The following is a 72,089-nucleotide window of genomic DNA, read 5'->3' as shown; positions in this document are numbered from 1 at the left end:
ATTTTATTTTTTGTGAGAATTTCCCCGCGTGCTGCGTCTGGTTGGCTAGTCACCGGACAGACAAACAGGGCTATTATATATAGTATTCATTTTTTTGGTATTGGGCTGCAAAATGGTGGGTTGACATCAAGGAAGGAGCGCCCAACAGAGCTCTGATCCCCACAAGTTCCCATCTCACGCTTCCAAGGGTCGTCCGATGACAAAAGACCGCCAGCTAAGGGTTGTGTACTTAGCTGGGCACGGTTGTCCTTCTGACATCAGCTAGAGTGAGAAGGTACGCCTCGAGCGTCTGTTCATCAGAAGGTGCGGCTGAAACAGCGTCTGCCTGGTACCTAGCGGCTGATCAACGAAATGCTGTATCGCGTCAGCTATACCTATGGTAGCAGCCCCACCAGCGCGATGTAGGTAACGCGACCCCGGTAAGGTAGCTTACTGAAGCTTCTCAAATACCACGTAAAATGGAAATAGAAGAAAAAGAGAACGTTATTTTTGGCAACCGACCCGCCAGCGAAATAAGGACTATGATTGGAAACTCGGTACCTGGACGTGTGAGGCTTCTGGCTCGTGAACTGCAGAAGGTTGGAGTGAACGTGGCCGCTATTCAAGAAGTCCGGTGGGCTAGATCCAGAGAACGTGAATTCCGAGCCGTAGACCCCACGACCAACACTACATTCAAGTTTAACATCTATCACAGCGGCGGCGGAAAAGCAGAGCATGGAGTTGGTTTCGTAGTGATGGGCAAGCAGATGAAGCGAGTGATGCGGTGGAAACCCATTAGCAAACGAATCTGTGTGTTGAGGATACGGGGCAAATTCTTCAATTACAGCCTAATCAACGTTTACGCACCGACAAACGATAAATCCGACGACGTGAAGGACACGTTTTATGAATGTCTTGATAAAGCCTATGGAGAGTGCCCAAAGCATGACGTGAAAATTGTTATCGGAGACGCTAACGCTCAGGTCGTTAGAGAGGACTTTTTCCGTCCCATAATTGGTAGAGAGAGCCTTCACTCCGCTACCAATGACAACGGCCTAAGGCTAGTAAATTTTGCTGCTGCCAGAGGGATGGCCATCAGTGGCACCTACTTTGCACGAAAAAACATCCGAAAGCACACCTGGAGACACCCAAATGGTGAAAGTTGCAACCAGATAGACCATGTTCTGGTGGATGGGCGTCATTTCTCGGATGTTATCGATGTGCGGACATTCAGAGGTCCGAACATTGACTCTGATCACTACCTCGTTGTCAGTAAAATTCGATCACGGTCGTCAACTGTATCGAACGAAAGATCACAGCGAACGATGCGTTACAATATCCAGCGATTGTCAGCGGAAGGAGTATCGGCTGAGTATCGCCAGAAGCTCGACGAACGGATAAGTGCAATCAACGTTAGCGACAACATCAACAATCTATGGGAGTCGAACAAGGAGCGGTGAGCACAACAGCACGAGCAGTGGTAGGCACTGCACAGAGGCGACCCAGGACGGGTTGGTTCGATGTGGAGTGTCAGAGAGTGACAGACGAGAAAAACGTTGCCAGCAGCCTGATGTTGGTGTTGGGTACCCGATCGAAAAGAGATCGGTACAAGGAAGCAAGAGCAGCCGAAAAACGAACCCACCGCAGGAAGAAGAAAGAATATGAAGAACAAGTAATTAGCGAGGCGCAGGAAAAAATGGAGCAGAACGATATGCGGAGGTTCTATGAGTCTGTCAATGGCGTGCGGAGAAGGACAGTGCCATCTCCCGTCATGTGCAACGACCAACAAGGGAATTTACTGACAGATAAAACCGATGTCGCTGCCAGGTGGAAGCAACACTTCGACACTTTATTGAATAGAGGAAGTGACGGTGCATCGGTGAGCAGAATAAATATTAGCGACGATGGACAAGCTCTGGAGTCACCTACACTAGATGAGGTTAAAAAAGATGTGAAAGAGCTGGAAAACAATAAGGCTGCGGGGAAGGACCAGCTCCCGGCTGAACTTCTCAAACATGGCAGTGAGCAGCTTTATGAAGTTCTGCACCATATTATGTCGAAATACGGGAAGACGAGGAAATGCGTGCTAGCTGGTTGGACGGCCTCATTTGCTCTCTTTAATAAAGGGCACAGACTGGAGTGCGCCAATCACCGAGGAATAACCCTCCTTAATTCGGCGTACAAAATTATGTCCCGCATTCTGTTCAACAGATTGAGACCGCTTAAAGAGTCCTTCGTCGGCGAATACCAAGCAGGTTTTCGTGAGGGCCGATCAACGACGGATCAAATGTTTACCCTGAGACAAATCCTTGATAAATTCCGGGAGTACAACTTGCAGACACATCATCTGTTTATTGATTTCAAGGCGGCGTACGATTCAGTGAAACGGAATGAATTATGGCAAATTATGCTTGAACATGTTTTTCCGGCGAAATTGATACTGCTAATTCGTATAACGTTGGAAGGATGGAAATCATGTGTAAGGCAGGGTGACCACTCTAGTCGGCAAAATAAATTCCCGGGTTTTTTTTCCGGTTTTCCCGGTAGGCTTTTCAAAATTTTCCCGGAAATTTTTAAAAGTTCCTGAGAGGGTTTTGATTATGTGAAACAATGTATAAAATGTACGACATTATGTTTAAGTATCAATTCAGTTATTTAATAATAAGCATTGAATTCTAACATTCTAACAGGCTCTTGACTTGCTGTAAAAGACATCAAGTTCCAACTGCTGTTTTGTCCGAAAAACTTTTGAGATATTGATTGCACTCTAGAAACTATGTGGCAAGAAAATAATGAAAAGGGCACACAACGGTTTCGTGCAATACTGCCACAACTCAAAATTCTTATTTTTTGACATTTTGATTGCAAAGCACAGAAAACAGTATAAAGTTTCACCTGTCAAAGACCCAGGTCGCAATTCACAATTCATCAAAAGTTGCTTATTTTGAAATTTGACGATTTTTCAAAAAAATGTGTACCTCAAATTGATTGCCTTTTTCAAGTTTTTCTTATTGGAACACATAAAAGTAATCCTAATTACACATGCAAAAATATTCATGGATTTCGAAATATTCACAAAAACATTAAAGTTTTTTTATTGAAAATTGTTAACGTTGTTTCTGAACATTCTCAGATTTCGAGTTGTGCCTGTATTGCACGAAAACGTTGACATCTGGAAAATATATTTAAACAATTACAAAATGGTTCATTGATGACCCATTGAAAAAATACCTGAAGAATGTTCATATGTTTAATGTTGTCTCTACTTCCTCGCATTGAAAGTCTAACCACGTCTAACAGCACCAACAGCCCGTTCGATCTAACAGTCTTTTGCTGTAAAAGGCAAGCTAAGACTTTATTGGTACATGGTACCTGGAAATCTGCGTAAATGCAGGAGGCTCCCAAGGAATTCCAAAAATTCGAATAGACTTCATAAAAGTTCCTAAAAATATGGAAGCAGAATATTTATTGTAAAAGCAGTAAGGTTTGCTGATAAAATTGAAAAAAAAATATTTAAAGCTCGTAAGACTTTTTTGAACAAACACTTTAAAATAAGCAGGAATTTGAAAAAAAAGTAATAAAACTTTTAATAGCGATTGAAGACCTAGTATTACCGTAAATCATTACCAAATTCCAAAGAAGATAAATGTTGGTGAAAACTTATAAGAAAGTACATAATTAATGAAATTATACTACTAATTAATTTAATCAAATCAATATTTACTTAATCAAAGCATTTTTCGGGACTGATTTGCGATTCGATTCTATAGAATGCAAACGTTTCCACTGAAACTAATTCCCATTTCTGATAGAGAAAAGCTTATTCTGTCGGATACATATCGTTAATTTCTCAGAAAATGCTCACTTTAGAGTGAAAAAACTCCAGCACTCCTGCGGCTCTGGCGTGCTTCTATTTGACAGATTGGTATGACCTTTTTAATATTCAAATATCTCTCTATTAGTTGCACTGAATGAATTAAGAATATATAATCGTTTAGATGGTGCAAAAACAAAGAGAAGAACTTTTTGCACGAAATGTAGGACAACATTCTTTGTTTTCCAAGGATTATTTACAAAATAAATTACGCCCCAATCGCAAATCTGTCCTGGTTTGTAGATGCTTCTTCGAGTAATTCTCGTAATTCATTTCAAATATACAGCAAGCGGCACGGCAAATGCTGGGTAAAGCGTACCATTGGTACTTCGCGTACCTGAAGGAATAAAATAGACCCCATCTCGCGGTCCTTAGCCTCTTACCCAGCAACTCCTATCCCTACCTCCCCGCGGTGCTGGCCGGGATACGAGCAACCTTAGGGAAGATCGGGTAACCAACCCCGGTGGGAACTATGGTCGTATGCTGACAGGGAAGGGGGGGGTTTGCTCCTCCGGAGGTGCAAATCTTATTGAGCGTCTGTTCTCCATGTTAGGAGCGGCTAATAACAGCGTCTGGGGCGGCTGATCATCGTCCGAGTGCCAGCGAGGGACTCTAAGTGAAACTGTGCACCATGGTCCACCGGAAATAAGGAGGAATGGTCCTCCGGAAATTTAGGGGGTTTGGTGTCAGGCCCTGCAAGCCAGCCTTTAAAAAATCTTAAGCAACGAACAATCAACAAGAGAGTACGGACCGGAACCATCGGCGAAGACCACTGCGACGAAAAAGGACTAGCGATTGGAAACTCGGTTCGTGGAACTGCAAATCTCTCAACTTCATCGGGAGCACACGCATACTCGCCGATGTGCTCAAGGACCGTGGATTCGGCATCGTAGCGCTGCAGGAAGTTTGTTGGAAGGGATCAATGGTGCGAACGTTTAGAGGTAATCATACCATCTACCAGAGCTGCGGCAACACACACGAGCTGGGAACAGCTTTCATAGTGATGGGCGATATGCAAAGGCGCGTGATCGGGTGGTGGCCGATCAATGAAAGAATGTGCAGGTTGAGGATCAAAGGTCGGTTCTTCAACTTCAGCATAATCAACGTCCATAACCCACACTCCGGAAGCACTGATGATGATAAGGACGCATTCTACGCGCAGCTGGAACGTGAGTACGACAGCTGCCCAAGCCATGACGTCAAAATCATCATAGGAGATTTGAACGCTCAGGTTGGCCAAGAGGAGGAGTTTAGACCGACTATTGGAAAGTTCAGCGCTCACCGGCTGACGAACGAAAACGGCCTACGACTAATTGATTTCGCCGCCTCCAAGAATATGGCCATTCGCAGCACCTACTTCCAACACAGCCTCCCGTATCGGTACACCTGGAGATCACCACTGCAGACTGAATCACAAATCGACCACGTTCTGATTGATGGACGGCACTTCTCCGACATTATCGACGTCAGGACATATCGTGGCACTAACATCGACTCTGACCACTATCTGGTGATGGTTAAACTGCGCCCAAAACTATCCGTCATCAACAATGTTCGGTACCGACGACCGCCGCGGTACGACCTAGAGCGACTGAAGCAACCTGATGTCGCCACTGCATACGCGCAGCATCTCGAGGCAGCGTTGCCGGAAGAGGGTGAGCTCGATGGGGCCCCTCTTGAGGACTGCTGGAATACAGTCAAAGCAGCCATTAACGACGCAACGGAGAACAACGTCGGGTATGTGGGACGAAGTCGACGGAACGATTGGTTCGACGAAGAGTGCAGACAGATTCTGGAGGAGAAGGACGCAGCGCGGGCGGTCGCGCTGCAGCAAGGTACCCGGCAGAACGTGGAACGTTATAGACGGAAGCGGAGACAGCAGACCCGCCTTTTTCAGGAGAAGAAACGTCGCCTGGAAGAAGCGGAGTGCGAGAAGATGGAACTGCTGTGCCGTTCTCAAGATACACGCAAGTTCTATCAGAAGCTCAACGCATCCCGCAAAGGCTTCGTGCCGCGAGCCGAAATGTGCCGGGATAAGGATGGGAGCATCTTGACGGACGAACGTGTGGTGATCGAAAGGTGGAAGCAGCACTACGAGGAACATCTGAATGGCGCTGAGAGTACAGGCAGTGAAAGTCAAGGCAGCGGAGGAGATGACTACGTCAGTTCAGCGGACGATGGAAGCCAACCAGCCCCCACCTTGAGGGAAGTTAAGGATGCCATTCAACAGCTAAAGACCAACAAAGCCGCTGGTAAGGATGGTATCGGAGCTGAGCTCATCAAGATGAGAAAAGCTGGCCACTTGCCTGCACAAACTGATAGTCAGAATCTGGGAAACCGAACAGCTACCGGAGGAGTGGAAGGAAGGGGTTATATGCCCCATCTACAAGAAAGGCGACAAACTGGAGTGTGAGAACTTTCGAGCGATCACCATCCTTAATGCCGCCTACAAAGTGATATCCCAGATCATCTTCCGTCGTCTGTCACCATTAGTGAACGAGTTTGTGGGAAGTTATCAAGCCGGCTTCGTTGACGGCCGCTCGACAACGGACCAGATCTTTACTATACGGCAATTCCTTCAAAAATGCCGTGAATACCAGGTCCCAACGCACCATCTGTTCGTTGATTTCAAGGCGGCATACGACAGTATAGACCGCGTAGAGCTATGGAAAATTATGGACGAGAACAGCTTCCCTGGGAAGCTTACCAGACTGATCAAAGCAACGGTGGATGGTGTGCAAAACTGTGTGAAGATTTCGGGCGAACACTCCAGTTCGTTCGAATCGCGCCGGGGACTAAGACAAGGTGATGGACTTTCGTGCCTGTTGTTCAACATTGCGCTAGAAGGTGTCATGCGGAGAGCCGGGTGTAACAGCCGGGGTACGATTTTCAACAGATCCAGTCAATTTATTTGCTTCGCGGATGACATGGACATTGTCGGCCGAACATTTGCAAAGGTGGCAGAACTGTACACCCGCCTGAAACGTGAAGCAACAAAAGTTGGACTGGTGGTGAATGCGTCAAAGACAAAGAACATGCTTGTGGGCGGAACCGAGCGCGACAGGGCCCGCCTGGGAAGCAGTGTTACGATAGACGGGGATACCTTCGAGGTGGTCGAGGAATTCGTCTACCTCGGATCCTTGTTAACGGCTGACAACAACGTTAGTCGTGAAATACGAAGGCGCATCATCTGTGGAAGTCGGGCCTACTACGGGCTCCAGAAGAAACTGCGGTCGAAAAAGATTCGCCACCGCACCAAATGTGTCATGTACAAGACGTTAATAAGACCGGTTGTCCTCTACGGACATGAAACATGGACAATGCTCGAGGAGGACTTGCAAGCACTCGGAGTATTCGAGAGACGGGTGCTTAGGACCATCTTTGGCGGTGTGCAAGAAGACGGTGTGTGGCGGCGAAGAATGAACCATGAGCTCGCCCAACTCTACGGCGAACCCAGTATCCAGAAGGTAGCTAAAGCCGGAAGGGTACGATGGGCAGGACATGTTGCAAGAATGCCGGACAGCAACCCTGCAAAGATGGTGTTCGCTTCCAATCCGGCAGGTACAAGACGGCGTGGAGCGCAGCGAGCGAGATGGGCAGACCAGGTGCAGAACGACTTGGCGAGCGTGGGGCGTATCCGAGGATGGAGAGATGCGGCCTCGAACCGTGCATTGTGGCGTCAAATTGTTGATTCAGTGTTATCTGTTTAGATGTTAACTAAATAAATGAAATGAAATACAGCAAGCGGGCTTGGTAGTCATATGGCTACTGCTTCTGCCTCATACGCAGGAGGTCGTGGGTTCAATCCCAGATCCGTTCCATTCTCCTACTTTGTATCTTTCTCTTTATTTCTCATGTTCTAGCAATCGCTAGAACTGGAAATGGACTTCCATACCGTTTCCATTACTATTCCTATACCTTCAACTTGAGTATTCTAACAGTAATCTACTAGAATTGGGAATGAACTATAGAGCTCGTTTCCTACACCCAATTAGAAATTCCATCAGTTACCTTCTCCTATCTATCACATTGGCAGCTCGTTAACCAAGACGGACCTCTGCCTCTCCAACCTAACCCAGAAATTCCAACAAATTCCGCATGAACTCGTGGCAAGTGCAGAGGTATATTCGGCTTGCAGTGGGCGAGTGATTGCATCATCATTTCCTCCCCCTTCCCTACATTGACTTGCATTCTGACGTGGCAGGCGCCAGTATGACCTAACAAATGAGATCACCAGTACTTGTACATTGAAGATGTATGCTAGTCCCAAGCAAACATCTGTTGATTTCCTGTGCAAGAACAGCTGATCTGGTCATAATGGAGTAGCAACTACGAGCAGTCAATCAAGCTCAAGCAAGCTCAAGCTAATTCATTTCAAATAAACAGCCTCTAAATCAAGAATTCAAGTGTTTTAAAGTTATAATCAGATCAGCTATATCATAAAATTAACATATAGGTACTTTTGGATTATAAATTTTAAAAATTTAAAAAAAATGCCTGCGACTTCAACAAATTCCCGGATTTTTCCCGGTTTTCCCGGATTCCCGGGTGAGTGGCCACCATGGTAAGGGTTGCGGATGAAATATCGACGGCATTTGTTATCTTAGATGGATTAAAGCAGGGTGATAAACTCTAAAATCTACTGTTCAATATAGCGCTCGAAGGAGCGATTAGGAGAGCTGGTGTAGAAAGAAGCGGTACCATTATCACAAAATCCCATATGCTCCTGGGATTTGCGGAGACGTCGATATTATCGGGATTGATCGCCCTGCCGTGGAAGAGGCTTTTGTGCCTTTAAGAGGGAGACAGCGAGGATTGGACTCACGATCAATACCAGCAAAACGAAGTATATGGTCGCTGGCAATCAACGTGGGTTCATTAGTGGTGGTGGTAGTGGTAGAAGAATTTGTGTATCTTGGAACATTAGTGACGTGCGATAATGATGTTACCCGCGAGGTGAAAAGGCGTATTGCAGCTGCAAATAGGGCTTATTACGGACTTCGTAACCACCTTAAGGCCCGTAGTCTGCAAACGAAGAATAAATTCGCGCTGTATACTACTCTGATTCTTCCGGTGGCTTTATACGGCCATGAAACATGGACGTTACAAAAGGCTGATCGGAGAGCTTTCGGAGTGTTTGAGCGTAAAAGTGCTGCGGACAATACTCGGCGGTAAACAGGAGAACGGTATCTGGCGGCGTCACATGAATCACGAGTTGTTCCAGGTGTATAAAAGGATGGATATTGTTAAGCTTATACAACACGGCAGACTACGGTGGGCTGGACACGTTGATCGTATGCCGGAAGAATGTCAAGCGAAGATAATATTTAGTAGTAGCTTTTTGCAGTTGAAGAGGACCTGAGGGCGCTCAATGTTCAGGACGACTGGAAGCTATTAGCCCAGGATCGAGTTCTGTGGAGAAGGATATTCCATTCGGTGTAGGTTCGTCGAAGAGCTGTAGCCCATCAAGTATCAAGTAAGTAGTATGAGGAGGAGTGAAACTGGTTGAATGATTTTTAGGTCACACGGGAGTTCGGTAGTTTGTTTTAGTATTTTTTTTATGTATAGGGGAAGTTGGCTCCGAAACCAACTGGAGAACTGCCGAATCGAATACAGGTCAGTATAAAGGGTGAATGGAGAGTAGGGTGTCCCAAAATTGGACCAAGTCTGGGATTTTGGGGGCTCAACCTTCAAATGAAAGCTTAAGGTATAACAAAAGAAAAATTGTTCTACGACAACTCTGGGAAATGACGTTTAGGGGTGGCCTCGACGCGTTTTATGAAAAAAGGGCATTTTTTATAGGTAACATCGAAAATACCGGTATATCGGAAAGAAATTCGATGAAACCCATCCATTTTATATTTTTTACATTTAACTTAGGGTCTATACTTTATGGTAAAACTTTGATACCGCATATTTTAGGTCTATATATTTTTCACTGATGCTTTAAATGCCCAAAAATGATGAATTTTTCCTAATATTTTTTTATTAATGCATCCAAAACGGGTATCTGAAAATTACCTAGACCGGCACCGGGAATCGAACCCAGCCACCCTCAGCATGGTCTTGCTTTGTAGCCGCGCGTCTTACCGCACGGCTAAGGAGGGCCCCTGCCAAGAGCTAATAAATCCTTAAAAGTTAGACAGTAATTGTAAAGCATCCCACCCGTTATATTTGCAGCTGTAGGAATGGTATTCACCTGCTACGGTGAATAAAGTCCTTGCTCATGCTGGGGATTCATTTCACCAGCATCACTTGGAATGTTGGCTGAAGAAGCAGCTGAGTGCCAACACAAGCACCTAAATAAAAATTCGGAGTCATCGTGCCAGGATAGTACCATGGAAGGAAAAATTTACATGTCGTATTCAGCAGTGCTATACACTCTTCGGATCCTTTGATAAGCTCACTCAACTTAGGTAACCGACTTCAAAATTAATCTAACCTGGAATATCCGGAAGATTCGAAAGTTTCTGCAGTATAACAGATTCGAGTAGAGAAAAAATTGCTCTAGCAGATATTTTAATAGCTCTTGATAATGATGCATTTGTTAAAGATGTTCATGAACATAATAAATAAATAAATGTTGATGCAGGATCAGGGATTGAATTAAAAAAAGAGAATGAGAAAGTCTCTCACCTTTCATTTCTGTATACATATACGATATGTAGCATACCGTGAGAGACTTTTTTCGCAAGCTGTTACTGATTCGGAGGTCTATACTCCATGATAAATTTCTTTAAAAAAGCTCCAAACACGGGGAACACTGGTTCTGATGATGCATTTAAACTTGTTCTACACAGCTGTGCGGTTTCCAACCCAAAATGAGCGAAAACAAAGCGAAAGTCATCATTTTTCTGTGGGGGCTGCCTATCCGATTCTGTTTTTTCGTACTTGTATACAAATTTGATAAATTGTTATGATTCGGAACAGTTTTTGCCTTTCTTTTATCGTTGTTCGTTCTTTTATCTCGATTTTGCAATCCCTGTGCAGGATACTTGTAAACCTTGCCGCCTTTATAGCATTAAGTTCATGTAGTTTCCTTGGAGCATTATATTATATTCACTTTACATGTTTTAACTAACTAAATCAAATGAAATGGAAGTGCCTTACATCTTTATTTTGTTGTTCGTTTAATTGTCTTTAATTTGCTCGACCCTCACAGTATTATGACAAAAGTTTCGCCAGGTGAAAATAAGCGGAAACTTTTATTCTCTCTTTAAATTTCTTCAATGACTTCATTTATCCCTGCACCTTGGTGGCAATTTGATCCTTGGAGAAAAAGTCAGCTTTCGGTTTGAAAGTCACTCCAGTCACTTTAGCCATCGTCGTCAGCTCCGGATGAAACTGTGGCATTATAGCTGTGTCTATGCTGCATATAGCAGCCCTGGAGTCAAGCGAAGAAAAGTCGGTTCGCTTCAGCTTCGGCACACAGGTGATGAGACGTGAAAGCATAACGAGAAGAAAATAAAAGTCTGTTATAGCTTGCCGTAGATAGATAGAGAGATAGACATATAGGAGGGACCACAGTACGGAAGTAGGTGACATGAACGATGAATTTTCATGAGCTCAACTCCTTCCCAACCAACTTCGAAGAAATCTGCAGCAGCATCAACGTAGAAAAAAACATTTTTATTTACGACGCTTCCGGAAACCACTAACCGACAGAAGGCACATAAATAAGCCCTATCATTGAAAAGTCTTTAATTCGGTGAAGGTGGATGTCTTCTTGTGCGATTGGAAGCTGAGGTTTATGAGAATCTCAATATCAAAACCAGAGATGTGATTTCTACCCCTAGCACACGCAAATGCTCAAAATTTCCAAAAATAATAACGCATTAGCAGTACAAAAGTTTAACGTTAGCGACGCACATATGTTTAGCTTGAAGCTAATTCACCAGCCTAATTAGTACTTCAAATAATAATCTTTTCAGCCAGCACTTGCAACAGTCGATGTCATCAATCATAATCAAATGTACCATTGGCGCTATCGTTGGACGATATGAGTACTCCACTCCATCCCGCTGACGACGGCACGTGCTAAAAAGGACACATAACTGCTTAATGCTTATGTAACACATCCGCCGCCGATTTGCTCCAACAGAGCCGGTCGTCATCGTCGGTCCGCCCGTTCGGGTCGAGATTGCGGAAGATGATGAATACCGGGCTGGCGATGATCGATCGCAGCGGGAAATGTTTATGTCCGTTGGATGACGGTGGATTCCTTCCGGGTCGGTAACACGATAGAATTGGGGATCCGTTTGGGGGAAGTTATGTAAATTTATGCCGCGATGATTGAATTATTCGCCAAGGGAAGTCATGCTACCTTGTCGACAGAATCGTTCACCTGAACCGCGAACGCCCGCACCGGTAGCAAATTGTTCGGATGATTTATCGGAGAATTCGGTTCGGCGAAGTCATTCATGCCACACACCGGTCGACACGCTGGACGATTATTGCGATAGATGATGGATTATACCAGCAAGAATGGCAGAATTGCTGTGAACTGTTAAAACTTAAAACTAAAATGGTTGAATTTATAATTAAGCTTAGTGTTGCAAATTCTCACTGTACATGCTTTGGAGTTTTAATAATTCCAGCTGATTTAAACTGAATAAGCTAGTTTTTCAGCTGAAGAAGAGCGTTTCACCCACCTTCAATGTTTGTTGAGAATAACGATGCCGACCACGTCCTCACAGTCAATTTAGGATTAGAAGATCAGGATTAATTCGACACTGATTGCTGCAAGAGACCGAGGAATCCTCTGCACCTCCGTGAGCGCCACGGAAAAGAGATAGTTGGTTAGATGAGAAGACATGCTATAGGAAGTCCCCTTGGAAAGCAGCTATATAATTATTTTGTCCGATATTATGTCAAAATAATTTACTTACCCGCACAAAGCATAGCTGTAGCATGCGTATCACGTATGTCACCGACCCTAGTTCAATTCCATAAAATCGCATTCCTTGCGGCATGCCGTATATAATTCTAGACTCCATAATCCAGCGACTCATCAAGTCGATGCCTTTTGCAATGCTTATGCATTTCGTTTTGGAAGTGTCGTTTTACAGAGTCATCGCTTTATGGTTGTTCCCAGGGCAAGCTGTTCCCATGCTACCCGTCGCACGCTAGTGCCGACGGTGTGATTTATATAATGACTTCAGGTACCTCCAAATGGGAGCTCAAGTTAAGTTAAGAATTTGAATTAATAAACAGTTTTAGTTTGAACGTTCGACGAGTGTGTAACGTTTTAAAAGATATCACCCGCCGAACAGTTAACCTGTTACATGGCGACCAGTGAACAAGTGGCCGAATCCGGCAATTAATAAAGTGATAAAGACTGGTGAGCCGGCAGGAACCGTCACCCTGCCGACTGAAGAAAATGTACATAGTTGAGTGGCTAAAATGGATTTAAATGATGCCCAGTATGTCTCCAATTGCGGATATCACACCATGTGTGTAATTTAGTTCTCGGGTCGAGATTTGCTGACGCAGGACACACAGAATACACAAGTGCATTCGCTACATAATATGTTGGAAAAATGACGTTATATGTTGGACAAAACTTATTTTCAAAGCTAATGGAAATTTGAACGTGAGTGAACAGAGCAATTGAACCAAAGTTTGTGTACAAGTCGATACGTTTGATCTATAAGATTGAATCAGAAGCAACAATAACAAAAACCTACGATCATCGCCTCAGTAGGAGATCGGGATTCATCAATCAAAATGCCTCGTGAGTCAACGCTTGGAAACACGAGACCAAAAGTGGAGCTGCAGGTGGATCTAATTATCGAGTACAGCACAAATCGCACAACATAATACATGCAGTTGGCGTAGGTGAAGCGAAAAGTACATACGTGTTCACGAAGGCACGGTTGATGTGGTGTCCGTCCGGTCGAGCTACGCTGATTTTAGAATAAAGTGCCAATATCGAGGAAGAAAGACATCGACATTAGCTCCGGATGCCGCCGTCGCTGTGCTGTCACACAGCAAAATCATCTAACACCATAACCTGGATAAGGCATGTAACCCAATGTCTTTTGAACCGCCGAAAGACTCGACACGGATGGATTCGCTGAAAACATTTAGCAAGTATGCAGCAGTAACCAGGTAATAGCGGAATTTATCTAATTTTAGAAGAAAGTGAGTAAAATGAACAACATGTTGTTTGTATGTACGCATAAAATTATAATATGTTGAATAGTGCTATCTTCTAACTGTCGTGCGACATTTTTCTCTAGATGAGCTCTAGTTTAGTTTCTCCCTTTTCTTGTAAGTCTCGGAGTAAATGTAGATTTTTATTGATGATTCAAAATTACAACTTTACGTCTTATATTAGGTTTTCGTACTAATTGTTTAACTGCGGTATTGTTTTGTTCGCGCGTATATTTGTTCGTTTAAAACCCAAAAAAAGCACACAATGAGAAAGTAATTAATAATAATACTAAAAACCACTTATAAACTTCAACGAAAAACGAATTTGAATTTTTTTACATTTTACGAAGAAGTGAATCTTTTTATGCGTTTTAATGAAATTACAAAGGCATAGAAACACGGTGAATCCAATATTTAGCATATAAAAATAAGTGTTTTTAATCGAAGAAATCGAAGAAAATCGTTAAATACATGTTTACGATAAAGAAAATTCATGTTGCAACTGAATTGCGCAATACAAAAGTACAGTAGAATCACTCGAGTATGGGTGACGTTTGGCAGTTTAGTTTAGAGTTTTACTATTTATTTATTTAAATTAATATGATCATTGCCACAAATACACATAATAATTAAATCAAACAGTAAAAGACTAATAATTTTGAAGAACTCAGCGAAAAATTTATATAAAAAAAAATCATTATTATTATTATATATTGCTATTTATAATATTATTGCTGAACACATTATTGAAGAATTGAAATTACAAAATTATTCAAATTAACAAAAAAAAGAATAGATTTTATTTAGAAAAAAAAAGCTATCAAACTTGTTAGAAAAGAATCCCAGTGTAACTAAAAACTTACTTACAATTCTAAACAAACATCTTTTTTTTGTACGAAGTTGTCATAAATTTATCTACTTTGTTGCAATTAAGCGTACTAATCCTAAACTACACTTTTGAGTTCAAGACTCCGTTGTGCATTTACTCCTTTCTGCTGTCAGAAATTTGACAATTGCAAAAATACAATTTAATTTTATTCTTTTTAATTTTAATTCATATATTTTGTTAATAATTCAGTTGTATCTTTTTTATTTGTGTCTAGATTATTTATAAATAATGTCATGGCAAACTCTATTACCAAAATTTCGAATAATATCAAACATACAACGTGTATCATACGACGGAAATTTGTCCTTGAAAGGAAATTTAAATTATTTGCAAACAAACTCAAGCTGTTTCTAATGCATACTTAAAACTAATGTCCAAAACTGACCTATAAAAAAAACATTTTTTTCTCATCCTATATATATGTTTTTCCAAAATAAGGTAACTCATCAAACTGATAATTTTATTTTTGCCTTTCTCGTATACTAAGTATACGGTAAAGGCTATATGATCGCTCCAAAAACAAACTTTTTATAGAAGGCCCGGAGACCCATAGTGTTATATACCAATCGACTCAGTTCGACGAATTGAGGTGATGTCTGTGTGTGTGTGTGTGTGTGTGTGTGTGTGTGTGTGTGTGTGTGTGTGTGTGTGTGTGTGTGTGTTTTTTTTTTTTTTTTTTTTTTCTTCCTAAACAATGGAGGGGGAATCTGCTCAACAGACATCCTGGGTTGACCAGGAAGTGCTGGGTTAGGGGCCACCTCCAATGAGGGAGGCAGGACTGCATCCCCGACCAGCTAAACCGTTTCCATTGCCGCCAAGCCCATCGTCCCTTCGGTACAACCAGAAAGTAATGCTTCAAAGGGGGGCCAGTGCATAACGCACCCTCGAGGTTAGCTGCGTGTCCTTGCAGCATCGAACATCGTGACTCGCTTTTTAGAAGAACACCATGGTATCGTGCCAGCGCATTGCCGGCTTTCCAGGTGGCCTTACCACGCCCTATGTCCTCGGAAGGTGGGCAGGGTCGACTTCGCGCCTGCTTCCCTCTGCACGACTGGTATCAAGAATGATGATGCCGCGTGCACCCCAAATTGACCTTTCTGCGATAGGGCCTATTCGCCAGCACACAGAGGGACTTGCCGACGCGGTGCCTACGGCTGCCCCAGCCTTGACGAGGACCCCTTTCCGTCCTCGGGCTCGGAACCCGCCCGGTTGACCGACGCCGCGAAAGCGACGATACCATGTTGTTTTTCACGCGGCCACTTGTTCGATAAAAGGATCGAGTTCGACCACAGGGCATCGGTATGACCCATGAAGCCGACTCCGAACCCTTGGACCACCTCTTATTTGCGCCTGAACTAGCCATCCCTCGAGTCCACGCGCCACCTTCTGTGTAGCTCCGAGACGATTTGGACGATAGCCGATAAAACGGCGTTCCAGCCAACTTCATCTTTACACATCCTCCGAACTAGGTTGTCCAGGGTAGTGTCCAGACCACATGTGGCAAGCATGTGGTCACGCATTGTGCGAAAACGCGGGCACACGAACAACACGTGTTCCGCCGTTTCCTCTAAACCAACGCACACCGGACACTCGGGCGAGGCCGAGTGTCCGAACCGGTGTAGGTACTGTCTGAAGCAACCATGGCCTGTAAGGACCTGGGTCAGGTGGAAAGTGATTTCCCCATGGCGCCTCTTGACCCACGTACCTATCTCCGGTATCAACCTATGTGTCCATCTACCCTTAGTGGAACTGTCCCACGCACGCTGCCATTTGACCATTGAGGCCAACCTGACAGTCCTGCGGATGCCTCTCGTGCCGCGCATTTCAAAGCACTCTATGTCTTCACCGATAACGATGTCAATAGGCATCATACCGGTGATGACGCAGAGTGCATCGTGCGACACGGTACGGTACGCGCTCGCAACTCTTAGGCACATGAGCCTATACGTACTTTCTAACTTCGTTCTGTAGCAGTTAATACGCAGGGCCGTGCCCCAAGCTGGCCCCCATACCTCAGTATGGACAGAGCAACGCTAGCCAGAAGCTTGCGCTTGCTGGCATAAACCGCAGAGCTATTGGACATCATCCGGGACAATGCCACTATAGCTGTGGAGGCACGCTTGCAGGCGTAATTGACGTGGCTACCAAAGGTGAGCTTATCGTCGATTATTACCCCCAAGAGTTTGATTGAGCGTTCAGAGGTGATCGTGCAGTTGCCTGCCCTTATCACCGCTTGCTGCTCCGACTTTCGGTTGTTAACAACAACCACCTCAGTCTTGTGGTGAGCCAGTTCTAACTTCCTGGAACTCATTCACTCCTCCACAATTGCGATCGAGTGGGCTGCAGTCAACTCCACCTCTTCGATCGATTCGCCGTAGACCTCCAGCGTAATATCGTCAGCGAAGCCAACGATTACCACGCCCACCGGGAACTTCAACCTCAAGACACCGTCATACATGACGTTCCATAACACCGGACCCAGTATGGAACCTTGCGGAACCCCTGAGGTTATGTCAACACACTTCCGACCCGCCTCCGTGTCGTATACCAGTACTCGATTCTGGAAGTAGCTTCCGAGAATCTTGTACAAGTACTCGGGAATTCCAAGACGCAGGAGCGCATCTGCAATAGCTGCCCAACTGGCACTATTGAAAGCATTCCTCACGTCGAGAGTCATTACTGCACAATAGCGAATTCCGCTCCTCTTACGCTGGATAGCTATCTCCGCGGATTTGGTAACCGACAAGATAGCGTCTACGGTCGACTTACCCTTTCGGAAGCCAAACTGGTTACTCGATAGACCATCCGCACCCTCCGTGCGTATCAACAACCTGTTGAGGATGATCTTCTCGAGCACCTTCCCCGCCGTATCAAGCAGGCATATTGGTCTATATGCCGACGGATCCCCCGGTGGTTTTCCGCCTTTGGCAATAGGACCAAGCTCTGCCTTTTCCATGCTTCAGGGAAGACTCCCTCGTCCAGGCATCTCTGCATGACAGATCTGAACATCTCGGGAGCCTCGGCAATGGCCGCTTTAATGGCCAGGTTCGGAATACCATCCGGTCCTGGCGCCTTACCTACACTAAGGGACTGTGCAATCCCCGCAAGTTCCGCCACAGTTACTCTTCCCTCGTCGGCCACCCTGGCTCCTGGCAGCTCCACGAAGGGAGGCCAGGTGCTTGGGTCGTGACGTGGGAAGAGCCCCGCGATGATCCTCTCCAGCATCTCTGGAGACCGCTCTGTAGGGGCCATCGCCCCACGTGTCTTGGCCATTACGACCCTATAGGCGTCACCCCATGGATTCGCGTTGGCACTTTGACACAGGCCCTCGAAGCAGGCTTTTTTGCTTGATCTAATCTCAGTCTTCAGAGCGGCTCTAGCAGCCACGAACGCCACCCGTCGTTCAACACGCTCCTCTTCTGTGCGTGCTCGCTGCATCCGCCTTCTTGCCCGTAGGCAGTCGCGGCGCAGGTTCGCAATTGCTTGAGTCCACCAGTAAGCCGGTGGTCTCCCATTCCTAGGGTGGACTTTCCTAGGCATGGTGGCATCGCATGCACGCGGTGTGTGTGTGTGTGTGTGTGTGTGTGTGTGTGTGTGTGTGTGTGTGTGTGTGTTTTTTTTTTTTTTTTTTTATAGAGGGATGAAGGCAAATCTGCTTACAGACACCTGAAATTATCACTCAGGGAGTGGGGTTTGCGCGGTCGGCAGAAGGCCGGCCCGCCGGGCCCACTAAACCCACCCAAGTAACAGAAGGTTACTTGAGTTACCCTCTCTTCACATGCCCTGTTCCCCCCGGGACTTACTGGATGTCAATACTTCGGAGGGGGGCTGTGCTCATGCACTTCACGTGTTCAGCCTCTAGCTAGCACAGCTAGTTCGCTACATTTTCTCATCGAAGCATTTTTTTATTCGGTTTGCGCGTCTCTTAATCTTTGACGCTCACTGTTTCTCTTCCTCATGCCATTCAGCACCACTGTATCTTTGAGCCATTTAGCTCTCGACGTGTTCGCAGTCTACTCAGATAGTCCCCGGCGGCGAATCTATCCTACTCCGACGGGAAGTCCCCGGCGGCGAGAGCTTCCCGAAAACCGACGACCCGTGGAAGTTTATTGCGTGTCCAACACTAATGTCTCACCTAGATAGTCCGAGGCACTTTCTCACTTCAACGGGAAACCGGTTGGGTGCCAAAGTCGGTCCAGAGATTCCGGGTGGAGCATAACGTCCGGTTCACTGGCGCTTCGACTACCCAAAACCGATTATTCGACGCGTCGCGAACTACTCAGCATAGTCCCCGGCGGTGGATCTAGCCTACTCCGACTAGAAGCTTCCCGGTAGCGGAAACTCTCCCGAACGGAACTTTTGTTAACATTGAGCCGTTCGGCTCCCAGCATAGTTTCCTTGACTTTTTGCTGCACTTTTTCGTTGAGCCATTTAGCTCCCAGCTAAATCGCGGGCTACTCGGATGATCCCCGGCGGCAGATCTATCCTACTCCGACAGGGAGTTCCCCGACGTTGGAATTTCCCTCGGAACCGACGACTCGCTTCTGTGTAAGACTTGTTTTTACCACTTTTAACATTTCTGGTGTTTTCCAGATCAGCGCAGGACGGGAGGCCTTTCTTACTTCAGCGAGTGACCGGTCCGAGTGCCGAAGTCGATCCAGAGATTCCGGGTGGAGCATAGCGTCCGGTTCAATGGTGCTCCGACGACCCGAAAACCAGTTCTACCAACGCGTCACGTTCTACTCGGCCTAGTCCCCGACGATGGATCTAGCCTACTCCGACTAGAGGCTCCCCGGCGGCGGAAACTCTTTGATATTAATCTTCTGTATTCTTGAGCCATTGAGCTCCCAACTGGATCGCGATTTACTCAGATAGTCCCCGGCGGCGGATCTATCCTACACCGACAGGAAGTTCCCCGACGACGGAAGCTTCCCCGTGACCGACCGACCGATTATGATCGCTTCCAGACACCCTCTGGTCTTCACGCCATTTTCGTTGCAGCGATTTCATGATCTGCGTTACCACTCTTCCTATTTCGTTCCACGTATTCTCATTCTTGCACATTTCTTGCACGATGTTCTCGGGGTTTATATTACTAGCGCTGCCTACTGAGAGCACACTTCGCTCTGTCCTGAATCGAGGACAGTCGAAGAACACGTGCTCCGGTGTCTCCTCGCAGTTCGGGCAGGCCGGGCAAAGGGGGGACTCTGCGTGTCCGAATCTGTGCAGATACTTCCGAAAACATCCATGGCCCGACAAGAATTGTGTCAGGAAGAAGTTCACTTCCCCGTGTTTTCTGTCCACCCACAGCGACAGGTTCGGAATGAGCCGATATGTCCACCTTCCTTTCGAACTACTGTCCCAAGCCAGCTGCCACTTCCTCATCGAATCGGCTCTCGCAATCATGCGAGCACCAACCGTTCCTCGCAGTCTGTAGCACTCACAGTCCTCCTCCAATAAGATGTTTATGGCGGTCATTCCTACTATGGCACAGACCGCATCCATCGATATGGTACGGTATGCACTTGCCACTCTCATGGCCATCAGCCTATAGGTGCTATTGAGCCGAGTAAGGTTCCTCCTCGTGATTTCACCAGCCGCCCAGACAGGAGCTCCGTATCTGAGAATTGACGTAGATACGCTGGCCAGGAGTCTTCTCTTACTGCTACTAATCGCGGAACTGTTTGACATGATTCTGGTCAAAGCTGTGATCGCTTTAGTTGCCTTCTCGCAAGCATAATCAACGTGGCTATTGAAATTGAGCCGGTCGTCGATCATTACCCTGAGGTGCTTTACCTCTCGTTTTGAGGCGATGGTGGCTTCTCCGGCCGTAATCGTACTATGCTGTACTGCTTTTCGGTTGCTGATCATCATCACTTCGGTTTTGTGATGGGCCAATGCCAGCTTTTTCCCGCACATCCAGTTTTCGATTATTTCTATCGCCTGCCCTGCTCGTACTTCTACCTCTTCTATTGTTTCACCTAATACCATGAGAGCCACGTCGTCCGCAAACCCAACGATCTTCACACCTCTTGGTAGTGTTAGCTGCAACAGCCCATCGTACATCGCGTTCCACAACGTCGGCCCCAGAATGGAGCCTTGGGGAACACCCGCTGTTATGCCTATTCTCTTCAGGCCTTCGTGTGTTTCGTAGACCAACGTCCTATTCTCGAAGTAACTCTTCAGAATTCTGCACAGGTACCCTGGAACCCCTGTGTAGGGAGCTGGCTATTGCTTCCCAGCTGGCACTGTTGAACGCATTTTTCACGTCTAAGGTTACCACAGCGCAGTAACGGTTTCCTCTCCTCTTTTGCTTCTTGGCTGCTTCAGCTGCTTCGACGACTATCCGGATGGCGTCAACTGTGGACCTGCTCTTCCGAAACCCGAACTGCATGCTTGATAATCCGTTTGCACCTTCTGTGTGGATCGCCAGTCTGTTAAGGATGACTCTCTCAAGGAGTTTTCCGACCGTGTCTAGCAGGCAAATAGGCCTGTAGGCCGATGGATCTCCGGGTGGCTTACCCGGCTTCGGCAACAGTACTAACTTTTGCCGCTTCCAGCACTCGGGAAAGTTTCCTTCGTCTATGCAATTCTGCAATGTGGTACGAAACATGTCCGGGTTGACCTGGATCGCCGTTTTCAAGACCAGATTGGGGATGCCATCTAGTCCCGGAGCCTTATTAGTTTTTAGGCTTTTTGCTGCCGTAACTAGTTCGAGGTTAGTGACACGGGCTTCATCTCTGCTGGTGTTGGCCTCACCATAAGGTGTGGGAGGCCAGACTGGTGCTTCGTGATACGGAAACAGTCCCTCAATAATTGCTTTGAGTTTTTCTGGGCTCCTCTCTAGCGGTATCGCTGGGCCTTTAATCTTAGCCATAGCGACCCTGTATGCATCCCCCCATGGGTTTGCATTCGCGTTGTGGCAGAGCTCTTTCATGCAAGCTGCCTTACTGAGCCTAATTTCCTTTTTGAGAGCGGCTTTAGCCGCCCTAAACACTGGTCTGCGGTCTTCTCTTTCTACATCGCTGCGGGCTCTCTGCATCCTCCTCCTTGCTCGAAAACAGCTACGACGGAGTTCTGCGATCGTTTCATTCCACCAATAGATTTGCCTACGTGCATACCGTGGCTGTACCTTTCTCGGCATGGTTGCATCGCAGGCTCAGGTCAATGCTGCAACCAGCTCGTCTGGACTCAGATTTTGAAGATTGCGCTCGAATCGCATTGCTTCCGCAAACACATCCTTGTCAAAGGATTCTGTCTTCCACTTTCGCTCCTTGATACTGCTCTCGCGTGGTTCCGAGTGTACCCTCCCTCCGACACAATACAGGACCGCTTGATGGTCGCTATGCGTATAGTCCTCGCAGACTCTCCAGTTCGTGTTCCTTGCTAAGGCAGGACTGCAGAAGGTAACATCAATGATGGACTCTCTGCCATCCCTTCGATATGTGCTCGTCGAACCTTCATTAATCAAGTCTACATTGAGCCTGGCAAATGCTTCTAGTAGACTCCAACCTCTAGGGTTAGTGCAACGACTGCCCCACTCTACTGCCCAGGCGTTGAAGTCCCCAGCAATGACGACTGGCCTCCTGTCGATAAGTTCCTCTGCTACCTTATCCAGCATCCGGTTGAACTGATCAATCGTCCAACGTGGCGGTGCGTAGCAGCTACATATATAGATTCCGTTAACTTTGGCGATCACGAAGCCTTCAGCTGCGCGATACACAATTTCTTGGTATGGGTATCTTCCTACCGTACATATAGCGGCGGTTCCTGCTTCATCCGCTACCCAATTACCGTTTCCTGGTGGGATCCGGTATGGATCAGAGATGATTGCAACGTCGCATTTCGAATCCCTCGCAGATTGCCACAGCAGGTGCTGCGCAGTATCACAGTGGTTGAGGTTAATTTGTATTACCTCCACTGTAATTTACTTGACATCGCCTGTTTGAACGCTGGACATTTTGGACCACCAGTAACATGGTCTCTGCGCTCATCGCTTCTACAGATCTGGCATTTCGGTGGCTTTTTGCAGCTTTGTGCCTTATGACCTTCTTCACCGCATCTTCTACAAAGTTTTGACCTATCAGGGCCCTTGCAGTTCCGTGCCAGGTGGCCAAACTCTTGGCACCTGAAGCACACCTCTGGTTGCTGAGAGAGGCTCAACGAACACACCGACCAACCGACTTTTATTCTGCCGATTCGCAGTGCTTTGTCAGCAGCATCTGCCGGAAGTTTTATAGCAGCGATCTGCGTGCCTGATGGACCCCTTCTTAGTCGGATTGTTATGTCAACATCGCCCAACTCGAGTTGCTCCTTCATTGCGGTAGTTACCTCGTCCGCCGTGGTAATTTCATCCAGGTCCACACATTGGAGGCACGCTTCAGGCGTCATCGCTCTCACCTGTGCCTTATCGCCAACCACCTTCTCCGTTAGCTCCTTATATGATGAGCTCTTATTCTTGGAGTCCTTTTCAGCTCAAAGATCATATCGTCCGCCCGTGTGCGCCTGATTCTCTGTACATCAGCGCCGAAGTCCTTCACTTCCGGAGCTGTCCTTATTGTTCGCAGGACCTCCGAATACCCTTGCTCGCTAGTATTCACCACCAGTGATGCGCCCTTCTTCTTCACGCTTCTATTGGTGATTTTTGCCGCTCATCTATTTTGCTGCGGCTCTTCTTCGTCTTCTTTTGGACCACCTGCCAGGGGTCCCTAAGTTGCCGTCACCGGCTTGGTCCGGCTGTGCGGCAGCCATTTGTTTGCGAAGAGTCTCCCTTTGTTTTTGGAGCCTCCTGCATGGTCGCTCGTCTCCCGGCGAGGATCTGTTCCTCTTAGGCACAGAGACCGATGTGTTTTCTCGCCGTCCCAGCTTATTTCCTCTGTTATTGCCAAGTCCTCCAGGGACCAATCCAGTTGTTTCCTGTAATGGCACCGCTGATAAAGGGACATTTTTGGCTGTAACCAGCTCGCTCTCGGCATTTTCTGCTCTCTGCGTCAGATTATTCCAATCTGTCATTGCTGACCCGAGGGCTTTTCGGATCTTTAACACCAGCTCTTTGATATCCTTGTGCACGTTGTGTTTCTTATCGACGAACTCGTGGAGCTCTTCTGCCCATTTCTTTGCGATAAGAACCTTCGGCTGTTGTTGGGCTATGTTCCACCCATGGCTCGTGGGCAACTGCTGTTGCGATTTGTCGCGTTGTTGCTTCTGCTCCTTTATCTGCTGATGCTCGCTTTTATGATCTTGGCTGCTCACTCTAGTGGTTTTTCGCTGTAGTACCTCTCGATGCTGTTCTTCTTCTTCTTCTTCTTGGGTTTGCTGAGGCGGAGACCTCGTCAGCCCGCTTTTGGCGAACAGGTTCGCCCCACTTGCTCCTTCGTTGCTTTCTGGAATTTTATTCATGATAAAGGGTCCCCTCCGGGCCGTTATCTCCACCTGCTGTAGGTAGTCGCCTGTTGTGATCCCATGGGTCCCTATGTAAACAGTGAGGTCCATGCAAGGGTTGACTCCGGTGCCTTATAGCACCGTGTTCAGAGCCGGATCGGCGTAAATCAGGAATGCTACATCTGAACCTACTACCCACCGATATTGGTGGCAGATTTTGAGCGTTACCGGAGGCCTGCCAGGTTGTTTATCGGGACGGAGGCAGTCGAACTATTAGCCTGCTTGCCATTTCACACAGATGTCACTCGTTTTTACTTAGGAAGCAGAATAGCTCGACCGTCAGCTCGTAGACACCTAATCCTATCCATAAATCAAGATTCATCCGATGACGTTTGCCGTTGACCAGTATACCATAATCAGGATCTTACTGGTATCAATCCTGATGTGCCGGTTGGCACTCCTGCTGGGCTTGTGTGCTTTGAGCGGCGCACGGTCGCTTTGGTAAAGCCTGCTTACGGACTCATGCAGCTTTTTATAGAGGTTTAACAGAGCCCACTGTCAAACCCCACCACGTCCTAGGCAGGCTCCCTAACTCGCAGAGGCCGTGGGGAGGGGTCGTCAAGCCCTTGGACATAGTCCCTGCTGCCCGGTGTGTGTGTGTGTGTGTGTGTGTGTGTGTGTGTGTGTGTGTGTGTGTGTGTGTGTGTGTGTGTGTGTGTGTGTGTGTGTGTGTGTGTGTGTGTGCGCACAAAACGACGCAAAAAATGTCACTCATTTTTCGGGCACTTATCCTCAACCGATTTGCTCGCAACAAATTGCACTCGACGCAGAATCCTTTCCCATTGTTTCCTATTGAAAATTGGCCAGGTCGGACTATGGGATCGGAAGTTATGGCCAAAATACAAATTTATACGTAAAATCGCGTTAAAAATGTCACTCATTTTTCGGGCACTTATCCTCAACCGATTTGCTCGCAACAAATTGCATTCGACGCAGAATCCTTTCTCATTATTTCCTATTGAAAATTGGTCAGGTCGGACTATGGGATCGAAAGTTATGGCCAAAATACAAATTTATACGTAAAAATCGGGTAAAAAATGTCACTCATTTTTTGGGCACTTATCCTCAACCGATTTGCTCGCAACAAATTGCATTCGACGCAGAATCCTTTCCCATTGTTTCCTATTGAAAATTGGCCAGGTCGGACTATGGGATCGGAAGTTATGGCCAAAATACAAATTTATACGTAAAAATCGCGTTAAAAATGTCACTCATTTTTCGGGCACTTATCCTCAACCGATTTGCTCGCAACAAATTGCATTCGACGCAGAATCCTTTCTCATTATTTCCTATTGAAAATTGGTCAGGTCGGACTATGGGATCGAAAGTTATGGCCAAAATACAAATTGATACGTAAAAATCGGGTAAAAAATGTCACTCATTTTTTGGGCACTTATCCTCAACCGATTTGCTCGCAACAAATTGCATTCGACGCAGAATCCTTTCCCATTGTTTCCTATTGAAAATTGGTCAGGTCGGACTATGGGATCGAAAGTTATGGCCAAAATACAAATTTATACGTAAAAATCGCTTAAAAAGTGTCACTCATTTTTTGGGCACTTATCTTCAACCGATTTGCTCGCAACAAATTGCATTCGACGCAGAATCCTTTCCCATTATTTCCTATTGAAAATTGGTCAGGTCGGACTATGGGATCGAAAGTTATGGCCAAAATACAAATTTATACGTAAAAATCGCGTAATAAATGTCACTCATTTTTCGGGCACTTATCCTCAACCGATTTGCTCGCAACAAATTGCATTCGACGCAGAATCCTTTCCCATTGTTTCCTATTGAAAATTGGTCAGGTCGGACTATGGGATCGAAAGTTATGGCAAATACTTAAAAATCGCGTAAAAAATGTCACTCATTTTTCGGGCACTGATCCTCAACCGATTTGCTCGCAACAAATTGCATTCGACGCAGAATCCTTTCCCATTGTTTCCTATTGAAAATTGACCAGGTCGGACTATGGGATCGAAAGTTATGGCCAAACTACCTTTTTGCCTTTCTCGTATACTAAGTATACGGTAAAGGCTATATGATCGCTCCAAAAACAAACTTTTTATAGAAAGCCCGGAGGCCCATAGTGTTATATACCAATCGACTCAGTTCGACGAATTGAGGTGATGTCTGTGTGTGTGTGTGTGTGTGTGTGTGTGTGTGTTTATGTGTGTGTGTGTTTTTTTTTTTTTTTTTTTTTTACAAGGGTTAAAGGCCATCAAAAATCTGCGCGACAGACACCTTGAGCATCCACACTATGCTCGAAGGCGAACAGGGATGGGCTCCTCCCGACCTGCTAAAAATGTGCCTCCCGGATAAACCGGGTCCCTTATCCTCCTTGCCTCGATCCCCAGGACCACGGGATGCTGCGACTACTTCGGGGGCTGTGCTCATGCACTTCTTCTAAAATTCCGGCCCCTAGCTTAGGCTAGTTCGCCGACTGGCTTGCTGAGATCCACTGCTACGTTGTCTCGATCCCTCGGCGGTCGTACCGCAAACTTCCTCACTCGAATCCTCCTGACTTCCCCCGGCGTCGAGGGTGATCCACCAGTTCCGGTGAAGGAATCTTCCGCACTGATGGTGCCCCGACTACCGGCGGCTATCGCAGGGGACGCTTTCGCGCATTGCGCCGTCTTCGTCTTCGGGTTGCAGAGGTGGTCCGACAGTTCCGGTGGTGGATGACGTCCGCACTGGCGCTACATACCCGAAGCACTTCCTTCTTCTTTCTTCTTTCTTCAGCAGGTTGGCAATTCAAGTGCCGAGGTCGGTCCAACGATTCCGGTTGGCAGAAGACTTCCGGTTCGCTGGCGCCCCGACGACCCGAAACCAAACACTGCTCACTGTGCTGGATTTCGCTCCAAACTGACGCTTATTTGCTGGTCCCTTCTCCATTGACGCTGCAGCTCTGACAGTATTTGCGTCACGACTCTGCTTACTGCATTCCACGTACCTAAATCGCAACACATTCGCTCTACGATGTTGTCCGCCCGTAGGGCACGTAGGGCCTCTACGTACTTCCGCAAACCTTGGGCAATCGAATACCACGTGTTCTGGAGTCTCCTCTATGTTGATACACGCCGGGCAGGATGGCGATGACGCATGGCCACACCGATGCAGATAGTGACGGAAACAGCCATGTCCGGAAAGGAACTGTGTGAGGTAAAAGTTCACCTCTCCATGCTCCCTATACACCCACGTCGACACATTGGGGATGAGCCGGTGGGTCCACCTTCCATTATCCGCATTGTCCCACTCCTGCTGCCACTTCACCATAGAGTCCAGTCTCACCGTCTTCCTCACATTTCTGGTATCTCTCCGTTGGTAACACTCGATATCCTCTGCTAGGGTTATGCAGATTGGAATCATCCCTGCGATAACGCAAACTGCCTCCGAGGAAATGGTTCGGTACGCACTCGCGACTCGAACGGCCATTAGGCGAAACACGCTGTTCAACTTTCTGCGGTTACGTTTCGTCTTGAGCGCAGCTCCCCAGGCTGGAGCTCCGTACCTCAGTATCGAGGATGCTACTGCTGCCAGAAGACGCCTACTGCTGCTTTTAGGACCACCCACGTTCGGCATGATCCTTGCAAACGCACTGACCATTTTAGATGCCTTTTCGCAGGAATAGTCTACATGGGTGTTGAAATTCAACCGGTCGTCGATCATCACTCCTAGATGCCTCAAAGCCCGCACGGACGGTATGTTGTGCCCTCCTATGGTAAGCTAGATCCGCTGGATCTCGCGGCAGTTGCTAACCAGCATCACTTCTGTTTTGTGGTGAGCAAGCTGCAGTTTGACTCCATTCATCCAGTTTTCAACTGCGTCGGTCGTCTCCGCCACCAGCATTTCTACCTCTTCCAGCGACTCTCCGGTTATCGTTAGAACGACATCATCCGCGAATCCGAAAATCTTCACGCCTTTGGGCAACTTCAGTTTTAGAACTCCGTTATACATAATGTTCCACAGCGTCGGGCCTAGAATGGAACCTTGCGGAACACCTGCGGTAACCCTAATCGACTTCTGCCCTGAATTCGTTTCGTAAACCAGGATCCGGTTCTGGAAGTAACTTTCAATGATTCTACACAAGTAGTCAGGAACCCGCATACCGTGCAGCGCTGCGGCGATAGCCTCCCAGCTGGCACTGTTAAAAGCGTTTTTGACGTCAATCGTTACTACAGCGCAGAATCGATTGCCGCGCCTCTTCTTCTTGGCCGCTTTCTCTGAAACTTCAATGACCGTCCTGATTGCGTCCATCGTCGATCTGCCTTTTCGGAATCCGAACTGCATTTCCGATAAGCCAGTCTCGCCTTCAGTGAACTGCGTCAGCCGATTAAGGATAATCCTTTCCAGAAGCTTTCCCAGTGTATCCAGCAGGCATATGGGCCTATACGATGCTGGATTCCCCGGCGGTTTCCCTGGTTTCGGCAGCAGCACTAGTTTCTGGATCTTCCACCTATCCGGAAAGTTACCATCTGCTAGGCATTTCTGCAGCACCATCCTAAACAAATCTGGACACGCCAGTATCGCAGTTTTTAGAGCCACGTTTGGAATTCCATCCGGACCTGGAGCTTTCTTCATCTTCAGACCTTTCGCCACTGATGACAGCTCGTCGTTGGAGACTTGCATACCTGCAATGGTTACTCCGTCTTCATCTGCGTACGGTGTAGGTGGCCACATCGTAGAATCATGCTGCGGGAAGAGACCATCAACGATGATCTTCAGCTTATCTGGACACATTTCCGCTGGCGTCGCTGGACCCCTGATCCTCGCTGTTACGACCCGATAAGCGTTGCCCCAAGGATCAGCGTCAGCTTCTCGGCACAACTCCTTGAAGCAGTTGGATTGGCTGACTTTAATCTCCCGTTTGAAGGCCGATCTAGCTTCACGGAAGATTATCTTACGCTCCTCTCTGACTGTTTCAGACCTTGCTCTCTGAAAGTGTCTTCTGGCTCTGAGACACGCAGCACGAAGGCTAGCAAGAGTATCGTTCCACCAGTAATTTAGCCGCCGGCTTTTCCTTGGCTCCAGTCTCCTTGGCATCGTCGCATCGCATGCCCTCGCAAGAGTTTCTGTCAGCTCGTCTGCATCGAGATTTGTAGCGCCGCTGTCCGCTCGGAGTGCTTCGATAAAAAGATCTTTGACGAAGTCCTTTGCCTTCCATTTTCGCCCGCTATTCCTAATCTCTCGCCGTACCGTCGGCATTCGTGTTCCAACACAATACCGGATCGCCTGATGATCACTATGTGTATAGTCCTCACTAACTCTCCAGTTCATGTTCCTCATCAGCGACGGACTGCAGAACGTGACGTCGATGATGGACTCCCTGCCATCTCTGCGAAATGTACTAACGGTACCTTCGTTGCACAGCCTGACGTCCAGCTTTGCCAACGACTCCAGCAAACTGTAACCTCTGGGGTTAGTCAGCCTGCTTCCCCACTCCACTGCCCAAGCGTTGAAGTCGCCTCCTATGATTACCGGTTTTCGGCCGATCAGCTTCTCCGTGAGTGAGTTCAGCATCCGGTTATACTGCTCCAAAGTCCATCTTGGGGGTGCGTAGCAGCTACACACGAAGATCCCGTTGATTTTGGAGATAACGAAACCTTCGCTTGAGCTGTCTACCACTTCTTGAATAGGGAATTTTCCCATCACTTGGATAGCTGCAATCCCCGATGAATCCACCACCCAGTTGCCGTTGTCAGGAGGGATCCGATACGGTTCAGCAATAATTGCCACGTCACACATTGCTTCTGTTGTCGACTGCCACAACAGTTGCTGTGCGGTGTCGCAATGATTGAGATTCAACTGGATGATCTCCATTAATCCCGGCCCGCCATCGCCTTCTTGTATGCAGGGCATTGGAAGCCACCCGTCGTATGGTCGTTTCCGTCCTCCGGTTTGCAGAGCAGGCATCTTGGTTGCTTCGTGCAGTCCCTAGCAACGTGTCCTTCTTCACCACATTTCCTACATAGACCGGATCTATCCGGGCCTTTGCAGTTTCGCGCCTGGTGGCCAAACGCCATGCATTTGACGCATCGCTCCATCTGCTTCGTGACTCGTGGGACGAATCTCAACGGGCACACCGACCATCCTACTTTTACCTTCCCCGTCTCCACCATTTGGTTGACAGCCTCTGCTGGTAGTCGTATCGCTGCTACTTGTGTGCCACCGTACGCTCTCCTCAGTCGAACCGTCATTTGCACTTCCCCCAGCTTGCATTGTGAGACCAGTGCATCCCTCAGTTCGTCTTCCGTCGTGATCTCGTCCAGGTCTCTGCACTCGACCACTGCTTCCTGCGTTAGAGCTCTTACGTTACCGTCACTGCCCAATGAATTGGCAATGAGCTCCCGGAAGGCCGAGCTCTTGATCGTGGGATCCTTCTTCAGCTCGAACAGCAACTCCCTCTTCTGGGTACGCCTAGTTCTCACCACTTTTTCACCCAAGTCTTTTAGCTCCGGGTCCTCTCTCACCTTCTTCAGGATCACTGCGTAAGACGTTTTATCGCTCGCTTCTACGATCAGGGCATCACCTTTAACTCTCTCCCGAGGAGAACGACGTTTTCTTGTTTCTTCTGTTCCTTCCTCTTTCCACATTCTCCTTCTGCTGCTTCCTCTTCTCCCGCTGGTTTTCCACGGTCTGCCACTCACCATCCTTGACACGTTCCTTCAGAACGCTGGCAAAGTCTTGCACGTTCCGTTGCTTTTTCGTGCCTTCCTGCTCTCCAGGCGAATCCCTTCCTCGTTTTTCGGTGCGAGTGGTTCGGGGACTTTTGGGTGCCTGCTGTGTCTCAACTGCTGTATGCTCCGCCGCATCTTTCAGCACCTTTTCAGCTGCTTCGGCTTTCTTTTTCAGCGCGATCTGTTCGTGTTCGGCTGCTTTTACGGCGGACTTAATGCTTGTCACTAGAAGCTTGATCTTCGTGTGAACATTGTGCTTGTCCTTCACGAAGTCATAAAGCTCGTTGACTCGCTTCCGCGCCTCCATCAGGTTGGACCTCCCGAATTGTAGCTCCTCCTGAGTCGCACTACTTTCCGATTTTTGGGTGGACACCCTATTCCCGGATCCTAGCTCCTGTTGGCCTGCCTGGTACTCAGCAGTCTTGGCCGTACTACTGGTACTCGCTACTGCTGCCTGCGACATCACTGGAGATCGCTGCAGCTTCCCACTCTTTGCGAAAACATTCGCCCCGCCTGCTCCTTCGTTGTTTGTAGAATTTGTTTCCATGTTAAAAGGTGTAGTGTGTGTGTGTGTGTGTGTGTGTGTGTGTGTGTGTGTGTGTGTGTGTGTGTGTGTGTGTGTGTGTGTGTGTGTGTGTGTGTGTGTGTGTGTGTGTGTGTGTGTGTGTGTGCGCGCAAAAATACTCAAAAAATGTCACTCATTTTTCGGGCACTTATCCTTAACCGATTTGCTCGCAACAAGCATTCGACGCAGAATCCTGTCCCATTGTTTCCTATTTGAAATTGGCCAGATCGGACTATGGGATCGAGAGTTATGGCCAAAATACAAAATCATAGGAAAAAATCGCGTAAAAAATGTCACTCATTTTTCGGGCACTTAACCTCAACCGAATTGCTTGCAACAAAATGCATTCGACGTAGAATACTGTCCCATTGTTTCCTATTTGAAATTGGCCAGATCGGACTATGGGATCGAAAGTTATGGCCAAAATACAAATTCATACGAAAAAATCGCGTAAAAAATGTCACTCATTTTTCGGGCACTTATCTTTAACCGATTTGCTCGCAACAAATTGCATTCGCCGCAAAATCCTGTCCCATTGTTTCCTATTTGAAATTGGCAAGATCAAACTATGGGATCGAAAGTTATGGCCAAAATACAAATTCATACAAAAAAATCGCGTGAAAAATGTCACTCATTTTTCGGGCACTTATTCTCAACCGAATTGCTCGCAACAAGTTGCATTCGACGTAGAATCCTGTCCCATTGTTTGAAATTGGCCAGATCAGACTATGAGATCGAGAGTTATGGCCAAAATACAAATTCATACGAAAAAATCGCGTAAAATATGTCACTCATTTTTCGGGCACTTATCTTTAACCGATTTGCTCGCAACAAGTTGCATTCGACGCAGAATCCTGTCCCATTGTTTCCTATTTGAAATTAACCAGATCGGACTATGGGATCGAAAGTTATGGCCAAAATACAAATTCATACGAAAAAATCGCGTAAAAAATGTCACTCATTTTTCGGGCACTTATCTTTAACCGATTTGCTCACAACAAGTTGCATTCGACGCAGAATCCTGTCCCATTGTTTCCTATTTGAAATTGGCCAGATCGGACTATGGGATCGAAAGTTATGGCCAAAATACAAATTCATACGAGAAAATCGCGTAAAATATGTCACTCATTTTTCGGGCACCTATCCTTAACCGATTTGCTCACAACAAGTTGCATTCGACGTAGAATCCTGTCCCGCTGTTTCCTATTGAAAATTGGCCATATCGGACTATGGGATCGAAAATTATACCATTTTTGCCTTTCTCGTATACTAAGTATACGGTAACGGCTATATGATCGCTCCAAAAACAAACTTTTTATAGAAGGCCCGGAGACCCATAGTGTTATATACCAATCGACTCAGTACGACGAATTGAGGTGATGTCTGTGTGTGTGTGTGTGTGTGTGTGTGTGTGTGTGTGTGTGTGTGTGTGTGTGTGTGTGTGTGTGTGTGTGTGTGTGTGTGTGTGTGTGTGTGTGTGTGTGTGTGTGTGTGTGTGTGTGTGTGTGTGTGCGCAAAACTACTCAAAAAATGTCACTCATTTTTCGGGCACTTACTCTCAACCGATTTGCTCGCAACAAGTTGCATTCAACGCAGAATCCTGTCCCATTGTTTCCTATTTGAAATTGGCCAGATCGGACTATGGGATCAAAAGTTATGGTCAAAATACAAATTCATACGAAAAAATCGCGTAAAAAATGTCACTCATTTTTCAGGCACTTATCCTCAACCGATTTGCTCGCAACAAGTTGCATTCGACGCAGAATCCTGTCCCATTGTTTCCTATTTGAAATTGGCCAGATCGGACTATGGGATCAGAAGTTATGGCCAAAATACAAATTCATACGTAAAAATCGCGTAAAAAATGTCACTCATTTTTCGGGCACATATCCTTAACCGATTTGCTCACAACAAGTTGCATTCGACGTAGAATCCTGTCCTGTTGTTTCCTATTGAAAATTGGCCATATCGAACTATGGGATCGAAAATTATACCATTTTTTTTTATGGAAAAATCGCTAAAAAAACTCACTCATTTTTCAGGCACTTTTCCTCAACCGATTTGCTCGCATTAAATTGCATTCGACGCAGAATGTCTCATATTTTCTTATTGAAAATTGGCCAGCTCGGACTATGGGCTTAGATGTTATGGTCAAATTACTATTTATTGTGAAAAAGAGTTCAAAAAAGTCTAGCTCACTTTCTTAGCACTTAGACTTCATCTATTCCCCAAGCAACACAAGTTCAACAAATCTGGTTGCAGTAACCATATTGTGACTGAATCCGGTCATATATAAGTTACTGTGATTGATGTGCAATATGTGTGCTTCTCAGGTCGCTCGCAAAAGTTTCATTCGACGCAGAATCTTGTCCCATTGTTTTCTAATGAAAATTGGCTAGATCGGACTATGGGATCGGAAGTTATGGCCGAAATACCATTTTTGCCTTTTTATACGAAAAGGCTGTATGTTCGCTCCAAAACCAAACTTTTACAGAAGGCCTGGAGACTCATAGTGTTGTATACGTATAAGCTCGACGAACTGCGATGATGTCTGTGTGTGTGTGTGCGCGCACCAAAAGTCTTCACTCATCTATATATTCCACTATCTATTCCAACAAGTTTCATTCGACGCGGAATCCTGTCATATTGTTTTCTATTAAAAATTTGGACCATGGGCACAGAAATTATGGCCAAAATATACTATGTGTTATAAAAAAGCGAGTAAAAAAGTCTAGCTGATTTTTAATGGACTTACCCTCAACCGATTTACTCACAACAAATTGCATTAGACGCGGAATCCTGTTCTATTATTTTCTATTGAAAGTTGGCCAGATTGGACTATTACCTTAGAAATTATGGCCAAAATACTTTTTGCCTTTCTTGTGCAACAAAGTTGTACCGAAAGGCTATAATTTCTTTCCGAAAACGAACTATCGGATGCTTCCACACTAATACACTTCCCTCCCTCTTCATACGGGAGTTTGGCAGAAAGACGGTCATGAGATTTATATCATAACAAATATTTCCCTCCGCTCGCTTGATGGGAATGACATTTTCGTTTTCTTTTTGTGTAGTCGGAGCTTCGGTTCAATTTACATCCAAAAGTGATATCCTTAAAATATATGACTTGGTAAAATAAAAAGTTTGGAAAGGAAACAAAAATGTCGAAATTCTTATTAGCATATTGTAGATCAAGCTGAAAACCGAACCGAGGTTTCGCGACAATCGCATTTTCTCGCATTTCCGGATGTTGCAACTGCATCGCGAGTAGTGCGCAACTGTGCCATAGTCGGGTACCACTCGCGATGCAGTCGCGACATCCGGGAATGGGACAAAATATGATTTTCGGGTTTCAACTGGATCTATACTATCTAGCATTAGCATTAGCATTAGCATTTAGCAGTTCGCACAAATTCGTAGGTGGTACAAGCCAAGACTATTGTATGAGAGTAGCATTACTTTCATCCGTTACCACAGATATTGATTTGGGACTAATCACTAACTCTTAGATGGAAGCAATGTACTCTCCAATAGTCGAGATCTGTCCTGGCCACGTCCTTGCGAATGCTGAGGAAGGGGAAGGATGGTTTGTTGGATACCTACTTAAGAAAGATGCAGAGAACTCTACGACCTCTCATAGGTGCCACGGGAGGTTTTGGGATTGCGTGGAAGGTTATAACAGTAGGAATAGTTTTGGTATAACGTGAAACACAGAAAGAACTAAGATAGAAATACAAAGTAGGAAAGGGACTAGCCTGGAATTGAACCCACGACCTCCTGCTTATAAGGCAGAAGCGGTAGCCACTAGACCACCGAGCTCGTCTTCAACTGGATCTATACTATCTTTGCCATAAATAATCTGATTTTCAAAGAACGAACAAAGCAATTTTTCTTTTTTACTCCTAACTACTAGCTCATCTATTTTCAAGCACACACATTTTACGAAGGTCGAGAAAGGCACCATCACCGCTAGGTGGATTAATCTGGGTTTTTCACCTTAGCATTACTTCATGTAACCATTCAAAAACATGTTTTTAAGCCTATCTAAATTTGTTTATACATTTGAAAATAATCATTTAAATGAACTATGCATCTTAGTTTCAGGTTAAACTTAAAATAAAATGACAAAAAAAAAAGTTTTTGTAATTTTGTTTTTTTTTTTCTAAAATGTAAGCACAATATTCCCATTCATGCAAGTTTTTTGCATCGCCAAATTAGGTACCCATTTATAAATACTTTCATGAAGAGTACACTCAACTATAACATTTTACTTTTTTCTTCGAGCAAAAAGTTTTCACTTTGATCATCCAAGGAAGAAAAAAAACATTTAATTGCATTCTTTCTGTATTACTTAATTGATTTTAACCTAATCGTACAAGTTTCTTTCTCCTCTATCCTACTATTCACCGTATAAAAGTGAATGGCTCAAATTTGCCTTCAAAATTAAAAACAATGCAAATTTCGTAAACATTAATCATTACCAAATCAATAACAAAAAAAAGGTCAATCAAACACAATATTTGGTATTCATTATAAATTTATCCCTACACTTACAAAAATCTCCGCATTATATTCATGAGTTCAAACATCGATTTTTGCAATGGGGGTAGCGAAATGGATTCCATATTTTCGACACATATATTCCATGCCCCCGCATGCATTGCATGAGTGTTCACACATACTATCCATGTGGGTCATAGTAACCATGTGTGAATTTGTATGCAATTAAGTATGTGCCGACGCATGATATGCATATTTCAAAATACATGGATTTTTGCCATAAAGTATGTGTCGATTTTCCTGAGTTATATCCTTATTTTTTTGTTTCTTCTTTCCAATAATAAAAAAAACATGTTTTCCTTCTCGGGCTATATTTTACATTTTCACAAATAGAGGTGAACTCACAGTACTTTCATTTTGAACGTTTAGCTTTGCTACTACGATGTAAAACGTTAAGATTTTTTCCCCGTGTTATTAATTTTTAATAAAATATACCTAAAACAAAAATATCTTATAAATAATAATATATAAAGAAAATATAAAATTCCAAAATCAAGATTTGCAACATATTATTTTTTTCAAATATTTCTGATATTACTAAAAAAAGTAAGATTTAAATTCAACACAATAATTATATTATAATGAACTCATAAACAAAAGCAAAATTAACAATTCAAAAACAAAACTGTTATAATTTGTCAACAATAACAAATAAATAACTTAAACTTTTAAAAATCATTAATAACAACCCTCGAATAATGAAAATTTGAATATAAAATGTAGAAATATAAAATACGATATGATTAGATATTTCTAAAATAAAACTAAACAAAATACAAATAAAATGGCTAAAAACTTTATAATGTCAACTACAAAAAAACACATAAATAATAATATCAACAAATTATAAAGTAAGCTCAAACATATTTATTTCATTTTATTATTTATTACGTAATTACTGGGCGAAAAGGCTTAAAATCCCCAGAATTTCGTTAAAAAAACCAAAACATTTCATTATTTATTTACTCAACCCCTGGGCAAAAAGGCTTAAAATCCCCAAAAGGTTGTTAGAATTAGGAAACAAAATCATAATATTCTCTTTAGCTATGCGAAAAGGCTTAAAATCCATAGCAAGGAATGCCTGGGTGCTAAAAGTGATAGAAAAAAGGGTTTGCAGGCCTGCACCCACGTATTTATTTATTATTGAATTTTAAAATATTGCCCCAGATGCCCGGATTAAAAGGATACCGGATGCCCGGAAGAAGAAATGGCCAAGCTCTAGTGCTTGTTGCCTAAATTAATTTGAAAAGCGACCAGATAAGTCTGCGCACGCTAGTTTTTTTAATTATTACCCGGATGCCTGCCTCAATGAAGAGCAGAAGGACGTCATAGAATATAGGAAAAATTGTTGATCAGCTATAATAATTTTGTCATGGATAGCGACAACGTTGGAAAAAAAAATGAAGAATGTTCAAATATATATATTTAATACTTTATTGATTTTGGATCTGTCCTTAATTATATGATTTTTTTTTCTATGCAACATTATTTTTTCTACTATATATTTCGTAAGACGTAACAAATTATACAGAAGAAATAAAAACTGCTTTAGTAAAATTCATATTGAGAACTTTTCGCTTAAATTGATTAAATTACCAGTTCCATTTCTTAAAAACAAGAAAATGTTATTCATTGCAACGTTCAAACACAGAAGCCTGATCAACTTCATGTGTACGAAGCAGTTACAAATGAAGAAGCATGTCTTTTACCTAAACTCGGTTTTGTATATTAAAACGTAGATTTCACAAAATTATCGGTTCGTTAGAGAAAAACTAAAGGTATTTGAATGAATGTCTACCGATCTTCAGTAAATAATCCAAAGCATATTGGACAAAAGCATTATTATTATTTGTATAACACTACTTCAACTGCAATTTAATTATTTAAAAATATATATAGAGTTTTTTAGTGGAATGTACACTGAAAAGTGGAGATTATTATTGCACACCTTTCGAATTGATATTTTAAAAATTAAAATGATAGCATATTATTAAATACTAATGAAACTTATCCTTTATTTTGAATCACACGAAATTGAGAATGCAATTCACCCATTATCAGATAGAATTATGGAAAACAACCACCAACAAAATATCATAACAAACATATTGCCATTGCCATTGTACCATGTGAAATCATTCTTTTCGAAAGGAGGGATGAGCTTAAAATGTAAGAAAGAAAAATTTACTGAAGGAACAGGATTATAATCATTGTAATTTGTTAGAGGTATTCGAAGTCAAAATTAAAAATGATCTTCAATCATTTTTCAGTAAAGGGTGGTGGTGTAGCATGCGTATCACGTATGTCACCGACCCTAGTTCAATTCCATAAAATCGCATTCCTTGCGGCATGCCGTATATAATTCTAGACTCCATAATCCAGCGACTCATCAAGTCGATGCCTTTTGCAATGCTTATGCATTTCGTTTTGGAAGTGTCGTTTTACAGAGTCATCGCTTTATGGTTGTTCCCAGGGCAAGCTGTTCCCATGCTACCCGTCGCACGCTAGTGCCGACGGTGTGATTTATATAATGACTTCAGGTACCTCCAAATGGGAGCTCAAGTTAAGTTAAGAATTTGAATTAATAAACAGTTTTAGTTTGAACGTTCGACGAGTGTGTAACGTTTTAAAAGATATCACCCGCCGAACAGTTAACCTGTTACATAGCTAAACATTTCGAGGATCACGCGATCGTTCTGCGTCTGATGGAAAACACGAGCAAATGCGCACTAAAACACCATCGACTGCGCCTGATTCATTTACTTTCCGACTACACAAAACAGAACCAATCATCCCGCAACACGGTGTCAATACGGATTTGTGTCGAAAATCACTGAAGAATACGCTGAAGTTCGGTCCTTCCTATTATGGAAACAGCTTCGTTGATATGAGATCCCTATCAAGCGATAATGATTGAAAGGCAACGAATACGCATGGCCTAAATTTCCAGCCAAGGAATAATTTGGACCTTCCGCCGTATGCCACAAGATGTCAACTAATTGACATCGACACTCTGAGGCGGCGGAAAGGATATTGCAAAATTGGTTTTTGTAGCTAAAGCTTTTGGCTGGTGTTTACTAAGCGGGCTTGGTAATCATATGGCTACTGCTTCTGCCTCATACTGGATTCAATCCCAGGTCCGTTCCATTATCCTACTTTGTATCTTTCTCTTTATTTCTCATGATCTAGCAATCGCTAGAACTGGAAATGGACTTCCATACCGTTTCCATTACTATTCCTATACCTTCAACTTGAGTATTCTAACAGTAATCTGCTAGAATTGGAAATGAACTATAGAGCTCATTTTCTACATCCAATTAGAAATTTCATCAGTTACCTTCTATCATGTCTCTTCTTAATTTGGCAGGTTCGTGGCACGATTTTTACACTGCGCAATCCGTTGCGCTTGACCCTAAAGGGAGTTTCTTTTAAAACAGTGTCCTAACCCATAATCTGGGCAGATAGGATCACTAATCACAAAACGATGTGGTTCCGAAGAACGCTAACTACGAACAGAACGTTTATTACAGAGTCCAAATGTGTTTTATATTACAAGCTATGTGTTGCTACATTTTCGCGTCATTGCGCATATACAAAGTGGTTTAATTTTGCTTACACTGGTTAAACGTGAGGGTATTGATCCGTGTGACAAATATAATTTATTGAGCATGGGAGAGTCGATGTGCTTGCTCTGCACAAGCATTGAAATAAGTAATTTGATCCGAACGCTTGGGGTGAAATTGCTAAGTTATGAGTTTTGTCAATCGTTAATACAATGTATATGACACCTCCCCTTCTTACAAAAAAAAAAATTGAAGTGAAATGAAATTATTTTATTTTTGACAAAATTTTGGCAATTCTTCGATTTTTTCTCTTTTTTTTTGTTTTTTGCGAGTTTATTCTTTATGCTTTTACAATTCTATTTTTATGAATTACTGTTTGTTTGTTTGTGTTTTCATTAACAATAGTACAATTTGGGCTGTTGATTTCTTTTACAATATATGGGCCTAGATAGAATGGGTCTAATTTTTTACGATTTTCGTTTGTAATATAAATGTGGTCACCGATTCTCAGATCTATTGGATTAATTTTCTCGTTTACTACTTTTTGTCTACTTTCTTTTCGCTCTAGCAAATTGTCTCTAGCTAATTTGTTTGTTATATTCAGTTTAAATTTTAATTCGTTGTAATATTCCTCAAGGTTATAAATCGGCTCATGGTTTGACGTTTTCGAAAATCAATTGGTAAATTTGCTTTATGTCCAAATACTAATTCAAACGGTGTAAAACTGTGCTCGATATGGGGTGTTGTGTTGTAGCTGAATGTATACAATTGAATCCAATCATCCCAGTCATCTTTGTGATCATTGGTAAAACATCGCAGATACTCGTTCAAGCATCTATGATTTCTTTCCAATGCTCCAATTGTCTGTGGGTGATACGCTGTTGAAAATATTTGTTTTATAGATAAAAGTTATAAATTTGATCAAGGACTTCGTTGTTATACTCTGTGCCTTGATCTGTTCTAAATTCCAAAATATTTCCGTAAATTAGAATAAAATGTTCGACAAGCGCCTTTGCTATTATTGCTGCTTCTTTTGTAGGTATTGGAATACAAACTACGTATTTGGTTAGATTGCATTGTAGTGTTAGAATATACTGGTTACCGTTTCTCGTTCTTATGAACGGTCCAACTGTATCCGCTGAAAGAACTTCGAAAGGTTTTGATGGTGTGGTAGTAATAACTTGATTTTCTTTAGTATGTCGGTGAACTTTATTGATTTTGCACATATTGCAAGACTTGACAAAATTTGCAACATCTGCTTTCATGTTTCTCCATTTGTATACTTCACTTATTTTCAAATACATTCTGTGCTGTCCAATATGACCTGACGTCGGGGTCATATGGAAATTCTGAAGAACTTCTTTGATTTTTTCCTGTGTTGTCAGTAGTTTTGGAGGATTGAATAATATTATTTCGCATTTGGAAATGGCTCTGTTAGCGATTTCCTTGAATGTACTAGCGCTGATTTCTTTGAAAAGTTTATCTTCGAGTGAAATGGCCAATTTATCTCTTCTATATTTTATTAAAATCTCTTCAATTTTCAGAAGAGCATACTCTAGCGCATGACTTCCGTTATTCCGAGTAATTTCAATACTTCCCAATATTTTTGTATAATTATGGCTGTATACATTAAATCTTACTTGGTTTCGGTGCACTTCGCAACCAAGCTTAAGGATTTTTCTGGTCTCAGAGGGATTTTCAGTTTGCCAAGCATTAAGGTGATCAATCTTATTACTTGGTTCTTCTGATCTTAGTTTACTATTTGATTGTGAACTGTGTTGTTTTCTTGCCATTGCCCTAGTGTTGACTGTTAAAACTGATAATTTTTTCAGTTCATCTGAATTTGAAGGAATGCGCGAAAGTGCGTCTGCTCCTACATTACTTTTGCCTGAAACATATTCAATTTCAAAATCGAAGCTTGCAGTGGGCGAGTGATTGCATCATCATTTCCTCCCCCTTCCCTACATTGACTTGCATTCTGACGTGGCAGGCGCCAGTATGACCTAACAAATGAGATCACCAGTACTTGTACATTGAAGATGTGTGCTAGTCCCAAGCAAACATCTGTTGGTTCCCTGTGCAAGAACAGCTGATCTGGTCATAATGGAGTAGCAACTACGAGCAGTCAATCAAGCTCAAGCTCAAGCTCAAGCTAAAGCTTTTGGCTGGTGTTTACTGTAGGGCACCATAATCCGTACACCGGAACACTTCATTCTCGCAATCAACTGCTATGATATTCAATTATTATCCAACTAACAAGTTTGTTATGTGTTCAACTTGACACTTGGGCCTATTTCATCGAGTGGATGACAGCTAAAACATGCTGAAAGCAGCACATAAAGTGAAAACGTTCAGCAGTTATGTAATTTGATCGTCTCAGCGGTTTGTAAAAATGTTTGCATTTGAACCGCATTGAAATATGAATGTCCAAAATTTAACAAGAACAGCTTTAGCGAAATTGTTTTCAAATACTGATTAAATAAACTCCTGTTGAATCGAAATTAGTCCACAGTGTACGAATTTCGATTCATATAATCTAAGGCCGTTGAGGAGGTGATGATCAGACGCGATATCGGCACTACGTTTATTCCGTACATCAAAAAGGCTCCGTTTTCATTTTCGGCTGATGCAGATGTGGTCGATTTGATTATCTGTAAAACCGTCGTGACCTTATGAACCGGTCGATGAGAGAAGAGCGATCCCTCGATCACCATGTCGTTATTACCACAAAATTCTGCGAACCGTTTTCGCTCATTTCTCCGAGACCATGGTGTCCCATAAAGCGAGTTGTCGAATCCGATCTTCGCATTCAAGCCGCCCAAACAGATCTTGATATCACCATTCGGAATTTTATCTACGACGGCATTGAGTTGACTGTAGAAGTTCTCTTTGTCTTGCAGATCAGCAGCAGCGATTGGCGCATAACATTGGATTATAGTAAGGTTTCGGACGATTATCCTTTCACTTACAGTTTCTCACTTCATAAGCGCAGAGTGTGCCTGAGCGCTTAGTAGGAAGCCAACTCCTCGATGCTGAGGAGCGTGTTCACTGCAGTGTATAGAAGAACTTGTCCCGATGTAAGGGTATGCGATAACACATTTTTTTCTGACGAAACGAAACGAAATTAGAAATTAAATTGTTAGTTCGAAACGAAACGAAACGAAATTCAGATTTACTTCCGAGACTTCGAAACGGAACGAAATCGAGGTCCATGTTATTCGAAATTTTTCGAAACGAAACGAAATTTAATTTTTTTTCCGCGGAAATTTTGTTGAATAGTTTTTTCTGTATTATATACATAAGGCAAAAACGAATAAAAAACCGCGGAGATAACCAATTTTATTATTAATTTATTTATGGGGAGAATGTAGCTTAATTTTACAAAAGGACATTAGTAACAGATCAGCTTTGAACCTGCTAAACATTTTCAAAAGTATGCCCCTCACCATAAACAACGAAAAAATATTCATCGCTTAATATTTCCAACAGACCTCAGTAAAAATTAAAAAAAAAAATGATTTTTTAACAGCAATCAACAGATTCAATGTGCCACCCCTCCATTTCTATTACCATCTTGAATGAAGTCTCCAGGCAAATTGTCAACAAAATTCATGAAAATGGTCTTTCCAACAGATCTTAGCAGTATGAAAGCTGTTGATTGCAGTTAAAAAATGGGCATTTTTTATTTTTACTGAGGTCTGTTGCAAATATTGAGCGAGCATTTTTTTGGTTATGGTGAGGGGAATTTATATATGAACGAAAATCGTTACTGCTCGATAAAAACCATTTTCCGGTTCATCATTTCACCTCTCACTCACTTTTTGTGAAAACAACAAAATAAATTTTATGGTACGCTGCGTTGCGAGTCGAACCTTAATAATAATAGCCATGGAATGCGTTTACTTTAGCAACACCATCACGCTATCAGGCATTAGGTTACAGTGGCCAAACGTCCCGGATTATGCGGGACAGTTCCGCGTTCAACCTATTTGCCTCGCATTGCCTGGCGTCCCGGAAAACGTTCCGCATTTCATGATGAATCTGTAAGGCCTGGGGAATGAATCCATTCCATCGGAAATGCAATATAAAAAGAAATCTGTAACAGATTTAAAAAATTAAGATAAAATAGGAGCTTTGAAGTTGAGAGTCTTGAGGGTCTACTGAAGTTAAGTATACGATAAAGACAGCTCAGCAACTTCCGTAACTTCCGTAAAAAAATCTATTAATATTTATTTGCTGATTCCCAGTAAATATTTGCTGTGTTTTAGTAATAAAACGTCATAGTTCTCGGCAAAAAAACGTTTTGACTCAGATTCCGAACATGACTCAGATTCCGAACACTGGCATTTTAGCGCCCTAAACTAAAGTTTCCATTGGTTTTTTGTACTAAGGATTTTGATAACAAAAGAATTCAAGCTCATATGGTGGAAATTCCAATATAGCCAAAATAGCCATTTGAAAGCGAGTGTTCGGAATATGAGTCATGTTCGAAAATTGAATCAAAACGGTACGTGTTTGCTGAAAGCTAGGGGGAAGGGTCGTTTGGCCAAATGCCACTCGACCGAAAGTTGTTTGGCCGAATACACCGTTTGGCCGAACAGACCATTAGGCCGAAAGTTATTTGGCCGAAAGGGTCGTTTGGCCGAAAGGGTTATTATGCCGAAAGGGTCGTTTGTCCGAAAGGGTCATTTGGCCGAAAGGGTCATTTGGCCGAAAGGGTCGTTTGGCCGAAAGGGTCATTTAGCCAAAAGAGTCGATTGGCCGAAAGGGTCATTTGGCCGAAGGAGTCATTACGCCGAACGGGTAATTTGGCCGAAGGAGTCATTAGGCCGAAAAGGGTCATTTAACCGAAAGGGTCATTTGCACGAAAGGATCATTTGAAAAATGAGAAATTAGGAGTAGTTCTCATTCTTCATTTCTAACTTCACACTGTAAAAATTGAGGAGCGCGAAGTGTGTAGTAAGATGTTTCACTACTCACTTTTTACAGCAAGAAGAGTGAAATGAGGAGTGATAATTCTGTGACTTATTTCTCACTTCTTACTGTGAATAGTGAGTAGTGTGAAGTGGGTAGTGAGACGTCTCACTCCTCATTTCGCGATTCTCACTTTTTACAGTGAGAAGAGAAAAATTAGGATTGAGAAGTAAGACGTCTCATTCCTAATTTCTCACTTTTCAAATGACCCTTTCGGTCAAACGACCTTTTCAGCTGAACGACTCTTTCGGCTAAACGACTCTTTCGGCCAAATGACCGTATTCGGCCAAACGACCCTCTCGACCAAATGAGCCTTTCGGCCAAATGACTTTCGGTCAGATGGGTTTCGGCCGAATAGTTTTCGGCCAAACGACCCTTTCCCAAAGCTAGGACATGATGCTGTCTTGTTACTATTCAGTCGGTAGCTCTGGCGAGGTGGTCGCCAGTGTATCCAAATTAATTTCGTTTAGAATCTTCCATACAATATGTTTCAAAACTCGATATTTATCTTTCTTCTATCCATTATTTATGTAAGCGAAGCGACAGATTCAAACACGAAAGATTTCACTTGAAAAATATGACTGATATATGATATGATAAAAAGATGACAAAAAATAAATATAATGCTTAATATCAACACTTATAAATCTTTGCAGACCTTGAGAATAATGTATAAGTCTTTGCAAATGCAGACATTTACGTTCATTGCTAAATAATAACTTTTAAAACTAGCAGCACGTCCAAACTAACAACAAACTGCCCTACGGAAGACGCACCGCACCGAAACGATTGTGACAGAAAATCGGTACAATTTTGAAGCATCTGGATCTGCAGGATCTAGAAGATGTGAGAAAATTCTAGATATAAATGATATACAGAATAAAAATTATCTGAAGATAAAAGTTTAGGTCATGACAATGATATCCATCGGAAGGATCTGAATGAGTTCCAAGATCTGAAATAGATGAGATATCAGTTGAGAATGTTCCAAATCTGGAGCATTCTTAAATCTGCAAACATCTAAGAATCTGCAAAATCAGGGAAACTTCTGTAACATCAACATCTCCATTTCACTATTCTCAATCAATGGTTGCTGAAACTGATTACTATTAAAAGAACACGGAAAACAGACAATACACAGTAGACCAGTGACGAATATTTTGCTCATCGAAGAGTTTCCACAACTAGAGCACAGATCGAACAATCGCCTTATAATACATTACACTTTACATTCACAACTCAGTTAACTTAAATAAAAATAGAGCATACCAAAACGATACAAATTATTTCTACGTCACTGAACAATATTATTTAAATCAACAGATAGGTATGCATAACGTTTTATACGTGAACACTTTCAACAAATTATTGAACAGAAAAATTGTTTTAAGCTCTTTTAGTGGAATGTACTCAATCGTCTAAGACGAGTTTAGTACTTTCCATTTAATCCACTACGTTTAGTTAAAAACATTGAAGAAATTTTCTGGAAATCTAAATGTATTTCTGTTGAAGATACAGAATTGTATTACACTAACGACACAATCATGGGTCACACACTAATATGGTTTGATCAGCGTGCAAAATGGAGTGACTAATAATTGTTACAAAGTGACCCACATAGTGTACGTAATGAGATTTAGTGAAGGAATTTATATGTATAAATTTTTGAATAGAGTTTGAAAGCTGTATTTAGCGGCGCAGCCGAATTTTTTTATGATATGAAAATTTGAATTAATAAAAATTCATTTCGAAATTCCGCGAAATTCCGTTTAATTTCGTTAAAAGTATAATTTTTCAGCCGAAATTTTTGAAATTTAACGATACGAAACAAAATCAAAATATCAGATTTCGCCATACTCAAATTCCGCGGAATTCCGCGGAATTTCGTTTCGAATGCCCTAAAACGAAATTTTTCGAAATACCACATATGCTTACCCGATGGCGTTCTGTGTTCTCCAAAGTTTGGCCAACGGACTTCACTCAGTCCCAGGATCACAAGCTTCATGCGGCATGGCTCATTGGCAAGTTGTGCCAATTTACCCTGCTGGGCTAGGGTTAAAACGTTCCATGTTCCCATTCGTGTCCGTTGGTTCGCGCAAAGAGTCGTTGCCGTGAAATCAGTCCGTATTCTTTCGTTATCGGATTCTCGAACAAATTGATGATTCGGGAACAGTAGGTTGTTGGCCCAAGGTTCCCTATCCACCAGGATGGAGCTGCCATCTTAGGGGCCTCACACACGCTCCGTCATGTTGTACAACTTTAACTCAACCCCCCAGGAAATTTGGTTCGGTCGTAGTAATATCGGACCGTCTGTGGACAAGTTGTACGACTGTTGGACAGACGGTTTAAAAGTTGTAAAGTTCGTCGGATGAAATCAAAACTGTTTGATTTTGCTCAGACTTCGGGTGGGCGGAGTCAAATGTTGTACAACCAAATTGCATTATGTGTAGTGTTGTTGTACAAAACTGTAGCTTTCTTCTCTTTTGGTTTCCGAACATTTCTCCGTAGAGCGCCAGGATTTTTTTAGAATTATTTGTTGTGGAACCTTGAGTACGGGATTGATGTTGTGACACACCTGGACAATTGTGGCTACCGGGTGATCCCCTGAATGATCCGGAATATCCGTAAAATGGTCAATTGGTAGATTTCATCGTAGAGCGCCGGGATTTTTTTGACGTAGGACTACGTCTGTGTTTTCTATATTGGGGTACACTTTACGATTGCGAAAATCTGGGACCGTCACGAAAATATGATAGACTTTGAACTTTAATATCTAAGCCGTTTCTCGATGGATTTTCAATTTTTTTGGACCATTCGATCAAGGATGAGTCAACGCTTCTTTGTATTTATTTGAAAATACTGATTTTAAACTATTTATTATCGATAATTGATAAAAAGTTTAGAAATGGGTAAACTAACCAATCACGTACATGCATCACTAGCACAGACATCAAAAATCAATCGCTTGCGGGTTTGGATCTAATCCTCAGTTTGAACAAGATTTTACGCATAGCAGACGCATCAAAGCGATCTTAGCGGAGAGAACACAGCATCACGGAGACGCTAATAACGTTTTCAAAGAAAATCCATCGCATTTGTAGTGGTGCTCGATGTGTTGCTGCAGATTATTCAACCTCAACGAACCAGAATTTCATATGAAGAAATGGTTGACCATAAAAATAGCACTGTGGCGATTCCGCACCGCCAGTGCCGATGCTGAAAATTGATTACAAATTGTGGTGTCAGTTAGTTGGAAAGGAACATTGGGAAAAGAAAATTGGTTCTTCTCAGGACCAACATTTTATAAAAAGAAAGGGTTAATTGCGAAAATGGACTGTTTCGGTGGCATCGGGTTTGGCGTGGTAGCTTGGTTGCTGTTAGTGATCCCATCCATTAAAATTTTCTACATCATCTCCCTCCGACGCGCTATCAAATTCACTATTTACGATTGAGTTTTGAAATTTGAAGAAAGTTTATTTCGGATCAACTTTCTTTTGTATAAAATCCATGAGGACGCCACCTTTGTGAAAACTATCTACCTACTAGTGAACGTCGCAGCAACTACCCATTAGTGAACGTCGCTTGGACAGACAGATGTCAAGAGATAATGTTTGGTAATATGAAGAAACTTCGTCTTGAGTCAAATTTCTGTTGTCATTCCTCGCAACCAGGGTTGTTAATCGTTAATTTATCGTTATCGCCGATAAAGTTGATTGCGATCAACGTTATCGGTTGCTACGATAACGATGAATCAACTGAATTATTATCGGAGTTCGATAATTTAACGTAAGTTAACTCGATAATTTTACGATAATGGGGTTACTAGATTACGCGAATAAAGTTGGTGTAAAATTTTGACAGAAGCCGAGAATAGAACGAATTGTTTGCAACTGGTTAACCAGAGTTAATTTTTATTGAAACGGGGCACTCTAGAATTGATGCTGAATACATGCTACTCTATGAAACGAAACAAAAGTGAGGTGTTCTGTTGGTGGTTCAGTGATTTTGTTTTTCACTATGCAGCTATGCAGTTTTCCGAGAAGAAGACCGCGGAAATTTGCTATACCCAGTCGGACTTAATTCTCTGAGACAGAGACACATAAACATAAGTACGCTTCATACTGAGAGCACATTCCTTAGTCAATCCTTATTCCTTATCGTATAAGCAAGAATATCCTGCTGAAATCGGAACTCCTCGGCAATATATATTAGAAATTTATTTGATGCAGCGATCTTTAGTGCTGCATTCCAGGCATAGAGCACCAGTACCGAATAAACATACTTCATTAGATTGGTGGACTAACCTCGTCACCTATTCAATGTGTTTCAGTTAGGCTAAGGAGTTTGGTCTCCACTGTGAGTCATAAAATAATCATATAACTGGGTGCTCCGGATCATCCAAATAGAATCAATCTTGCTAGATTAAACATAGACAATGCTCTCAGATTCTCTACTATGGACAACTGCGACTCTGTATGAAATTTAATAATCGACCGAAATAATGTGGTGGTCAATTCGGTGACCTCTTTGAATCCCAATTTTATTCCAGGATTTAAAAGCGTTTCTGAATATTGTAAGGCTATACAATACTTTAAATAGATGTTGCAAACCCAACTTGTGAGTATTTGTTCTTTTAACTGTGTAGTACATGTTACAGTTAACTCGATAATTATCGATGAATCAACGAATACTCGATAACGATAACGTTAATTCAACGCTCACTTTATCGTCAACGCAGCATCATCGTACAACCATTATCGTTATCGAAGTTGGCGTTAAATTACCGACGATAATTTATCGATTAACAACCCTGCTCGCAACAATACATACCTACTTTACTTGTGGACCCTGTACACCTCCGGTGGTGCAACAATACGCATCTTAGATAAACAACATCTCATAACCAAATTCAGAATCTTTCGAGAAAAATTCATTGGATTCTAAGAATTCATAATTCTCCGAACGGTCCGTTATCTGTGGGAACCCGATCGAAATGGCTCGCCCGCGCGGAATAGCGGCTTTCTTATATCTAATGAAGTAATCCCATTAGCCCCGCCCCTTCATTAATCGTTATGAGTGCACATTATATTTACACCATATCAGCTCACAAAGGGGCGGGGCTTACGGTTTTGATTTATTAAATACAAGAAAGCTGCTGTTCGATTGAGCGCGCGAGCCATTTAGATCGGAATTCCACAGAAGGCGGTTCGACATTCGATGCAGCGAAGCGGACACAGCAGCACGAAGTGGGTGGCAGTATGGCAATGCTGCAAATTTTGCACAAGCGATTGGATGCAGTTAGTTATTGGAATGGGAATTGGAAAAAGAAAATTGGTTCTTCTCAGGGCCAACATTTTACGAAAAGGAAGAGTTAATTGCGAAAATGGACTGTTCCGGTGGCATCGGGTTTTGCGTGGTAGCTTGGTTGCTGTTAGTGATCGCATCCATTCAAATTTACTGCATCATCTCCCTCCGACGCGCTATCAAATTTGCTATTTACGATGGAGCTTTTCAATTTGAAGAAAGTTTATTTCGCAAAGTCGGATCAATCTTCTTTTGTATAAAATGGTGGGTTTTGTATAAACCCAATGTAGAAGCCACCTCAGTGGAAACTTTCTACAGCAGCCACCCATCGGTGAACGCCGCTCGGACAGACAGATGCCGAAAGATAATGTTTTGTAGTATGGAGAAACTTCGTCTTGAGTCAAATTTCTGTTGTCATTTCTCGCAACAATACGCATCTTAGATAAACAACATTCCATAACAAAATTCAGAATCTTGCGAGAAAATTTCATAGGATTCTTAGAATTTGTCATCCTCCGAACAGTCGGTTGTCTCCGGAATCCCGATCAAATGGCTCGCGCGCGTCGATAACCAGCTTTCTTATATCTAATGAAGTAATTCCGTTAGCCCCGCCCCTTCATTAATCGTTATGAGTGCACATTATATTTACACCTATATCAGACCACAAAGGGGCGGAGCTAACGGGCTTAATTTATTGAATACAAGAAAGCTGCTTTCCAGCGCGCGCGAGCCATTTCGATTGGGATTTCGCAGAGAGCAGTTAAATAAGATTTTACGCAGAGCCGATGCAGCGGAGCGAACACAGCAGCACGAAGGGGCTCTGGTAGCATTTTCAAAGGAAAATCATCGAATTGGTGGTGGAATTCTGCGTTGGTGGTCGTCATTCAACCTCAACAAATCAGCATTTTATGTGAAGAAAGGGTTGATTACAAAAATGGCGTCTGTTCCGATCTCGTGCGATGCAGTGGCGATGCTGAAAATTTATTCCTAATGGTGGCGTCTTGGCGAAAACTTATCGAGTGGTCGTCGAACAATAACAGCACGAAATGGAATTCTAACCCTAACGTTTCGACAAGCATTGGGTTGCAGTTAATTATTGGAAAGATGCATTGGGGACACAAAATTGGTCCTTCTCAGGACCAGAATCTTCTGAACAGAAAGGGTTGATTGCAAAATGGACTGTTTAGGTGGAATCGGCGTTTGGCGTGATAGTTCGGTTGCCGTGAGCGATTCCATTCATTCGAACAAATTTGTTGCGTAGTCACTCACCGACGCGCGCTTATGATTCTGCTATCGAAGGGTAACTTTCTGTCAACGCCAAAATATTAATTTTGGACTTTGATGAACATTCTTGCATCCCGGATTAAACTACTCTTGTGTAAAGTAGTGGTACTGTAAAGAACCGATATTTTACCAATAATGGAGCTTTTCAATCCTCAACTACAACAAAACATAATCAAAATCTTGTGAGGAAATTCCATTTGACTGCTACTGACGCCATCCATTTGAAAAAACTCATTGCATCAGCTTCCTCCGACGCGCACTTGTGGCTGTGCTACCAAAGGGCAACTTTCTGTCGTCGCCAAACGATGGTAACCCTAAAAAAAATCGATATCATTTCTAATGACTAACGAAACAAAACCAAAGAATCTTGCCAGAAAATTTCACTTTTCCGTCGACGACGGCCAAATCGATGAAGACGCCACCTTAGTGAAAAATGTCGTTTAGCTGCCTTAGTTTTTCAAATAGCGCATTATTAAAAACAATAAATCTTTCCAAAATCGTTATTGTCGTTTAAACAGCCGAACAGTCTGCCGAACAATTTTCCTAACGGTCAAAACCTCTTCTTGGATAAATAGTTTAAGTCCTGAAAAGGACTGTTTGTAATTTATACTTGAAGTCCTGCTCACTACAGCGCTATTATAGAAAACGATGCATGTACGCTTCCATCGCGGGCATATGTCAAACGCTGTAAATTAATATATTTGTGTTTGGTTTCGCGCCACCTCCGATTCTGCTTATTTTTCCTTTATTCCGGACATTTTTGAGCATAATGTCTTCTAGGATTTTGATGATATCCACTGAAAGATAGACGAATGGCTTCAATGGCGATGCGGCCGACGAGTCGTTCCTTTTCCACGGCTGGTTCATCCAACTGGGAGCTACTTTCAGTTTCTTGATTCGGTTGATCTCCGAGCAGTTTGCACAATGCTAATAAATTGACACAAATTATGATGAAAAATACCCTCTATTTCGTATAGCTACGTAGTCCTACGTCACCTTTGCGTACAACCCGATTGGGCTGCACCTTTGAGTTTTTTTTCAAATCCTATTGTTGTCGAACCCTATGTTTCGACTACACACTGGCAATTGTGACCCCCTGGTGGTCTTCTGGAAGATCCGGAACATCCGTAAAAAGGTCAATTCAAAAATTTCATCGTAGAGCGGCGGGATTTTACGATAGTACAAAATTGATGTTGTGTCCACATACGGCCCATTTTGGCCACCGGAATATTCGTAAAAATAGTCTTTATAAATGTAAAAATGAACAATTTATAAATTTCATCGCGGAACGCCAGGATTTTTTAGAATCATATCTTGTCGAACCCTGAGTGTGGAATTGATGTTGTGATCCATACACGGACCATTGTGGTCACCAAGTGGGCTGCAGGAAGATCCGGAACATTAATAAAAATAATCAATTCTTTAATTTGATCGTGGGGCGCCGAGATTTTTTCAGAACCATTTGTTGTCGAACCCTGATTATAAAATTGGACCACACACGAACCATTGATACAAAAGAAGAAGAGGTTTTTACGCCCGTTAGAGGAAGAACAGTACGTTCCACTCAACCGGGCTTTTCCTGCTCCTAATAAAGAAATAAAGAAATAAAGTTGATGTCATGAATCGTCCAGAAATTGCTCCGACAACTCCGTAGTGTTTTACATAATTTCGATTGAAAAACACTTAAATAAAGAAGAAAAAATCCGAAAAATCCTCCCAGGAATTCCTCTAAAAAGTCCTCTAGAATTTCTTTCGATAATTCCTCCAAAAATTCCTTCGGAAGTTCGTCCAGGAATTCCTTCGGAAGTTCCTTCAGGAATTCCTTCGAAAGTTCCTCCAGGAGTTCCTCCGGAAGTTCCTCCAAGAATTCCTCCGGAAGTTCCTCCAGGAATTCCTCCAGAAGTTCCTTAAGGAATTCCTCCGGAAGTTCTTCCAGGAAGCCTCTCCAGTCAACCACAGATCGTATATGAAAGGAGAAATTTTATCGTATATACTGCTATTTTATATCACACTCGGATATGACTACTAATACAGATAGTCAAAATATGATTACTGTCGTAAATAATATCCAGGAATGGAATATATGGGACTGTTTTCAAAAAAGTCATAAATCAGTATAAAAAATATCAGTGTAATCGGATTGAATCACAAAAATCGCTTATACATACGCGTGTTGTCATGTTAATCGTATATTCAAACGTGATGTACCTAAATATTTTGTTACTTCAGAGCGTTTATCAAAGACCACTACACTGCACATTTCGATGAAATTAATTTCATTTTCACTTACCTACTCCACTATATCGGATATTTTTGAATTCTAACTTTCACTTCTACGCTAATATCACTCCCCGACAATGACTAAAACAACTAAAAACATCCGAATGAAACAGCTCGAAAGTAATCAAAAGGGATATAAATCACTACTGGTGTTGACATTTCATTATTGTTTATATGCATGCAGATTCGTTTGCAACGCTGCATTATCGTTATTATGTATGATAATTATCGGAATAATCAAAATCTGTTTTCATATACGATTCAAGCTACATTTATACGTAGAGCAACAAGGTACTTAAATCGTATCAATGTAGTATGTAACGTATACAGTATGATTATGATTGTCAAAACTCTACTGCTTTTCAAGAGTTGCTGAGTAGTACATGGGTAAATCATCTGCCGTCAGATCTAGTGGTCGAATGTTCGAGACAGTGTTGTTTACATTAAATTACATTAAATACAGTTTTCTCCGAAAGTTCCTCCAGGAATTTCTCCGTAAGTTCCTCCAGGAATTCCTCCGGAAGTTCCTCCAGGAATTCCTCCGGAAGTTCCTCCAGAAATTCCTTAGTAAGTTCCTCCAGAAATTCCTCCGGAAGTTTCTCCAAGAATTCTTCCGGAAGTTCCTTCGGAAGAAGTCCTGGACGAAATCTTAGAGTCCGGAGGAATTCCTGGAGGAACTTTCAAAGGAATTCCTGGAGAAGCTTTCGGAGGTATTCTTGAAATAATTTCCGAAAGATTTCCTGGGGGAACTTCCGAAAGAATTCCTGAAAGAGCTTCCAAAGGAGTTCCTGGAGGAACTTCCGAAGGAATTTCTGGAGGAACTCCCGAAGGAATTGCTGAAAGATCTTCCGAAGGAAATCCTGGGCGAAATCTCCGAAGGAACTTCTGAAGGAACTTCCGAAAGAATTCCTGGAGGACAATAAATGATTCTAAAAAAAATTCCGCCGCTCAACGATGAAATTTTTTAATTGACTATTTTTACCGACATTCCGGATCTTCCAGGGCACCACTCGGTGGCCACAATGGTTCGTGTGTGGTCAAAACATCAATTCCATACTCAGGATTCGATAACAATAAGTTAAAAAAAAACCGCCGCTCTACGATGAAATTTACGAATTGACCATGTTTACGGATGTTCCGGATCTTTCAAGGGACCACCCGATGGCCACAATGGTCCATCCGTCGATGGTCGGCTGGTTGTGGGGAAGCAACAAAACCATCAGCGCAAGCACAAAGTAATAGTAGGGAAATGACGTTTGCTAATATTATTGTTCGTTGTTGTTTTGGTTGGAACAACTGTTGGACAGACGGTTGTAGAGACTGAATTTGTCTGACTAACTTGGGGGCGGAGTCAAAGTTGTACAATTTGACTCCGCTCCGAAGTGTGTGCGACCAATTCAGTTTGTACAACCGTCTGACGAACAGTTGGTACAACCAAAACTCCAACAAACGTAATATTTCGTTATTTTCTTTGTGTATATGCTGATGGGTTTGCATCCATGGTGCTTTTTCACGTCAGTGTTCGTATAGGATGAATTGAATTAAATTGGAATGCAATTAGATTGGATTTGAATTGGAATGGGATTAGAATTACATTGATTGTGGATTAAATTGAATTTTATTGAAACGTGAATGGCATGTTATTGAAATTTTAGTGATGATGGATTGGAATGCGATTGAAATTTATTTAGAGTTGGAATTGAATTTGATTGTGAACGGATTGGAAGTGGATTTGAATTTATTGGAATCGGATTTTTACAGTCCATACAGGTATTCCTACAGATGCTCCACCCGGAATTTATCCGGAAGTTCCTTCTGAAATTCACCCGGGAGTTCTTCCAGAAGTTTCTCTCAGAATTGCTCCCAAAATTCCTCGGGAAATTTCTCCCGCAGTTCCTCCGGAAGTTCATTCTGGAATTCCTTCAGAAGTTCCTCCCGGAATTTGTCCGGAAGCTCCTTCCGAAAGTTCTTCCCTGAATTCCTTCAGAAGCTCCTCCCTGAATGCTTCCATAAGTTCCTCCCAGAATTCCTCCGGAAGCTCATCCCGGAATTCCTTCGGAAGTTCCTCCGGAAAATAGAATTGGATTGTTCCAAGTTCAAGTTCCTCCCGGAATTCCTCCGGAAGTTCTTCCAGGTATGCCTTCACCTTTTGGGACTCCACCAGAAGTTTTTCCCGGAATTCCTCTGGAAGTTCCTTCTGGAATTCCTTCTGAAGTTCCATTCGGAATTCCTCCATGAGTTCTTCTCGTAATTTCCCAGAAATTCTTGCCAGATAATCTTGCCCATAATCCTCAGAAAGTTCTTCCCGGAATTCCATCGGAAGTTCCTCCAAGAATTGCTCCGGAAGTTCCACCCGAATTCAACCGCACGTTTCACCCGAATTCAACAGGAAGCTCATCCTGGAATTCCTGCGGAGGTTTCCCCGGAGTTTCCTTCACGAATTCCTCGGGAAGTTCCTCCCGGAATTCCTACGGAAGTTCCTCCCGGAATTCCTCGGGAAGTTCCTCCCGGAATTCCTACGGAAGTTCCTTCCGGAATTCCTCCGGATGATCCTCCCGGAGTTCTTCCCGAAATTCCTCTCAGTGTTCCTCTGGAAATTCCTCCAGGAAATCCTCCGGAAGTTCCCTTACGAGTTTGTCCGGAAGTTCCTCCCGGTATTCCGAAGTTCCTCCATGAATTCTTCATGAAGTTTCTGCTGGAATTCCGAAGTTCCTCCTGGAATTCCTTAGGAAGTTACTCCAGGAATTTCTCAAAAAGTCCCTCCTGGAATTCCTCAGGAAGTTCCTCTAAGAGTTCCTCTGCAAATTCCTCCAGTAATTTCTCCAGAAGTTCCTTCAGGAATTTTTCCGGAACTTCCTCCAGCAATTCCTCCGGAACCTACTTCAACAATTCTTCCGCAAGTTTCTCCCGGGATTCCTCTCGGAATTTTTCGAAAGTTCTTGCCAGAACTGTTCAGGAGTTCTTCCCGAAATTCCACCGGATGTTCCTCCAAGAATTGTTCCGCAAGTTCCGCCAGGAATTTAACCGGAAGTTCTCCCCGAAATTCCTGCGGAAATTCTTCCCAGAATTTCTCCGGAAGTTCCTCCCGGGATTCCTCTGGAAATTCCTCCGGAAGTTCCTCCCGTAATTTTTCCGGAAGTTCTTGCCGGAACTCCTCCGGAGTTCTTCCCGGAACTCTACCGGATGTTCCTCCAAGAATTGCTAAGGAAGTTCCACCTGGAATTCAACCGGAAGTTCCACCCGGAATTCCTCTAGAAGTTCCTTCAGGAATTCCTTCGGAAGTTCCTCCAGTAATTCCTCCGGAAGTTCCTCCAGAAATTGCTCCGGAATTTCCTCCAGGAATTCTTCCGGAAGTTCTTCCAGGAATTCCTCCGGAAGTTTTTCCAGGAATTCCTCCGGAAGTTCCTCCTTTCTAAATTACTTCTCCAACTCAACAAACATTACTCAAACTCATTTTCAGAATTTACCGCCGAAAATTTAAAAAAAAATCTCCAGATAGTTCCTCCAAAATTTCTGCAAGAGTTCACTAGAAAAATTCTTCAGGCTTAATCCGATGAATACTTTCAGAAATTAATTTTTTTTTCTATAGAAGTTTTATTCGAAATTTCTGAATTTTTCTGAATCTGAAGGAATGCTAAAAAAAATTCCTGGTACAATTCGTGGAAAATTTTTGAAGATATTCACGAAGAAATTCCTTGCATGAGTCCCTGAAAAAAAACTTTCAGATAAGTTTTTGAAGTGATTGAAATTTCCAATGCAATTTATGTAGACTTTCCTATGAAATTTTGTAACGGTCTGCTACTTTCCGCTCAATTTCATATTTCAAAGTAAAATATAATAATAATAAAATATATATAATTGTTTTAAGAACCATTTGTAATTAAGCTAGATGCACTAAAATAATTCACGGATTATTGATAGATGGCCAACAAAATGCATAATAGAAGTCAACTGTGGAAGTCATCTAAAACTGGTAAAAATACATTAGTAACCGCCAAAACGATGACGAAGGATTTAAAGACTTCTGAAATTGTCGTCATTTCCAATCTAAGTCGGTCGTAGAGTAGAAGTTAGTCCGGTGATCTCAGTTTTTATAAAGTTACAATTCAAGGTGAACATATTTGACATTTAAAATATATCTTAGCCTAAAAGTTCTTATATAATTGTAGTCAAAAAGTAAATTGAAGTGAAAGTGATTGCTAAAGTTTTGTTTTTATTTTCATTAGAATCAGGTGTTACCCATCACTAAGGGCGAAAACTCTGCTCTAGTGAGCTGTAATTTCAATTACAAAGGTAATACGGTGCATGAATTCATTTCTTAAATATATTATTCTAACACTATCTTTTGTTGGACCCCAACGTCCAGCGGACGCCGTTTGTACGAGCTACAAGCTAGCCATCGCATTCCGCCATCTTGGCGCATTTAAGGAGCACGTGGTACCATACCGAAGAGGACCTCGCCACGGCCCGCCAGTGACTGGTAGACAAACGGGGACAGAGGAAGACCGGCCTGCCTGCGTCCGCTCGCGGATAATCGGGTAGAGTACCGAGAAGACCGACGCCTTCCCCCGCAACTTTATTTCGGCCTACCTTTGTAGCGAGGATCCCCGCTGACGCAACGGTTATAAGACGTCAGGACCTATCGACATCTAGTACGCTAGTTGTTGGGCTGCCAATTTATCGCACGGAAACGGTGCGTCCCGGTTGACGAACCGCAACGATCGAATTGAAAACCCCTGCGCAGGTATGTCCGTTCCATGGCCATGGTTAAACACACACACACTTTCCCCACACTACACACTATCACGGAAAAATGAATCAATATAACAAGAATGAATTCAACATAACTTACCGTTCATTACTTTTATTTCATATTCCAAGAGCCCTGCGGTTATTGTGTCCGCCCAAAAACTTCTTGCTGTCAGTTCACTTCGCTTTACGTTCAACTTGACTCAAGTACGTATACGTTGCGATCACTGCGGTCATTCTGCGAGTTTGCCTAGGTTCACTTCTATGTAGTTGCGACCATCTATTTACGTTAGCTCATAACAACCGTTGAAAATCCCTAGAGATCAGCACTCATACTTCAGACTAGTCGGGCAACGAGATTAAACACATGACCAGTGGTCTCTCGGAGACGAGAGTGGCGCATAAACCATTGCGTTAGCGGCTTTCTTACAGCAGGAAAGATTAGACGGTTACAATTTCAAGAAAAATACTCAAATAAATCACTGAAAGAGTTATATAAACTCTTAAAGGGATTTTGGGTGAATTGTTGTACAACTGGAGGATTTCCCGATGGAGGCATTCTCGAAGGAATTCCTAAGAAAAGTTTTCAAAATTCAAGTGAAAACTAATAATAATTTCAGGGAATTTCAAATGGAATTTTTCATAAAATGACTGACTCTGAAATGCTTGAGGAAATATCTGTTAGCGTTATAGGAGCATTTCCATAAATTCTCAAAGAAAATGTGGGACATTTCTTGAATAATCACACTTACCTCATTTCACCGTATTCGGTAAATTTTACCGAAATCTCAACAGCAGAACTGTTCGGTAATTTATTTTACAGATTTTTTGTTATTTTTTCCAGAGTCTATTATATAGAGTTGCGCAAAGAGAATCTTCTTACTCTTATTCTGAATGATGCTCTTGTTATTATGTTGAAAACTTTCATTTTTGTTCAACCCTTCAAGTGACTTCACGGGAGTGATCACTTCTAAAGCTTTTTAATTCGATAACCAAAGTCACCTACAGAGTGCAAACACATGAGTTTCTTGTTGCAACTTTAATGGGGGGTGTATTGAAGTTTTTTGAAGCTGTTTCTAGAACAAATCTAATACATTTCAATTCATGAGTTTTAATTCGCCTTAATAATCATCAGGCGATAACAATACTTCCGCCTTACCAACAAGCATTTGTTTACTTTGCTCGATAGGTAGACGGTTTGACAGTTCAATAGGTAGATTTGGCTTCACTCTTTGCGTAACTCTATATATAATAGACTCTGATTTTTTCCATTGCTCAACTGTCAAAATCACCGAAAATCAGTTAGATTATTTACCGAACAGTTCTGCTGTTGAGATTTCGGTAAAATTTTACCGAATTCGGCGATTTATTTTAAGTGTGATTACATTGTCAGGCGGTTTTAGAAAAAAAATATGTTTGACCGAGCATACGCTGTATAACAAGGGGCCAAGCGGCATGGCCAATTTTCATGTGGCGGCGGCGCACAGGTCTAATATTATCTTATCATTATTCTGTTATTATTATTATCGCATATTATCTTATTATCTGTATTATCGAAAAAATCACTTTCTACTCCTGGATATTCCACCAGAGGAATTGAAAGCAACAGTGTTGTACATCAACACCATACACAATGCAACTTGGTTGTACAACATGCGAATCCGCCCATCACAAGTCTGAGCAAAACCTAACTGTTTTGATTTCATCCGACCAACTTAGCAACTTTGAAACCGTCCGTCCGACAGTCGTACAACTTTCCGACTTGGCTTCGACCGAACCAAATTTCCTGGGGGCGGAGTCAAAGTTGTACAACACGTCGGAACGTGTAGGTATAGCTTCCGGGGAATAGCATTTCATACTCAACCGCTGGATGCCAGAACAGACGCTGTTCCGGGGTCAAAAGTAGGTCTTGTTAGGCTAGGTAGGTCTTGCTAATGTTCTTCCACGTTTAAGCGGAATGTTCTATTAGCGAGAAAACTATTCAAGATGTTGTACATCCTTCCTCTTATCTGCCACTTTCGGAGGGAGCGCAGGATGCCGAATTTCCATGAACACAGTGTTCGTCTGTGTTCGGCAACGAGTTGTCTAGCTCTGCCAAATATGTATTAATGCCGTGACCGACTCTGAAGGCGTGTTGTCTTTTGTCAAACCGCACATTAATTTCAAGCTCCGTTGTCAGCCTATTATTCACGATACGCTCGAAAACCTTTTCTATGCAGTTGGTTAGAGTTATGGGGCGAAAAGCAGCAGGACCCACCTCGGAGGAGTTTGGTTTTGGAATTGGTATAATGGAACCTGTTCGCCAACTAGAAGGAAAATCACCACTACGCCTTAGTCGGTTTAGAAGTTCCAGTAAAGCTGTCTTTATGGATAGGGGTAGTCGTTGCCGCATTGGATACTCTACAGCAGCGGTTCTCAACGTGCGGTACATGTACTCCTGGGGGTAAATGTGCTAGCCCCAGGGGGTACCTCGGACAAAAATGTGTAATAGCGGACTTAGTACAATTTCAATCGAACCACATTGATACAGTTTTGATAATTGTGTACTTTTCAATTTCAAAACCCAGATTAATCCACCTACAGTGAGATTTTGACCCTTCCTTTGTTATGGAATTTTTTTTTTCAGACTCCAGTATTTAAAACGAGATAAAACTATTCTACTTCCCACGGCGATTTACCGTGAAAGTAACAAAATAATTGCCTACCCGAAGGCGGATGTCATGGGTTAAGTGATAACTCAACGAATGATAACGTACTGTACTTCATGCTGCCTATCTATAAGGCGCTCGTCGGATTGAATAACTATTGTGACATGGTTAGTAACTATCGTAACGTTGGTTGCATATATTGTACTCGTAATTTCCAGAGACCTCGATATTTATTAACCCTCAAACTGCCGGGACGAATCTTGACAACTTAAAACAGCTCGTTCTCGGTCAATTTTTAACTAAATTGCAAGCGGTTTCAACTGTGATCAAGGGGAAGAGGGGTAAAATGCTCAGAATGACCCTCTCTCTTTTAGAGGGGGGAGTTTTGAAGTGTGGCATAAGTCCAAACTTCTCAGAATCTCATAGGTAACTTAGAAAACGCCATAGTTTCTTGGTAGGGTAAAACTGGCCATTTGATGGCCACGGAACAGGTTCCGGAATCCCGGAGTTTCTGGTAAAAAATAACCAACATAAAACAACAAAACAAATTAGGCTTCCGACACCTCAAACTTCTCAGTTTTTCAGTAGGGTAGAACTGGCCATGCAATAGCCACGGAACAGGTTCCGGAAAACCGGAATTTTCAGAACAAAAGGCCGACATAAAACTACCCTCTCAAAATCTCATGAGTAATCTAGAAAACGCCTTAGTTTTTTGGTAGGGTAAAACTGGCCGTGCGATGGCCATTGAACAGGTTTTGGAAATCCAGAATTTCCGGTAAAAATGGCAAACATAAAACTACAAAATAGATTAGGCTTCCGACACCTGAATTAAAATTCCGTTATATTTGAAACTGGCTGACTTTTTTTCAATTGACTGATTATTCCCTCAAATTGAAGTTCTTACTACTGACGCCAAATTATAAATGAACCTTCTTTCTTCTTCTTCTTCTTCGTTTATAACGAGGCTAACACGATGATAATTTATTGCTCAGGGAAGTCGAGACAATTTTCAATCCAAAAATTGTCTAGACCGGCACCGGGAATCGAGCCCAGCCACCCTCAGCATGGTCTTGCTTTGTAGCCGTTCATCTTTCCGCACCGCTAAGGAGGGCCCCAATGAACCAAAAACGCTAAAAATGCTGGTGCTCGGATTAGATAAATGAATTGACAATTAGGTAACATATTTTTTCTCAAGGTTTCTTTTTACCCTCAAACTGCCGGGACGAATCTTGACAATTTGAAATAGCTCGTTCTCGGTCAATTTTCTACTAAAATGCAAGCGGTTGCAATTGTGGTCAAGGGGAATAGTAGTTCCAGAAAGTAGATGGGTAAAATGCTCAGGATGACTCTCCCTCTTTTAGAGGGGGAGTTTTGAATTGTCATTTTTAGAGCAAATGTTTAGTATTCTGAAATCATCATCATAACGGATATTTTAGTATAAGTTATTATTGGTCAATGTGAATGGTCGACAGCAATAGCCAAATAGTTATAAATTGACCTCCGGATGATCACCGAACAGGTTCCGGAAACCCGAGATATCCGGTATAAAAGGCCAACATAGAATCACGGAATATATCGGTCTTCCAACACCTCAAACTTCTCTGAATCGCACCAGTAACTTAGAAAACGCCATAGTTTCTTGGTAGGGTAAAACTGGCCATTTGATGGCCGTGGAACAGGTTCCAGAAACCCGAAATTTCCGGTAAAAAAACAATACGAAACAAATCAGGCTTCCGACACCTCAAATTTCTCAGATTCTCATGAGTAATCTAGAAAACGTCTTAGTTTCTTAGTAGGGCCACGGTATAGGTTCCGGAGACCCGAAATTCTTGGTACGAAAGGCAAACGTTGAACTACAAAACAAATCAGTCTTCCGATAACTTAAGCTTCTCAAAATCTCATGAGTAACTTAGAAAATGCCATAGTTTTTAGCATAGTTTTTTGTTAGGGTAGAACTGGCCATGAGATGACCATGGAAAATGTTTCGGAAATCCGGAATCATCGGTAAAAAAGGCCAACATAAAACTACAATACAAATAAGTCTTCTGACACCTCAAACTTCTCAGAACATCTTAAGTAATCCAGAAAATGTCTTAGTTCCTTGGTAGAGTAAATCTGGTCAAGTGATGACAACGGAATAGATTCCAGAAGCCCGTAACAAGCAGTACAAAAAGCCATCATAGAACCACGAAATTAAGCGGTCTTCCGGCACTTTAAACTTCTCAGAATCTCATGAGTAATTTTTAAAACGCCATAGTTTCATGATAGGTTTCGGGAGCCCAAAATATCCGGTATAAAAGGCCACGGGCTATCTAAATGGGCTTTCCAGAAACTCCGAATCTTGTTCTGTGGCTATAAAATTGCCAGTAAAAGCGCAATCTGGCATTTTCTGGATAACTCGTTAAATTCTCAGAAGTTCAAGGTGTCGGAAGACTGATTTATACAGATGTTCCATGTGTCTTTTTCACTGGAAATCCTGGATCCTGTAACGTTGAATAGATCACTGTTACTTAGTGTCTTACGAAGTAAGATCTACCAAACCGAGCCCTAGCTAAATCCATTTTTCGAGCTAGGGCTATAAGTTGTTCTAGTTAAGAATTACGCTACCAATAACAGTATCTGAAGTTTAACTAGCTTAACTTTTCGCTGCAGATGAAGGAAATTCTCATTGCAGGACAAATGTTTTAGATAGAAATGGTTTTGTACATATAGCTAAATCCCAGGTGTGGTGTCCTACTGGTGATATTGTAGAAGCAAGACGAAGATGTGGCTAGGGCTCCGATACTTGGTAGAATAACAGTATTACTGTTCTATATTTTCAAGAAAGGATTGAATTCTTATTGATAAGGGGTGCACATTCAATGAGATTGCTCTCTGTAAAGGGTCCAAATAGGCTATCATGATCCTCTTGAGAGAAAAAAACAAGAACTATATCGAAACCGATAAAGCATTGCTTATCAATAGTATTGGAGTAATTGGAGATGCACCTATACATTAAGAATACGGGAAATGCTGCGATAGATCTAATAGCTGGTCAAAGTGGTACATCCGAACATAAAAATGTTTGAAGAGTGATTTATTTTGTAGTTCTACGATGGTCTTTAGTACCGGAGAAGTAAGGTGTAAGGTAAGATAAGGGTTTGGACCTGTTTTATTGTTCTATGTTGGCCTTTTGTAACGTGAATTCCGGGCTCCCAGAACCTGTTTCGTGATCATCTCATGCCCAGCTTTCCCCCTTCCAAAAAACTATGGCGTTATCTGGATTACTAATGAGATTCTGAGAGGATTGAGGTGTCGGAAGACCGATAAATTCCGTGGTTCTATGCTGCCTTTTGAATAGGAATTTCCGGGTTTCCAGAACTTGTTCCGTGGCCATCGCATGGCCAGTTTTACCCCATCAAGAAACTAAGGCTTTTTCTAAATTACTCATGAGATTCTGAGAAGTTTGAGGCGTCGGAAACCTAATAGGTTTTGTACTTTTAGGTTGGCCATTTTTTACCTAAAATTCCGGGTTTCCGGAACCTGGCCACCTCACGGCCAGTTTTATTCTAACAAAAAACTAAGGCGTTTTCTAGATTACTCATGAGATTCTGAGAAGTTTGAGGTGTCGGAAGCCCAATTTGTTTTGAAGTTTTATGTGGGCCATTTTTTACCGGAAATTCCGAATTTCCGGAATCTGTTCCATGGCCATCGCACGGCCAGTTTTATCCTACCATGAAACTAAGGCGTTTTCCAGATTTCTCATGAGATTCTGAGAAGTTTGAAGTGTCTGAAGCCTAATTTGTTATGTAGTTTTATGTCGGCCTTGTGTACCGGAAATTCCGAGTTTCCGGAACCTGTTCCGTGACCATCGCATGGATAGTTTTACCCTACCAAGAAACTGAGGCATTTTCTAAATTACTCATGAGATTCTGAGAAATTTGAGGTATTGAAACCCTTTTTTGTTATGTAGTTTTATCTTGGCCTTTTGTACCGGAAATTCCGGGTTTCCGGAACCTGTTCCATGGCCATTGCATGGCCAGTTCTACCCTACTGAAAAACTATGACGATTTCTATATTACTTATGAGATTCTGAGAAGTTTGAGGTGTCAGAAGCATAATTTGTGTTATAGTTTTATGTTGGCCCTTTTTTTTACCGGAAATTCCTGGTTTCCGGAACCTGTTCCGTGGCCACCGCATGGCCAGTTTTACCCTACCAAGAAACTAAGGCATTTTCTAAATTAAACATGAGATTCTGAGAAATTTGAGGTATTGAAACCCTTTTTTGTTATGTAGTTTTATCTTGGCCTTTTGTACCGGAAATTCCGGGTTTCCGGAACCTGTTCCGTGGCCATTGCATGGCCAGTTCTACCCTACTGAAAAACTATGACGATTTCTATATTACTTATGAGATTCTGAGAAGTTTGAGGTGTCAGAAGCATGATTTGTGTTATAGTTTTATGTTGGCCCTTTTTTTTACCGGAAATTCATGGTTTCCGGAACCTGTTCCTTGGCCATCGTGTGCCCAGTTTTACCCTACCATGAAACTAAGGCGTTTTATAAATTACTCATGAGATTCTGAGAAATTTGAGGTATTGAAAGCATATTTTGTTATGTAGTTTCATCTTGGCCTTTTGTACCGGAAATTCCGGGTTTCTGGAACCTGTTCCGTGGCCACCAAATGGCCAGTTTTACTCTACCAAGAAATTATTACGTTTTCTAAGTTACCGATGAGATTCTGAGAAGTTTGAGGTGTCGGAAGACCGATATGTTCGGTGATTTTATGCTGGCCTTTTATACCGGATATTCCGGGTTTCCGGAACCTATTAGGAGGTCATCCGGAGGTCAATTTATGTCTATTTGACCATTGTTGTCAACCATTCACATTTATCATTAATTACGTATACTAAAACACCTGTCACGACGTTAAAAATTTCAAAATACTAAACATTTGCTCAAAAAATGACTTATGCCACACTTCAAAACTCCCCCTTCTTAAAGAGGGAGGGTCATCCTGGCCATTTTACCCATCTACATGCTGGAACTGCTATTCCCCTTCATCACAGTTGAAACCGCTTGCATTTTAGTTAAAAATTGACCGAGAACGAGCTGTTTTAAATTGTCAAGATTCGTCCCGGCAGTTTGAGGGTTAATCCAGAACTAGTTAAATCAGTAATTGATCTGAGCGAAACTCAATAGCGTTCAATAATAACATATATTTCGCCTTATGGATGCCTAATTTGGTAAAACTAAACTCGTTCAATACCTTAAAAATGAGCGAGATTTGTATGGTAGTAAATTTCAGAATTTGCACATATACGCACACATACATGAATACAAGTGAACTATTAGTGTCTCAAAACATACTCACATTTGCTATCTAGCTTCCACTGAAGAAATTTTTGAAATTCCTTTCAATTTTTACGTTTTTTGCTTTTTGGAGGAGATTTTTTTGTACATGCTTCTATATGTTTCTCAATTAAAATCATTTGTTTCTTTGCAACAAATCAAAAAAAAAGCATAATTCCATATCATATCATTTGTTATAATTATATTTTTAATTTCAAAGTGAATTTGTTTCAAATACCATACATTTTATTCAATAATTCACGAGATTTCTTGATAGATTAATACGTAACACACCTGCGTAACGCATACAAAGTGAAATTATAGACACTTCCGAAGGAAGGGTCAAAAATAAATAAATTTTCACCCTTCACCCTTTTAAGACGATTACGACTAAGATCTACGGAGATTTACCGTACAAAGATGATTTTTTTTCATTGGTTCCTGTCAAAAGTAGTATAGAAAGAACTGAAAAAGCCTTGAAATATGTTTTTTGATGTTTTAGACCTCCAAACTGTTCTGGAGTACATATCCTCTAATGTATCAGAAAATATCTCTAGAAACGAAATGTTTTAAAATAAGATGAATATCCAAAAGTTTCCATGTGATCCTAATACATAAATTAATAAAGTTTTTAATAAACGTAAACGTAAACGTCATGGAGTTCAGAACATATGATCTACACGATTAACCAAGTCCCGAATGATGTATCCGTGCATCGCCAAACATCCCAGCAGGTTAATTGAGCCGATAGGATTCAACTGATTATTTTTGCCAGCCACTACATTCTCCAAAACGTCCAGCAGTTCATAACGTGTGACCTACCCGATCTACCAAGATCTGAACGGTCTGCAAGTCCATTGAGACGATAGGATTTCACTCATTAATTCCCCAAGCTACAGTGGATGCTTCATGAATTCGATGTTCTAAGACTCGATGTTAACTCGTAGAAGCATATGATTCCATACAACAAGTATGTTTTCGGTTACTCTGCCTGCCTTTGGAGTTCCTTGAACCTTGATTTCCTTGATTTTAACCGTACATTTAAAAGCCTTGGTCAGGGATTGAATTCTAAAGAGAAAGAACAAGTCTCTCACTTATCATCTCTGTATACATATACGATATGTAGCATACCGCGAGAGACTTTTTTCGCAAGCAAGAACTGATTCGGGATGCTATACCCCATGATAAACTTCTTTTAGAAAGCTCCAAATGCGGGGATCAGTGGCTCTGATGATGCATTTCAACTTGTTCTACACAGCTGTGCAGTAACCAACACGAAAGGAGCGTAAACAAAGCGAGAATCACCATTTTTCTGTGGGGGCTGCCTATCCGATTCTGATTTTTTGCACTTGTATACAAGCTTGATAAATTTGTTATCATGGCTTGTTATGATTCGGAACAGTTTTTGCCTCTCTTTTATCGTTGTTCGTTAGCTGCTGAGAGGGATTTCTGCAAACCCTGGCCTTGGTTGATCTGGTCGATAACGTGGGCTGACATCGAGAACGTTTTGGAGAACCTTGAACATCTCGTATTCAAAAATATTGGGTTGACATGATACGCATATGCTTTTTGAACCCTATTAGGTATAAAGACCATGCCCATGAAGGTATTGGTTTGTTTTATCCTGCAGTCGATGTATTCATACACTCAACGAACTGGACTATCGAAATTCATATCTGGCGCCTTATGAAGCTACGAATGATGATTCCACATACGTAGTTACCTTCCCGAGTAATCAAGCGTCGATGGGCGTGTAGTCTACATACCATGGTTCGAACCCAGTCTGCCGCACTTTACTTTTTTTTTTAAATGAAAATCATCATTCATAAGGCAACATATTGAAATTCATACCGATTCCTTGTGGCAATTTTTCATAAGGCGTTTGATTTAAAATCATACGTCCATTTTCCTCAGTGTATGCTAAGTTTCAAATTAGAATTTTTTGTCTGATGAAATTTTTTTGTTTCCGACATATCGGAAATTGAAAGTGGTATTGAAATTCGATTTTTTTGGCTCCGTAGGAACCAAGTTGAATAATTTGACCAAGCGTTTCGCTTTTCACCCCGCAAAGGTAGAAATGCATGGTCAACAAGCTTGGGGAATACTACACGTTCGCTAAGCTGTTGGAAAAAGGAAGAAAATCAAGATAAAGTGACAAAATTTGAACTAGACCTGTGCGCCGGCGGCGTGGTAGTTACTTTAATCGGCGGTAGCGTAAACCGGCGTGGATGAAAAAATCAACAGCTGAAAACCCTATTTTAGGCGAATTTTGGATTCACACGGTTTCGGCTCACACGGAACGAATCACCCGTATAAAAATTGACCTCAGTGAATTAATATTTCAACACTCCAGTCGTTTTACTTCTCAATGTATCTAAATTTCATAAAAATTCTAACTACTATTATATAATTGGGCAATAATTGAGCAGATGCCTATCTTTAAAGAATTTGTGTTGCAACTGACAGCCACAATGGACAGTTTATTCCGCACTTCTGCATACTTGAAATCTCAACATAACTGAAAATGAGCACTGACTGAGTAAGACTGGGGCACGATGTTAATATATATTTTATATTGTGAAAATGTTTCCTAAAATTTGGATAAATATACTAAAAAAGTTATGGTGGAGTTCCTGAAGGAATTTTTGGAGGAAACTAGATTTTTTTTGGAAATTCCTACAGACATTTCGTTGGAAACTTCATTAGGAATTCCTTTGTAAATCCTATGAGAATTTCGCGTAAATTCTTTAGGTTCTTTAGGTTTTACGAAATTCCTTTAGTAAAACCATACAATATTCCTGCATGAAATCAGAATTTTCTTAAAGAATGAATTTGTGAAAGGATTCCTTAAGGATTTTCCTGGACACTTTCTGAATTAATTTCGGAAAGAGTTTAGGAAGGCATTTCCGACAAATTTTTTGAAGGAATTTCGAAGAAGTCCGAAAAAAATCATTAATGGATTCTGAAGAAAAATCAGAAGGAACCTTTTAAGGAAATTTCGAATAAATCCCTCCAAGGAACCTCTAAAAGAATTTCTAAAAAAAATCGAAGTAAATTCTAAAAAAAACCCGATTGATCCACCTAGCGGTGTTGGTGCCTTTCTCGTGCAAAAAAAAAAGCGTATTTCGCGCAAAGAAAATAGTATTTTGGCCATAACTTTTAATCCCATAGTCCAATTTGGTCAATTTCCAATAGCAAATAATGGGACACGATTCTCAGTCGAATGGAACTTGTTGCGAGTAATTCGGTCAATGCTAAGTTCCAAAAAGTGTGTCTACAAAATGTTGTACATATACACACATACACACACAGATACATACATACACACAAACAGACATCATCTCATATCGTAGAGCTGAGTCGATTGGTATATAACACTATGGATCTCAAAGCCTTCTATTAAAAGTTTGGTTTTGAAGTGATCATACCCAAGTAACATTTTAAGATTTATCATGCTCTATAAGAGGTTTTCATGACCAGTTGCTAATAAAACTAATAACTCCACCAAAACCTCTTCATAACATCATTAAGATAGCCTTCCGGCCTAATGGACCAATCTAGAAGAAGTTATTAAAACCGTATTAAGAGTAGTAATAAAACTGCAATAAAACATTGTATTGAATTTATTGATACTCTATAAGAGGTTGTCATGACCATCATAAGAGTAACAATAAAACTTTTTCAATTTATGGATTATATTTATTGTCGTTCCAGTGCCTTTGTTTTTATTTTCACTAGATAACAATGTCCCCTATGTAAAGCTGATGTGTGGAAAATGATGCTTCTGATTTTACTTGTAATGGTTGATGTTGAAAATTAAGCATTTTTAAGTAGTTCATACATCAGAATGACATGCACAACTAAATTTATCGTGAATATTGAGGTTGTAGAAACTTAAAATCAACGCGCCTCGGAATTATCGAATAATCACATGAAAATAGGAAATTAAATAATTATCCAAACTGCTCAAAATATTTCAATTTCAAATAGTTTGTTATGAAGTAACCTTGCTTATATCAAAAAACCTCAGAAATAATTTAATTCCACTAATGAATAGTCTATTTGATGGTAATTGATGTATTTTTTTCAATCACGGCTATGACGTTGATCATTATTTCAACATGGCGACATTCCTTTTTATGAAAATAAAAAATCTGTTGATAAATAGCTCAATGGCTTTTGTGATAACCTCAATAATTCTCCTTGGTTACTTCATGACCGTTTTAAACTTGTTATAAAACTTTGTCATGATTACACTTCCCCACAACAGATGGCCTTCGGTTCGATAACATGCAGCCTAGTGGCTGATACGGGAAGCACTTTTTCATCCTACGGGCAACGATGCCAAATCTGTGGAAATTAAAGCTCTCGGCGGATTTGCGGATCCGTATAAGAAATCTACGAATGCTAGTAATTTCCTGAAATTAGTGAACCTACAAATATATGGAACATTACCAATTCGTATTTCCGCCGTAATTTGTAGCAGTAAATTTCCGGTGTAATTTGTAGCAATTAAATATGTGTGTATGTTACAAGGGAAAATTCTTTAATCAGGAGGACATGTGCATGAGTAAAAATGCAAAAATTATTTCCTCCTTCCCTTTTTTTAGAAACCAGAAACTCGAAATCATCGTGAATTAAAATGATTCTTCATGAAAAGCCGCAATTCAAATAAGGGCATATTTTTAACAGCATTTCATATTTATGTGTCTCATTTCCCAAATCAAAATCAAAACTAACATAAGAGTTACAGTTCAATAATTTTCAAATAACCCTGCTCATAGAACAAAATTACTATTGACAGAAAGCGAATTGTTTTTGACAAACCTTTATTGGTATTATTGGATAGCACCGGAGATTCGTATGACCAGGGGATTTTTTACTTGTCGTTCTAAAGTTTTTTTTTTTAATTTGGGAAATGAGAAGCATCTTAAGTTTATCAGAAACACATGTCATTCACATTATGTCGGTAAAAATAATAGAGGTAATAAACTATAGAGGACGACTGTCGCTGTTGTCACTATAGAAACATAACCCCTCTCGGTTGGGCACTAAGTGTCATTGCATTGTTTACAAACTCTCAGTCGGAAATATTCGGGAAAGCTACTTCAACAGTTTGCCGAAGATCAATTGTAAACATGGTCCGAAAGTGTTTTTTGCAAAACTGCCGGAAAACGGAGCGTACAGCTGGTCCTTCAGTATCTTTTCATCGGTAAGTTTAACGAAGAACCACTTGAATACTAGTTAACCAACATACTTTGCAAACAGTGTACCTACCGACGCAGTGCAAATTGCAATATGGGAAGCGGCTTTGGGAACATCTCTTCCCATACACGGACAGAGGAACTTTATATGCTCTGGTCATTTCCATCATGCAGATTTCATATCAACAGGAGGGGCGGAAACATCTTCGTAATGATGCTGTTCCATTCGGAGAAGTTCGCATAGAATGCCAACAACTTTTTGCCGAAATCTGAGCAAACACATAAAGAAGACATTTCTTATGAAACAAACTCCGAATTTCAATTTAATAATGACACGCCAATCACATTCTATCGCGAATATGAAGACGAACTAAACAGGTAAGTGTTTTACTGTTTTTTTTCATAATCAATTTTACTTTTACTTAATCAATTTTTTTACTGTCTCAGATCTGCTGAGCCTTCGTCAAACGGTTGCGCCCCACATAATCCTGATACAGCAGTTGCCATCCGCTCAAGGGGAATACGGTACCCTGGTGATGTTCAAGAGTCAGACTTTTCATCCCCTCAACGAGCAAAACAGGCATACAGTGTAGCAATCCATAAGCTGGAAGAAAC

Source organism: Armigeres subalbatus, chromosome 3 (genome assembly GCF_024139115.2).
Source record: "Armigeres subalbatus isolate Guangzhou_Male chromosome 3, GZ_Asu_2, whole genome shotgun sequence".
NCBI lineage: Eukaryota > Metazoa > Arthropoda > Insecta > Diptera > Culicidae > Armigeres > Armigeres subalbatus.
Note: the sequence above shows the minus strand (reverse complement) of the source record.